This window comes from Medicago truncatula, chromosome 7 (assembly GCF_003473485.1).
Source record: "Medicago truncatula cultivar Jemalong A17 chromosome 7, MtrunA17r5.0-ANR, whole genome shotgun sequence".
NCBI lineage: Eukaryota > Viridiplantae > Streptophyta > Magnoliopsida > Fabales > Fabaceae > Medicago > Medicago truncatula.
Genome location: NC_053048.1, coordinates 33,645,521 through 33,706,468, shown reverse-complemented (window position 1 = coordinate 33,706,468; position 60,948 = coordinate 33,645,521). Strand labels below are relative to the sequence as shown.

At 31.1% G+C, this 60,948-nt stretch overlaps 6 protein-coding genes, 1 non-coding gene and 1 pseudogene across 8 annotated transcripts; 2 read left to right on the top strand and 6 right to left on the bottom strand.

Annotated features, from left to right (window-relative positions):
- Positions 1-2,628: 2,628 nt before the first annotated feature.
- Positions 2,629-3,776, top strand: LOC11436404 (uncharacterized protein DDB_G0271670). The gene has a single exon (XM_024769435.2). It carries the CDS (start codon positions 2,769-2,771, stop codon positions 3,339-3,341), a length of 573 nt encoding a protein of 190 aa, XP_024625203.1. The 5' UTR covers positions 2,629-2,768; the 3' UTR covers positions 3,342-3,776.
- Positions 3,777-10,187: 6,411 nt separating this feature from the next.
- LOC11432986 (uncharacterized) lies at positions 10,188-15,219 on the top strand. Its single transcript, XM_003623520.4, has 4 exons — positions 10,188-10,339; positions 10,471-12,090; positions 12,404-13,440; positions 14,757-15,219. Exons 2-4 carry the CDS (start codon positions 10,639-10,641, stop codon positions 14,875-14,877), a joined length of 2,610 nt encoding a protein of 869 aa, XP_003623568.1. The 5' UTR covers positions 10,188-10,339; positions 10,471-10,638; the 3' UTR covers positions 14,878-15,219.
- A 1,734-nt stretch (positions 15,220-16,953) lies between these two features.
- On the bottom strand, positions 16,954-17,039 carry TRNAY-GUA (transfer RNA tyrosine (anticodon GUA)). The gene is given in 2 exon segments: positions 16,954-16,989; positions 17,003-17,039. It is a non-coding gene; the product is annotated as a tRNA-Tyr (tRNA).
- Positions 17,040-17,653: 614 nt separating this feature from the next.
- On the bottom strand, positions 17,654-20,364 carry LOC11427248 (cationic peroxidase 1). Its single transcript, XM_003623519.4, has 4 exons — positions 20,099-20,364; positions 18,803-18,994; positions 18,437-18,602; positions 17,654-18,206 (listed from the first exon to the last, which is right to left on the bottom strand). The coding sequence occupies exons 1-4, from the start codon at positions 20,291-20,293 to the stop codon at positions 17,821-17,823; spliced, it is 939 nt and encodes a 312-aa protein (XP_003623567.1). The 5' UTR covers positions 20,294-20,364; the 3' UTR covers positions 17,654-17,820.
- Positions 20,365-24,323: 3,959 nt separating this feature from the next.
- On the bottom strand, positions 24,324-27,193 carry LOC120577063 (cationic peroxidase 1-like; annotated as a pseudogene).
- Positions 27,194-27,554: 361 nt separating this feature from the next.
- Positions 27,555-29,930, bottom strand: LOC11442078 (cationic peroxidase 1). The gene is made up of 4 exons (XM_003623516.4): positions 29,621-29,930; positions 28,766-28,957; positions 28,254-28,419; positions 27,555-28,079 (listed from the first exon to the last, which is right to left on the bottom strand). Exons 1-4 carry the CDS (start codon positions 29,825-29,827, stop codon positions 27,694-27,696), a joined length of 951 nt encoding a protein of 316 aa, XP_003623564.1. The 5' UTR covers positions 29,828-29,930; the 3' UTR covers positions 27,555-27,693.
- A 2,516-nt stretch (positions 29,931-32,446) lies between these two features.
- LOC11442077 (uncharacterized) lies at positions 32,447-35,424 on the bottom strand. Of its 2 annotated transcripts, XM_024770740.2 has the most exons (4): positions 35,298-35,424; positions 34,991-35,119; positions 34,507-34,677; positions 32,447-32,933 (listed from the first exon to the last, which is right to left on the bottom strand). In XM_024770740.2, the coding sequence occupies exons 2-4, from the start codon at positions 35,117-35,119 to the stop codon at positions 32,850-32,852; spliced, it is 384 nt and encodes a 127-aa protein (XP_024626508.1). In that variant the 5' UTR covers positions 35,298-35,424; the 3' UTR covers positions 32,447-32,849. The 2 variants fall into 2 exon arrangements, with proteins under 2 accessions (XP_024626508.1, XP_003623563.1); XM_003623515.3 differs by lacking the exon at positions 35,298-35,424 and having other exon boundaries at positions 34,991-35,291.
- A 7,421-nt stretch (positions 35,425-42,845) lies between these two features.
- On the bottom strand, positions 42,846-45,373 carry LOC11432066 (PAN domain-containing protein At5g03700). Its single transcript, XM_003623514.4, has 2 exons — positions 44,669-45,373; positions 42,846-44,067 (listed from the first exon to the last, which is right to left on the bottom strand). Exons 1-2 carry the CDS (start codon positions 45,044-45,046, stop codon positions 43,069-43,071), a joined length of 1,377 nt encoding a protein of 458 aa, XP_003623562.1. The 5' UTR covers positions 45,047-45,373; the 3' UTR covers positions 42,846-43,068.
- Positions 45,374-60,948: the final 15,575 nt, after the last annotated feature.

The window sequence follows — 60,948 nt, the reverse complement described above, 5'->3', positions numbered from 1 at the left end:
AGACTAAATGTCGAAAAAGAATGTTATACAAACTAAAACAAAAAGTTAAAATATTGATAAATATCAAAAAAAAAATTTAACCCTTAGTTTAATAAAATTATTAAAATATTATATTAGTTAGGTCAATTTTATGGTGCACAAGTGAGATAAATCTTGTATCATGCACAAGTTTGTTTTCATCTTTGCATCAATAAGTATTGTAGTAAACCCTTGCCAAACTCTAGGTCAACCCTAACCCATTTTATTGAAATGCCCTTGCTTAGGCGCCAAAATGCAGATTTCTTAAAATGACAATATTAATTCTACCCTTGTTTGTCCTTTAGCAAAATGACTCTGTCATTTGTACCACTTGGCATCTAAAATGCATCCCAAGTGTCAAGACTAATGCATGCAACAAGTTAAGTGTTATCCATGCAGCAAACCAAATATCAGGACTCATAAAGAATACATGCAACAAGTCAAGCGTCAAGAGAAATACTTACAGTAAACCAAGTATTACCCATATAATAAAACCAAATATCACGACTCATGAAAAATACATCATTCGCCGATTAAATAAAACACATATATCATTTTTATCCTACACGGCGGCTTGCAGAGTAATATTATCTGGTACTGATTAACATTTCTCTAACCTGTGCCATTGGATATTAGTGTATTTGAAATAAGATTTTCCATTAAATGATGAGGATATCGTATGTGGATACCCGTCGACATCTCATATATACATAGATATTTACAATAAAGGTTCCATGTCCAAACACTAAGTGCCACGCACTTTACCTTAAGTAACACTCACAGGATACAGACTACAATCCACTCAATTTAAGTTCATATCATAAATGATGGAGATGGTCCACACATACATGTCCACTTGAGTTAGGTGATCTTCTCTTCAATTCATTTAGTTTAGTTCCATTCATAAACCTACTAATTTAATTAACAATGGCCTAGCTATATAATATATGATATATCTAGGTCTTTCCAAATTATTAAATTAATAAACCCATATTGGCCAATTTCAGTTTGTTCAGTCTTCATCAATGGCGTAAATTCCTGGAAGCTGCATGTGAAGGGCCCGTAACACAAGAAAATTCTGAATTTATTCATTTATAATACAATAGGAATTAAAGAGTGTTCCTTAATGTGGCAGGGGTACCCCATGTTAAGGGATTATTTTGTAGTGCTATTTTCAAGTTTGACTCCTATGTAGCCGTAAATTCAGCATGTTCTTTGGGTACATGATCATGCTGCTAGATCAAGCAACTCATGTGGGATGCTGTGAAAGTCTACATATATCACTATTTTAAGAAGGCGTATGAGATTCAATTAAAATTTGAGTTTAAATGTTTTGTTTTTCTTTGCATTTTTGAAGCATTACCCAACACCATGTCTCTATTGAGTGTGTACTTAATTAAATGAGTTTTACAGGCTAATGTTCATTCATATCATACACTTAACTGTCAAGTTTTTGTAACGTTTGGTTAACCGAAGGTTTAAATTGAAAACGTCTACAAACTTAAAGGACTTGTGTGTTACCAAAATATTTTAACAGACCTATTTATTACAAACCTTAAATTTAAAAGACTAGTAATTTAGCTTATAAATAATTAAGCAAAGTGTGAAATAGATTCTCTACAATTATTTTATGGTGAAACATTCTGCAGAGACTTAGATTATCTCTCTTTTAATCTAATGGCTATACATAAGGCTGCACCATAAAGCCGTGTTCAAATAGATGTACAACAATGAGGAAGTTTTGCTTGGTCACACATTTGTGCATATGATTTAGACATACATATAAAAACATCTAATTTAATTTAAATATTTAAAAATGGTCTGTCTAACCAATGTAGTATTGCATAGGTTAAGAGAACTAAAAAGATATATTTTTATTTTATTGAAAATAAGAATTATTTATTATAAAATTATGTATTTAAATATAAAGTGTACAAGTTTGAAGAAAAATTTACTATTTTTGACTTTTTATTCGGTGTAAATTTAAACATAATAGAAAAATTATTTACATGATAGTAGTCATTAGTGTTTAATTATTTTTTCTATCTATCTTTTATCTTGTTTGTGTGTTAAAATCAAGAGTCTAGATGTTTGTGACCAAGCAAGATTTTTTTTGATGGTGTTAGAGAAATGTAATTTATATAAGGATGAAAGACAAACATACAACAAACGGCGACACTAATCTTTTTAAAATGATAAAATCAATCCTCTTAAATAAAACGTTTATAGACCTAGATGACACAATATTACTATACATGACCCTTTAAATTCTTCGTAAAAGATGAACAACATCTAATACCAGCAAGAATTATCATGCAACAAGTTGATGGCGAGCAAGCAAATCCTATTCAAGGGTCAAGAAGCACAAACTTGTAGGCTCAAATTTTCCTCACTACATGCAGCAAAACAAGCAAGTGGGAATGGTCAAATCAAAATATACTATTACTATATTATTTACTTTCATAAAAAACAAGAACCTTTTTAATTCAAACAGTGTGTTATATACTAGTAATAATAGTACCAATAGCTTTCAATAATCGAGTTGCATGTGTTTCAGATTAATTAAAATATATAAATGCAAACATGCTGACTTCATTTCAATGTGACACTTAACAGTTAACACTATTATTTAAATAAACAAATACAAAGTCCAAATCTCTATATCACATCTTTTCTCTCTACACAAACTACTTCAAACTCATTTTACATTATTCATATTGAAACTAAGTTACCAAAATTCTCATTCAAACATGTTTAGTTCCAAATCTGAGCAACCACAAAAAACTATACTCCAAATCAAGCAAGATGACAAGTTCTTCTGCAGACTTCTTACAAAAGAAAGTTCCATATCCAATCCTTCTTTTAGAGTAGCTGTTACTGTCCCTTTTGTTTGGGAATCTCAACCTGGCACACCAAAATATACTTTCTCTGAGAAAAATCTTCCTCCTCTTACTCCTCCACCTTCTTATTATTCATGCAAAAAAACACCAATTAAGAAAAACTCAAGATCCAATATTTTTCTTGCACTTTTCCCAAAACTAAATCTTAAGAAAAATATTATGTCTTCATCATCTTCATCACCCTCTAATTCACCTTCTTCACCTTATTATTCTTCTGCTTCATGTTCTTCCTCAGACTCATCATCATCATCTTCCAAAGTTGTTACAAGAAGGAGGCGTTTTCTAAGTTATGGTTCATCTATTGATTTCACAAGAGAAGAAGATGAAGATGCTACTTCACCTACTTCAACACTATGCTTTGGTCTTTCTCGTTCAACTAGCACTAAGGCTCATAGTGGATTCCTAGGGTTCTCCAAAAGGTAAGCTTAATAGTCGATTCTACCTTGGCCAACTGGCCAAGGGAGTTCTACTAGCTTAGTGCATGTTTCGTATCACGGTGATCAGTAGTTAAACGAAATTAGTAGCATTACGATTTTGTTGAAACTCTAAAATATAGTTTTGTCAAAATCACTGTAGCGTATCGTGACTCTGTCAATGTTATTGTTAATTTAAACATGCACTTAAATAGAGTTTTATGTGTAATTAATCTCTTTGCTCTTCATGCTTAAAGAGCAAACAAATTTTCTAGGAGAGTGAGTTTGTTTCTTCTCAAATAATTGTTATGGTTAATTCTAAGGTGTATTTTAATATCTTAAACATATTATGATGTTTAAACCATCATAAATAGTTTATGGATCTTTGAACTTTGTGCTAAAGTGACTTGAGTACATTGAATACATGGACCTTAATTTCCAGCAAGATCTTGTTGTTATATCTTCTTTTGGTTTTTTTATTTTATGAGTTTTGTTATTTGTGACAATAGTATCATGCTAGAAATAATTGTAAATGAATTTTTCAGCTTTTCTTTTTCTATGGCTTATTGTGCTTTGGTTGATCAATATTTGCAAAACTTGGTTTTGACTTTTGAACAATCAATCACGACAAGCACTAGGGATGACACTAACACGTAAATATTGTGATTGAACATAACTATATGTAATGGTGCCGTGTCAATGTTCAATACCAAGCCCAATTAAACTGCGAACATAACTTCAATTTAAATTTAGTTAAAATTAAGTTTGAAAAATGGTTTACATTTGAAAACTTTAATCGAAGTTTGAAATAAAGTTTCAAATGAGTTTAAAGACTAGAAACCAAAGATGATCTTTGGGAAAAACGATACTAATTATATATGTTTGGATTTGTCATCAGTTTGACAAAATCACAAATATTTGTTGAAGTTGTAACTTGTGAGTGTAGTTTTTGTCAAAATTGTGATGGTTCATCGTAATTCTAACCATCGCTCCACGAACCCAAACATCCACTAAGTGTGTTTGATTTCACTGTTGATCATGAGTTAAAATTGATTATGGATATGTAGAATTGCTTTTGATGCGTTTGAACGTGTTCAAGTATAATTGATTTTAAATTGAAGTTATGATTTGTAGTTTTTATCTCTAAATCTGATTTTTACATTAAAATTTGTCTCACTTTTACATAAACGTATTCAAACATAAATCATTTTACATTCAACTCACTTATAACTAAAATCAGCTTTCGCAGATCACACCCAAACATTTTTTCGAAATCAAGTTTGAGTGTGTGTAACTTATATGTATCAAACTAAGATTTCTAGTATTTTTATTCTCTCTTTCTTCTCACACATTCATAGAATTTGTCACATATTCTAGAACAACTCAACAGTTGAATTTTTTTTATTCTCTTTTATAACAATGAGGGCCTAAGCCCACAAGGGCCACAACAGTTGAAAATTTTTGTTCACTACTAGCCATGTCCCTTTACATAATTGAAGGGGCGGCAGAAGAAACATCTTACTTCATCATATTTGACATATTACTGTATTTTTTCCTAAATAAGGCCAATTTTAGTGTTCTTTTTTTGTCAACTATCTACACCATTATTCATTGCAAAGACTAAAAATTTGTAAGAGTAACTTTCATACTATTAATTCGTAAAAGTCACCATTTTGTTGTTGAGTCGTATAGTGTAGGGTAAAGTGCCCTTACCCACGTTTGAATGTTACCTTTTATTTCTACATTTCTCGTGTGTCACGGATTCATGCAGGAGTACAAAATTTAATATATGCCTAGTCATAATTAAGAGGACTGGGTTTCTACCATAAAGAATATATACTAGGAACAATGTTTTTTTTCAACAACTTCTTAACATCAATCAAATCAAATAGTACTCAACGATGTACCTCCAAATAGTGTTTGGTTGATGTTTCGGTGGAAGAAGATGGAGAATCAGATTTTGGAACGCGATTTTCTTTTTTTTTTTCTTTTTTTTTTTTAATTATTTGTTATTTTTTTCATTTATTTAATACTTTAATTTATAATGTAATTTTTTTTTATTTTTAATTGAAACAATGCACATGTGGCGGCTTTGAAGTGTCACGTCAGCGTTGATCGAGTCAAAATTTGTCTAAGGGGCCAAAACTGCCAAAGATCCAATATGTAGGGGATTGTTTTGTATTTTAATTAGTTAGGGGGCCAAAACTGCCAAAGATCCAATACATAGGGGGCTGTTTTGTATTTTAATTAGTTAAGGAGCCAAAATCGCAACTTCTTGAAATATAGGGGGCCAAAAGTGCAATTAAACCTAAACATATTTTCATATATTGTAGATAGTTTTACTCCTTCCGTCTCTAAATTATAGTCGTTTAAGGTTTGTGCACGATTATTAAGGAAATGATTAATTGTGTTGATTTCAATGGTAAAATTAATATCATCATTTACTAAAATACTCTTATTAATTGTAGTTAGTGGAGTAGTTAAGTTGAATGAAATTTATTAAATAAATGTATAATAGTGGAAGAAAAAAAAAATAAAATACTGCATTGATATTGTAAAGTGACAATTATTTTTAAAAAAATATGCTAAAGAGACAATTATTGTGAGACGGAGGGAGTAATGAACTATTTTGTTTAATAAAAGTTAACATCCTTATAAGTTAAAAAAAATCCATATAAAAGTTAACGTCCCTGTAAGTTTAACTCCAGTTGGTAAGGTTAATGCATAATATATGTAAGGTCCGGCGTTTGAATCCCGGACACCACAAAAAAAAAATCCTTATAAGTTTAAATAAAATAAATTTTGGAAGCCTCAAAATTTTGAGACTCTGCGAGACGGGTCTGGGTCTGAATGCACCAGCTTTAGACTGTCCTGACCTGTGAAGCCCGGATACGAGATACGATACGAATACGATACTGCATTGATACGCCGATACGGAAAAATTTCAAAAATCAAGATACGATACGACTGAATACGTTAATAAAAAAAATTATATAATTAAATGTACAATATAATTATAACCATTTTTTTAATATGCAAACATATTAACAAACAAAAGAAATCAGTCATAGGCTCGTAGCACATCAACATAAATATAAATAATATTGACGATTAAGAGAGTGACAATTACTCAATTACATATCCAATATATAAAAAAAAGCACTTATACCATAAGTGTTGTACTATATCCAAAAGAAACATTGTTAGTGCTATACTATATCGATCCAAAAAAGAAGCACTATACTCAAGAGTTAAATTATTTTATATAACGTTAATTGGAAATTATTGGGGCAGATATAGGTGCATGATAATTATCGGATACTTAATTTCCTGATACGTATCGGGAAGTATCGGATAATTATTTAAAAAAAAAAAAAAATTTAATCTTCGGATACTCTTCTGATACGTATCGAAAAGTATCAGTCATTACACAGGGGATACGATACGTCAACTATTTTAAAGTATCAGGGCTTCACATGTACCATATTATATCTTGTGTCCAGTTAATCTTTTAAGAAAATTTAGTTTATCTTGTGTTTGATTGAGCCGTGGGCTATTGCCACTATAAATTTAGAAGTCTTTGACTATAATTTTAGAAGTTCAAATGTATATAGTTTGTTGTTACTATGGTTTTCTACCGCAGTTTTAATATTTTTGTTTAAATTCAAACTCACAGCAGTGAATCTAAACACACGAAGTTAAGTTAATACCTTGTGTCAAGTTACTAAAAAAGAAGTGTCTAAATGATAAGGTATAACCACCTCATTAGAACCACAAGTGGGGTTAACCACCTTATACATTGTATTATGGATCAAATACTTTGATTATTTTTGGTGTCTCTATGCTTACATTATAATATGATGCAAATCAAATGCAAAAGAAGTATAAGAGATCTCTATTCCGGAAATAACAGATTAATTGAAAGGATACCCAACAACCAAACAATTGTTTGATCTTGGTCGATCTTATATAAATTTGTCGGCAGAAAAAACTTTGAACTTCTCCCAACTTGCCCACGTGCATATGGGCCACTCTATATATGTATGATAATATATATCTATATAAATTCCTTCAAAAAAAATATATATCTATATAAACAAAAAATTACTAATAGTGATTCAACAAGAGTTAACTATTAAATTTAGAGCTCTTATACATGAACCACCTTAGGTGGCATACACCCTTTTACACCCACACACATTTATGACACGTGGCAAAAACATTGAAAGGAGAGATGAAAAAGGGTGATGATATGATGTAAAATTACTCAAATACCCCTAATACATGGGGGTGTACATAAGAAGTGTATGAAAAAGGGTGTCTACCTATCTTTTTCCTTAAATTTAATTAACAATCGTAAAAACAATGGAATAAAGTATAAAAACCTTTGTACCAATATATATATATATATATATATATATATATAGAGAGAGAGAGAGAAATCTGCAGGGACTAAAGAAAAATGTTGAACAAAGAAAGGGATTAACTGAAATGCTGCACATATTGTTGACCTTGTTTTCAGCTGATACATTTATTGATTGTCACTGATATATTTAATCAGATTTCCACTTACTAACTAAAGATTTCGTAAGAGAGTACAGAGTGTAGTGCAGACAATAGACTTAGAAACCAAGGTCAAACTATTGCTGCTTGCTACAAGTTAAAGAAAATAAGCCAAGTTATATGCATATTTTTTTTTGAAAAAAATAATATTTTGGTTGGACGTTTTGTTTATACATTAGGACTTGAAAGTTAGTCGAGGAAACGGTCTTAGATTATAAACTTGATTTGGTCATAGGACTAATCAAATGTTAGACCCATTTTAGTTCAAGTGAGGTAATCCAAAGAAAATTTTAGAGAAAAATAGTAGTAGAGTGGTATAGAGACCCTTTTTTACGTTTTTGAAAAGGCAAGGAAAAAATACTATATATATTAAACATAAAGGCATAACATATGCCTAACAAAAGTCACAGGCTGATACAGCAACGGAAACAACAAAGTTAGAGCAAAGGCCTAGGGCACTTTGAACCCCTAAAACCTGATACATACAAATATGTCATTACTTTTTCCATCTTACGAGGTTCTCGCGCGCTTATTCGAGTTTTAAAATCCGAAATATTTCAATGTATTTTTGGTATTTTTATGCAGTTCGGATTTTAAAATCTGAACTGCATAGGACACGTGAGAAACTCATAGGGTGAGAAAATAAACAGTCATACAAATATTGATACATGATTGAATCAATCCAAATGATTATAGCTAAACTAAAGACTGCATATTCCCGGCGAATAGGGATGGTAATTAGACAAAGTCTAATGGACACCCAAAAAAATTATTCACAATGAACATGTAAATACCCACATTGTTAGGTCTGGGTCTGGACTTATGAAAATACCCGCAAATTTGAGCGGGTATGGGGCGCAATTAGGGTACTCTAGTGCCCAGCCCGCTCTGCACCCTACACATTATATATACTATAATTATATTTTTGTGATACTAAAATTAGTTAATTAATCGTAAGTCTTTGATATTTATCATAATATGTATTTGTTATAGAGCTTTTAAAATAAAAATCACTTATTTTAAAAAAATAATCAATTTTAAGAGTTTTGCATTCGTTTGTTGCAACTTTTTAAAAAAATCAGAATCTAAAAATTATCTAAAAACAGCTTCAAATGAGAAGCTGTTAGGAGCAGATTCTCAAAAAATATATTTTTTTAGAGGAGAGAGAAAATATTGTTTAAAAGATTGAACTAATTTTGTAACAAAAAGTCCCTTTTATATAATTGTATCCATGCAAACTAGATTATTTGTTTAAAAAAAGTGTTTTTTTTATTACGATAAACAAACACAAAATAGATTCTGATTTATCATAAAATCTCTAAAATATAATCTCTAAATTATTTTATGTAATAAATCACTTTTATTTTAATCCGTAACAAAGGGCCATATATTTTAGAGATTTTATGAAAAATCAGAATTGATAAAAATCACTTTTTTTTTTTGAAGGAAAAAATCATTTTTTTTAAACAAATAATTTAGTTTGTTTGGATACAACTATATGAAAATGATTTTTTGTTACAAAATTAGTTCAATGTTTTAAATCATATTTTATCTCTCCTCTAAAAAAATCTATTTTTTGTGAAGATGCTCTTAACAGCTTCAAATATATTAGATTTTTTGCTTTAACAGACTGATGCAACATTCTCAAAATTGATTATTTTCTTAAAAAAAATGATTTTTTTCTTAAAAAAGCTATAACAAACTGACTCTAAATCATGAACTAAATGGAAAAGTAAACCGAAAAGAAAACATGAACCGAGTCGAAAAGTGATCAATCTTACTGTATTTCTTACCCATTTTTTCAGGAAAAAAATGTTTACTTGGTTTGAAATCTAAAATTAGTAATAATCGAATATTCACTAAACTAGTCAAAACAATCAAATATTCATTTAATATACAATCCAATCCAATGTATATAAAATAGGAATATCGACCAAATACATGAACTCAAATTATTAACCAGAATAAATTAAGCTTAATTCGATCATATCTATATAGAGTTCCAAACTTTTTTTAAAGAGTTATATACAAAAATAATAGTAAAATCTTTACCCTTATCTTTTTCTTCATTTACATTTAATTTGGTCAAAATTACTAACAATTAATTTTTTTAATTACTTTGTTTTTTGTCAAATTTTTAATTACGTGCTCAACAAGACAAGCTTGGAACAAATTTCACCTGAGGACTTATTCCTTATTTCTTAACCACGAAGAGAGTAAAGACTAGAATAAGACCCGGTTCGGTTCACCTTGACCGGTCCAACCCAAAACCCCCGGTTCAATTACTGGTTCTTCGGGTTTTTGTCTTTCACTTTTTCTTGTTCTTCTTCTTTCTCTTCTTATCTCATTTTCACATAATCGTTATTTCTTCACACCGCAAAAATCACCAACCCAAATTTGAATGAGTCAAGTTCGCTTCTGAACCCGTTATTTGACGATGAATCTGTAAGTGTTCGATTCCATTTTCAATTCTCTTTCTATTGATGGTTTTATCGCCATAGTTGAAGCTTCATAGCTCCCACAATTAGGGTTTTATTGATTCTGATTTTTTTCATTTTTTTTGTTTGGTATTTTAGGGTTTTGAAGTTTTGAAGTGTATTGTTTGATTTTGAATTTGATTTGGAAGAGAAAGAAGTAGAATTTAGGGTTAGGGTTTTTCTATAAAGTATTGGTCTTTAGCTTGAGAGTATCTGGGAAATTGGATTGTTGCTGGGGTTTGGATTGAGGGTTTGGGTAAGAGGATAATGTGTATACTGTGTGTCATTCAGAAGTGTTCTCGCCGGGTTGCTACAATGCTGCCTTGGTTGGTTATTCCTTTGATTGGTTTATGGGCACTTTCTCAACTTCTGCCACCGGCTTTTAGGTTTGAGATTACTTCACCGAGACTGGCTTGTGTTTTTGTGTTGTTGGTTACTCTGTTTTGGTATGAGATTTTGATGCCTCAGCTGTCGGCTTGGCGGGTGAGGAGGAATGCTAGGCTTAGGGAGAGGAAGAGGTTTGAAGCTATTGAAATGCAGAAACTGAGGAAGACGGCTACGAGGAGGTGTCGTAACTGCTTGAATCCGTATAGAGATCAGAATCCTGGTGGGAGTCGGTTTATGTGTTCGTATTGTGGGCATGTATCGAAGAGACCGGTTTTGGACTTGCCTGGGTCGCAAGAGTTGCAGATTTCGAATTCTGGTATTGTTAAGGATTTGGTTGGAAAAAATGGGTGGATGTGCAGTCAGGACTGGTTAGAGAATGGCAATTGGGCTGGTGGTTCCGTTCGAGGTAATGCTATCAACTGGAGGATGAATGGGAATGGAAGTATTTTTGGAGATGAGCATTGTTTGACAACTAGGTCATATTCTGGTATTTTGGTGTTTGTTTGCAGGCTTTTGGCATCTTTTTTCTTGACCATTAGATGGCTTTGGCGAAAGATTTTTAGAATTAGTTCAAGGGAAGAATATTTGTCTGATGCTGAACGCAGGGCACTCTTGGCAAAAAGGGGTGAGAATGGGGAAAATTTGAATGAAAGTAGAGGAGAAAAAGCACGGAGGAAAGCCGAAGAGAAAAGACAGGCTAGGCTAGAGAGAGAACTTTTGGAGGAGGAAGAGAGAAAACAGAGGGAAGAGGTTGCAAAGTTAGTGGAGGAGCGTAGGAGGCTGAGAGATGAGACAATAGAAGCTGAAAAAGATAACAGCAAATTATCACATACCAGTAAGGAGAAAGACCGAAGGAAGGAAGCTGAAAAGAAGCGTCAGGAAAGAAGAAAAGAGAAAGATAAAGGGTCTAGTAAGAGCAATTCTGATGTAGAAGAATTGGATAAAAGAGCTACCAAAGAAAGTGAACGAAAGCGGGACTTTGACAAAAAGACTGAAACTGATCATAGAGTGCATCAGAAATCTGGATTAGAGAGTGGCAAAGGACAGAGTACAGATACTGCACATAGTAAAAATTTGGTTGCAAATAGTTATAACCAAGGAAGTACTGGGACAAGGTACCTTGATCGCATGCGTGGTACAATTTTGTCTTCTTCAAAAGCACTTGGTTTTGGAAAGGGTGCTAATATTCCTGCCACTGTGGTGAAAGAAAGCAAGTCTAACAAATCTGTAGATCATGCTCATGCTGCTGCCAGCAAGAGAGATATACTTCTTCCTGAACGTCCAGCTGCTAAATCCAATTTGAATGGAGATGATAAGAATATCAGTCATTCTGTAAGTTGTCATGCTTACTGTCTCTCCCTTTCTTTGCTTTTTATAATTCTGTTTTCTGGCTTTTCTGAAGGTTGATTGATATAGTATTATTAACTTTTTGTTCAAAGGAATTTTTTATACTTAGATGGATTTTACAGGCCAGTGTATTATTACTACCCTTTTTTTTTGTGTGTACCATTTTGAACATTCAATCTTTGAAATTTATGAAAACTAAATGGTGCTCTATTTAGTATTAATTTATAGTTACCAACGATCAATTTAGGAAAGTGTCAATTTTTTTATAAATACATGACCTGATGATTGTTCCCTGCAGGTTCTGCCAGAACCAAAGCCATGGACTGCACCTAAAAAGTCATGGCAGCAATTATTTACTCGTTCCTCATCTGTTCCTAAATCCTCAAATTCAAATGTAATATGTAGACCGAATTCTAAAATTCAAGTTGAAGCCAAAAGCCCTCAATTATCTGGCCAGTCACCAGTCACACAATCATTTAACAATCCAATTCAGTTTGGTCTACCATCACCGTTTAATATTTCTACTAATCTTAATGGTTCAACTAGTTGTAGTCTAGGTTTCTCTCCTGCAATTGAACCTGTATTCCCTCCTGTTGTAAATACATCACATGACTTTAGGCATGAAGAGCAAGAGCTTTTTGAAGACCCCTGTTATGTCCCACATCCATCATCCTTGCTTGGTCCTGTTTATGAGTCACTTGATAATTTTCCGTTGGATTTGGGAAGTGGCTTTATAAAAGACGCAGAAGTAATAAAGCCCCGCTCTTTAAGAAACACATCTGGTACTGACGTCAATAAGCCATCTCCAATTGAGTCCCCATTGACCCGAGAAAAGAATAATGGTTCTAATAGATTTACTAGTAACCCCCTAGCCCAAGGTATACATCCATTTCCTTTGGATGATGCAGCTGCAATTGAGAAGGGAACATGGCAGATGTGGAGTAGTTCACCTCTTGGTCCGGAAGGTTTAGGTTTTGTTGGTGGCCCAGGAAGTTGGCTTTCATCCTCACAAAGGAACATGCCAACCAATGATGACTTTATCTTCCCAGCATTTCAGAAGACTACAACTAATGTTTTTAACAAAGATGATAACATAGTTCCCAGTAGCTATTCTGCCCAGAATGTTTTTCATCCTAATGGTAATAGTGATGGGACCTTCAGTCCTGTTGCAGTTTCAAGAGGATATGATCCTTGGTTACAAAACGGTCTCTTTCCACCTTTATCTGGTGGCCTTAAACCTCATGAGATTTCTCAGAATGAAAGGATGTATGGGAATCCAAGCGGATCTGCTAGCAGTAATGTTCTGGAGTCTTCACCAGCTAACGGTTGGCCCAAGTGAGTAAATAACTGTTTGGCCTAATTTTGCCTGTTATTGTATGACTTGTTTAATTAATATGCCTGTTGTTTATGGATCTACCTTGCTGTTCGAATTTTTGAACTTTTTTTGTCTATGCTGTTGTGTAAACTTTAGCGTCATAGTGGTTAGTAGGCTGTTTCTCAAGTTATGGGTTGCTAAGATGTTGAAATTAGTCGATCAAACTAAGTAGGTCAAAATGTACTTTTAGGAGGCTGAATCCCACTATCCAGAGCAGTGCATATTGCTCTAGGGAATTTTTGAACGGACTGATTAAATCATTTGAATATTTCCTTACAGAAAGGAGTCTTATAAAGACAAATTGAGATACAGTGAATCTAGGCAATTAGGAAGTGTGCTAAACAAATTTATGTTCATTTCATGTTTTAAATATGAATGATCTGCCTTTGATGTGCAGTAGTAATCATTTACTCTTTTTCTACTTGCATAGTCTAATAATAATGTGAGGGAGGAGGGCTAATTATCTGAGTAAAACAAGATCTAGCATTGTGTGTTCCATTGAGCACCCGAGATTTATGAGATATGAATTGGGAGTAGCAAACTGAATATGGTTTAGAGTTGAAGTAGGTTTGAACATATGGTTTCTATGTGGGCTTACAGAATTATGGCTTATAGCAAGATTTCTATGTATTTCTGTTGTCCATGAACCCACGTATGTTGATACATATGGAAGGTAATTTAATTAGTTTTAATTGAAATAGAAACCTATTGTTATGTTATGTAGGATATGATGGGATGCATAAAATACAGGCAAATTTTTTTCTAGGATTCAGCTGCTAATGACCTTTACGCTGTTCCATTTAGTAATATTGGATTTAATTGCAAATTAAATGATTGCGTTGTGTGTACACATCTCTACGATCATACACTTATTTAATTATGAAATGAAGTGATTGGGTATATACTGCATCTGGGGTGGGACAATATTTTTGATCTTCTGGTTTGCCATTGATTGATTCATGACGTGGTAGATAAACACCAGTTGCAGTCAGTTTTATTGTCCTTCCTAAATATAGCTTTGTAGATAAACGCCATCAGCAAAATATTCATAAACAGCCAACTGGTTGAACCAGATAAACATGAAAAATTTTAAATGGAAGTCAACACATGTGTTACAACTTGCAAATTTTTGTGTAAAACTACTGTATTCTTTTAACTTAATGCCTGTACGGACATTGTCTCGGGTGTGTTGATATCCATTTTAGTGTTAATAAAAACGGTTTAAACTCATGTTCTCACTCTTTGTTTAACATCTTGTGTATCTGTTCGTTTGCAGAAATGAATGGAATTTACATGGTTCTGTGGAAGGCATAGGGAATTCATCTGCTGCAAGGCCCCATAATGGCAGTCCACAATATCCAACATCAGATGTACATTCATTATGGTCATCTGATTAGAAAGATGGTAGTGACAGGGTAAGAGGGACTTTATAAACTCAACTTTTCTCAAGGCCAATTCCATTTTTTTGGGGGTTGGGGGAGTTTAGAATACCGAATGCATTGCATCTTCCTTTCTTGTTTATGAAGGAAGATTGATGTTCACTTATTGTCTAGCATTGATAGGATTACATGCACCTTGGTGCATGGCTTTCTGAGGCAGGTTAAGGGAGGTGTCCCCCTTTTTGATATGAAATTGTTCTTTAGAGAATGGAAGTTCACATTCCCTCCCTTGTCACTATCTTCAATTATGACATCTTAATGAGAAATAAGCTTATTCTAACATGATCCGCTTTCATTGAAGATATATTCTCATGTTTCTGCATTTCTTATTTATTTATTTATTATCTATATTTACAATGTGCACTAAGTGGGTCTTTGATTTGGCCCAACCCTGCTTAACAACGTTATTGAATTAAGAAAACAATTTTGGTCACCCTCTTGTTGCTAAGAAAACCCCGAAAAGGTGTTGAAATAAGTTAATGATTTTTTATACACATCTAAAACTTGTATTTTAAATGGCACATTGAAAGCTCTCACCTTGAATTGGTCATGTGCATATTGAGATATCAGTGTCAGGCAGGTACTGTCATTTTCACCTTTATTTAGAAGTTATATGCCAATGAATCATTTTCACCTTTGTTTAGAAGTTATATGCCAATTAATCGAAGGATTTCATAATATAAAATAAATTGTTCTATATCTGACTTTTAGAGCTCTATTAGTATTAGGTTTATGACTGTGACAATAATTATTGTATATATACAAATGTATTCAATAGTATAAGGCAAGTGTAATCTTTTGGAATGAGCATAATTTTATTTTTTGGTAAACCAAATGTATCATATGCCCAAAGGTAAAGATTAATCCTTTCGGATAACTAAAATCTACTTAAGGGGTTGACGTCTTTCAACAATTTGTATTTTTCATACATGCTGACCATAGATCGAACTTTAGATAAAATGGTTAATGAACACAAGCATATATGTATACCACTTGTGCAACACAATGTTGATGGATAGCATTTTCACCCTTGTTTTTTTATTCTATTAAACCACATACAGGTGTATTTTTTAATGACATAATTTGTTTGGAAGTTCATTTTTACACAGCTCAAAATTTGTATTTCATTCGTGTATATTTAAAGTCATGTTGGAAGGTAATGAAAGTTTCTCCCTCATTACATTTAAATGAAATAGTTGTTTCAATGAAAATTGATGGGTCTTTTATACTCCATCCGTTTCAAAATGAGTGTTGCTTTAACCATTTACACACAAATTAAGAAATGGAATAAAATAGTCAAATGTCATAACAATTTTACTAAAATAACCTTACTTTATAAGAAAAAGACAAACTTAAAGTTGCATTGAAAATTATGTGAGAGAGAAAAGTTGGAGTATTCATTGAGGGTAAAGTTGGAAGAAAAAAATTAAAGTTGCATTGGAAATGTAAATAGACATTTATTTTGAAACAATTTTTTTTGGCTAAAGCAACACTCATTTTGAAACGGGGGGAGTAATATTTTTGAAAGAGACCTTTTATATTTTTATATTTGTGTGAAGTAAAAAACTAGTTGAAGTGGTTCTAACCTTGCAAATTCCAGCCGGATGATGTAGACTGATTATTTTTGAATTGGTCGAGCTAGTTGAATTTTCTACACTCGCATCACATTACAAAGTATAAAATTATAAGATTTGTTTTCGCAAAATTAAAATACCAGATCCTTAATTGACAATTTTATTTTTGAAGAATCTGCAAAAAAACAAAAATGTTGAAGAAAAGTTTTAGACTGTTCTCAATTAAATTGGTCGACAGACATGTGCTTCTTTGTTTTATTTTGATAAAAGGAACAAATAAATATTTTTGACAAAATATAAATAATACAAAAAATGTTGAAGAAAAAGTATTAGATTGAATTGGTCGAGAGACACGTGGGTTATTTATTTAATATTTTTGACAAAAGAGACCGTGGAATTTTATAATTTTATTAGACATAATAATTAAAATAAAAATGTTTTTGTGGAAAAATAAAAAAAATCCGACCTACCGGATTCGAACCAGTGACCTAAGGATGTCTGTTAACCAACTACAGTCCTCCGCTCTACCAACTGAGCTAAGGTCGGATCGTGTTCAATCTGTTCGGAATATGTTTAATATTCAGTTATGTTTATCAGTGCTATTTAATGCTTTATCTATTAAGCCGTCTTCAAATTCTGATAATGCGTTAACATGGTAGTCATTGGGAACCTAACAAGTTAATCAATAATTACAAATTGTATTTTACATGTTTATTAACTTTTAGTTTTAGAGCTTGACCAAGGCAAGAGAGTAGAATGACATCTCATTCAATATAAGAAGATAAACGTATTTTTAAGAAAATAATTAGAGGAAAATAATTTTATTTCTAAGCCCTAGTGTCAAAGAATGTAAAGCATGACACCAATACTACAAAATAAACCAAAATATTTGATAGACATCCAATTTTTCTTACATCTAGTTAAACACATGCAATCATATGGTTAATTCAATTGAGAATGTGTTTAATTTAGATCACGTTGAAAATTATGAAATTACGATTAATTATTTAGTTGAAGTAATTGAATTAATCATCCACTCAACCGACTAATTAATCACATTTTTTAAAGTGATTAACCATTTTTTTAATTTATAATTACTGAGATGTGAGAACTATATCATATACAAACATATTTGACTCTGCCAGTTGCAAACAAGATCATAATTAAACAGTTGCAAACATTGACATAAATCCATTTAAAATTCAAACACACCTTACATTTATGGAAACTTTGACTTTGCCACAATAATATTACACAATTGCACACCTTAAAAATGAAAAATACCCATAATCAACTTGCATTATATGTTCCCAATAGGCCCCAAAACTCAATTGATTACCCTGCAGTTGGTCCTAATCTGACCATTAGACCCAGTAATTGGATTAAGATTCCCCATTTTGACCATTGCATTAGCAAAATCAGTTGCAAAACTTGAAGAGTCACTACTATATTCATCAACATCAGAGTCTGTGGATCCTCCATTGAAAAGTGCTTGATCAGAAGAAAAGAGACCCTTTTGGCTTTGCAAGTTCTGGAAATAAGAATTGTCAAATGTGTTTGGAGTAGTGGTGTCAAGTGGTGACAAATTGTCATCACCACCTGTGGTAGGACAATTTGCTTGTAATGATGTTGCAAATGATGAATCTATGTTGTCATCGTTGTAAATCCTGGTTCTGAAGAATCTACAACTTGCTTGACCAATTGTGTGAGATCCTAAAATATTGTTTTGCAAGTATGAGTCAAAGCGTATGGTAAAAGTAATAATCGACCCTTAGGACTGACTAATTGGAGAGAATCAATCTCATTGTTCATTGTGGGGGCTCGTTTAAAGTCAAAGCAAAACTCCATACGAATTAGCCCCAGAAATTGACTTTGGGAGGATAAGTTTATAATAAAGTAATAATAGTATATAAAATGATTAGAAATGTACTAACTATAGTTACCTGATAAAGCAACCATTTCTTTGGGTGTGAAACCTTTGTTATCAAAAGAAGTTATAAGACCACTTAGATCAGAACCAGGACCAGGTAAATCTGAGTTTGCTAAACTTAAACTTGCTGTGATTGAATCCCTTCTGCCCAATTGCACTGTCCAACTAGGTCCACCCAGCTGAAATTTTTATTATTATTTTCAACATTAATTAGTATTAATCCAAATTAATTAAATTGCTTTATTAAATGATCTATAGCTTTATGTTGTATATATATATGAAAATACGTAGTGCACGATTTGTATCATAGTAGGTTGTCATAGTCACAGTGAACCACTATGATTCTGACAAACTCATTGTGATAACAAATATTACTTACTGCGACGACAGAGTCCCTTGCAGCTACAGAAAGGATATCAGCGCATGACACAGTATTAGGGCACAAACTCTCCAGTTCAGTTTTTATAGTGTCAATTACATCAAAACCTCTTAAGGAATTAGCATTTGCACCTGCTGTTTTTTCACCAGTGAAACTTGATGTATCGTCTAACAGTACTGATGCATCACATCCCTATATTCAAAACACAAGATTGATGACCAAAATGATTTTGTTGAAAAAAATAATAATAATATCATTAGTTGACATTTTGTTGCTTGTTAATCAAGAAATGTTCTTTTTTTAATTCAAGGAAAGAAATATTCTTCTAAGAAAACATACGTATATATAATTATATTGCCACGCCTTTACAAAATTATAATAATGAATTAGGAAATGTTCTTTCTTTATTTAAGGAAAGAAATGTTGTTATTCCCCCCCACAAAAAAAAAAGGAAAGAAATGTTCTTCTTTAAGAAAATAAATAAAGAAATATACGCATGATTGCCAATTTGCCATGCCCTTACAAGATAAATAAGCAATCTCATTTAATAAATTAACTAGAGTAGCAAGTCATATAATCTATAAAGAAGAGAGTAGTAAGTCATATATAAACAAATTTTAGTTAAACAATGATTCTAAAAAAGGCAGTAAATTAATTAGGAGCATTTTTTTGTTAAAAAATCTAATAATATAAAAAGAAACTAATATTTAGAGATTTTTTCTAACTTATATTCTGAGAGATAAGAAAATATAATTTTACAACTTTAAATGAGCAATGGAAAGTAAAAATTAACAATTAAAAAATCGTGTGTGGGGGTGTAATCTTAATGTTTTTCTCTTGTCACATTGACTCACCTGCAGTTGTTTAATTTTCAATAAACAAATTTCATCAATTAAGTAGTAATGAGAAAAGAAAAATGTTGATAGTTGGGTTTAATCCAACAAGATGTTATTAGTGCAACTATTAGTCTATTAGCACAACTCTTTGAGTGTAATTTGAGTACTCCTTTACAAAGAAGATCAAATTACATCGGTAAAACAATTGAGTAATGTTACACCGCTCAATAACATTTTACTAAATATGTATTTTATAAAATTTATGGATTGAAAGATCATATTATCACATATAGATCATATATAATATTTCTTGCATAAATGTAAAATATGTGATACAAGCATACTTGAGTATGTGTACTTTTATATTTAGTTAATGCAATTGACCATATATAATAGTTGAAATTTTGATGAACAAAAAAATTGAAAAGATAGAAGAATTAAGAAGTGAAAGTAGACTTGCTTGAACAAAACAATCATGGAAATGAAGACGAAGTATTGATGCCCCCATACGAGCCTCATTACCAACAGCAGAATCTATTTCTCTTTTAATGGTTGAAAGCACATCAGAACACGTTGTTGAGTAAAAATCAGTGGACAATTGAGCTGAAACTATCCCAACAAAGCATAAGATTATTGGAATAATAATTTTAGCCATGGTTGTGGTAATGAAAATTTGTATAATTTTAGGAGATGCTTATGATTATGTATTTGTGGTTCTATCTATGAATTTGTTACATATTTATATAGAAGGTCTACATTGTGATCTTTCTTTGGTCAATATATCACATATTGTTATTTGAATTTTATATATTGTCCTATTGGGTACGTGATCTCTTCATATAATTCTATTTAATTTTATTTCACAATTTGACAATAAAAATTTGAATTAGTAAGTTATATGTAACCCAATGTGTTAGCGGGGCCAACTGTTGACTTCAATTAATAATATTTATAATCATATATATAAAAATATAAATATTAAAATCATAATTTTTAAAAAATAAAATTAAAATAGAATATATTAAACCCAAGAAATAATCCTAACCTGCACAAGGTGAGCAAGGGTAGAATTTAAAAATGTCCACAATAAATTACAAAACCACAACAAAACTAAAAGAGACAAAACTCAAACACATAATGGGACTAAGCCATCGATTATAAAGATCAAAAGTTAAGTTTTATTCTTTGATTTCAACCATCAAAGTCTCCTTATGTTAAAAAATATACCAATCTCTTTCTTTACAGATAACCCAAATACAAAGATAATCAAATGATTTGAAGAGAAGATTGAACATTTTTAGAAAACACCTAAATTTCCAAATCGGATGAGATGCTTGGAAAGATGCAATAGATGTGTCAAATGAATGAATAACATAATTTACCAAAAATTGATAAATATATATAAAAAAACACAAAAAAAAATGATTTATTACTAATACATAAACAAAACATATAATAAATATAAAAAATATGGGACAAAAAAATTATCACTTATACATTAAAAAATGGGATAAAGTAGTTGCCACTAAAAAAACATGACAAATATTTAATATTAATACATAAAAGAATGAGCTAAATGTTTGCCATTAATACATAAAGGAATACGAGACAAATATTTATGGTTGAAAAATATATATAAAAAAAAACACACACACACACACTTAATAGAGGGTATATGGGGGAAGAATCTAGGTTACCTTAGATAAAATTAGAAGAACCCCACAGCTTAAGTTTGATCCCTTCAACAATGGTAGAATCCTAAACGAGGAACTTCACATTCATAAATCCCTACCATCTAGAGCTTCTTTTCTTTCCTTATTTTTCTTTTCCTTCTATACTCTCCTTTATTCCTGATATTTGTCACTCCCTCCCTCTTTCTCTCTTTTTATTCCTTCTTATTTCTCACGACATTTTTCCCCCCTCCTCCTCCTCCTCCTCCTTACATTTTCCCTTTCTCTTCGAAGGTGCGTGTGTGTATGTTATATTGCTAAGTCGTATGCGAATAAATGACTAATGAATATGAGCTTAAATAAGGACAATGCATAGTAACATGCAGAGGTCAATTTCGAACCCTCAACACTCCACTTATTCACTTTAAAAATTGAATTATAGTCACTAGACTATCTGACAAAAAAAAGTATAGGTGACATTATATGCATTTTATTAAAGTTTCATGGTAAAGGGAAAATCAGTTTTACGGTAATTGTAAAAAATGAATGTTTGAATAGTTTGGAGCAACATAACTTGTTGCGGTTCTTAGAATGCATGTTAACATTCTATGCTTGAAGGCCGCAAAACCATGCTTAAGTCGACTGGTGGGTTATGGTTAGAAGAATTCCAGATTGTGGCAACTAAATCAGAGCCGACTTCATGATTAATTCAAGTTGTCTCAAAGAGGAAAGGTCTAGGCCCTCTGGCTATGGGGAGATCGACCATTGTAACACCAAAGGCCGACGAGGGCGGGAAGTGGTCGTCGGTGCACAAGGCACGACAATGAGCGGCTCCCGACAACTTCTAGAGGAACCGAATCACATCGGAATGAGAGGGATCTTGAGGCTGTGTAGGTATGGAACTACATGGTTGAAAGAAGGCTTATAAGAATTGTTTGGTACTACCTATATCAACAATGAATGCTTGTTGGTTTGTAGGGCCAGTCGGCAATGCTTAAAGTCGTCTGGGATGTTATAACCACCAAAGCGGAGAAGGATAAGGTTGTGGTGGGAGTGGGAGTCTACACCGAACTTCTACAAAGGCCTTAGAGAAAGCTAGTTGCCATTCAACATTTGCTAGCCCCCTGCAGGGACATCTTCAGTGTGGGGGCAATCGGGTCAGCCGACCCCACTTACTTATTGTATTATTAACTCAAAATTAGATATTTATGTAGTTTGACCTCATTTATATAATATTATTGTCTTTACATAGTCCATTCATAACACTACAAAAATTACAAAATCAAGAAGGATTCTAATGAGTGTTCTAAGAGCACTAGAAAATGTAAGGTGGACTTTGACAGGAAAAAGAAAAGTGAAATTAATAATTTAATAAATGCAATTGTTTATATATATATAGTTATTTATTATTTAAATATTATTTAAAATTTGAAATTTAGGATTTTTAATTAAAAAATCCCGTATAAACAACCTCCTTTTCTTTTTCCCACACAATTTCCGAATTCATGGAGAAAGAATAGAAAGAAAAGAGAGTTTAATATATAGGGAATTTATATTTAAAAAGCTAAACATAAAACAAAATAATAATTTAAATTATAAATAAATAATACCCACAATTCATTTAAGTTTTAAATTCAACATCATTTAAAATCCAGTTTCCTTGGCAAAAAAAAAAAATCAATATTTGAAATTTAGTCATTAGGAAATTTATGATTAAGGTTTTAATAAAGTTATTGTAATTTCTTTTTTCAATGAGGTTTCATTCTACAATTAACTTATGCAAAATCATAAACACATCAAATATGATTTTCATTCATATCTAACATTTTAGTCAGTCAGAAAAATAAGGCATAATTTATATGGGTTTTGTGTAGAGGAATAAATGATCTCAACTGATTGAGTGTCATCGGTTACAATCTCATATATTCCCTAAGTTTGAAGATGAAAAGAGTAATGAAAATTGAAAAGATCGAGTGGATGGATGGTTGAGATTAATTTTAGAGAAAAGATCGAAGCTTGCACCGTTGGATCAAAGAAAGGGGTGGTTGGGTGGTACAGGCCCAAAGAGAAAGGAGACAGCCCATATACAAGAGTGTTAGGAATGAAAACCAATAAAAGACAAAAGAAACTGTAAAAAAAAAAAAACGTAAAAAACCGTATTTGGTTTAGATGTATTCGAATCACTTTTTTACTCAACCGCGTGGTTTGGATCGGTTTGTGTTTTTATTTTACCAACCGAATCAAACCACAATATAAGAAAAAACACTAATTAAATATATGTCAGCTACGCCAATACTCGTAGAAACTTAATGTAAACTTTTATAAATGACATATATTTTTTTTTGTTAAGTTTCTTCTTTACTTTTTATTTGAAAAATGTATTTATATGCTATTTGAACTTATATCAGGGGACAAAACATTTTTTTGGTATACTTTAAGAATCGAGTAGGAGATAAAGTTAAACTTGAGAGCTTAAGTTGGAAGATTACTCGAGTAAAAAAAAATAAAGTATGTGAACTACACCATTTTCTTTTTTTGGGACACAGTGAACTACAAACATAATCATATCATTCTAACATCAATTGATTAATTAGTAATCAAATAATTTATCAAATGGTTAATAAATTTTACTTAAAAAGTAAAAACAAATCGTTCAAGACAATCTAAGATTGAATCCTCACTAAAACAATCATTAGTCATGCATGTTTCACTTGATTTTTAGACGAAATAAGAGAGTTAAAAGAAAAACAAATTGATAATTTTGTTTAGTTTTTTTCCATTGCTAAAAATGTTTCAGCCCATATAACAAAATTAAAATGTTAAACCTTAACAAGTAGGCTTGAATATATGAACATGCATGATTACACCCTTTTTAGTATTACACACTTTTTTTAAAATTATTTTATAGGTACGAAGTATTCAATTAATTTTTTTTCGTATACATGAGTTGGAAATCAAACCCCACCACACTTGGACAAATCCATTTTTTATTTTTAACATTACACGATAGAAAAATTAATAGTTAAACAGGTACCAACGTTATTATTGATACTGATTTACGATATGACATCGAGTTTGATGCGATTTATGCTTACAATCCATATAATGCTCATAACCTTGTATTGCACTTGTAATAGAAGCAAAAAACTTTAGTTAATACTCCTACAATTTTCCCTAATTTGACCTCTAGACCCAGTAATATAAGTAGGCCAATGTTCCCCATTTTGATCATTGAATTGGCAAAATCAGCTCTGAAACTTAAAGAGTTCCTAACATAAGAATTAACTTGTGATTTTGTGGTTTCTTCATCGAAAAGCACTTGATCAGAGTGAAAGAGACCCTTTTGATTTTGCAAGTTCTTGAAATAAGCAATGTCAAATGTCTCTGGAGTGATGGTGTCAAGCGGTGACAAATTTAAATCACCAATTGTAAGATGAATCTATGTTGTTCTCATTGTAAATCCTTGTTCTGAAGAATCTACAACTAGCTTCACCAATTGTGTGTGATCCTATAATACAATAAGGTTAGTTACACAACAATGGTATAAAAACCGGATAGACGAACACGAGAGTGCGCTAGTAATAATAAAAATAATAATCTAAAACATTTGATAAATATGCATCTATAAGTTTAGCTTGCTACCTGAAAGAGCAATCAATTCATTAAATCAGAGGAAGGACCTGGCAAGTCTAAGTTAGCTAAACTAAAACTTGCTGTGGTTGAATCCCTTCTTCCTAATTGAACAGTCCAACTAGGACCACCAAGCTGAAATGTGTTCAATATGTTAGTGTATAGAGAAATACTTGGTTGACTATAACTTCAAGTACAATTTTGTTTTTGTCAAGAACTACAAAAATTTTCTTTTCCTTATAATATGTGATTAATTTTCATACATTGTTGTTGTAAAAAGTTTTATACCGGCAATGTAAAATTACTTGTATGTTCAACTTATATAAAAAAAAATTAAACAACAAAATTTATTAAAACCAGATCACTGTTCAAGAAGAATAGAGATTGGCAAGACAGAAATAAGTAAAGGGCTAAAAGTAAGCTCCTACATAATAAAGACATCATTTAATTGACGTCTATCACCAAACCCAATAAAAACTAACCACCAAGACGAAAACCAACACATAAAAATCAACGCCAAACCTCAGACAACTGAAAAACCTAAGTTGAGGGAAAACCTCATGCTCCTACTCGAATGTCCACCTAAACTCTCCAAACACCCGACCTCCACTGCAGTGGCGGATCTTGACTGATTTTGTTCGGGGTGCCAAATAGTCGTAGAAAATATACACACTCTTTCAAATGTTTGACATTGTTTGTAAGATGGTGTAGTGGTTCACTTTGTTTATGCCCAGTACCTTGTGGACACTGGTTCGAGCTCCAGACAAACACTTTGTTTTAATAAAAATAAAAATACACATAAAAGGGAGCCAATAGAAATTGAACTCGCGACCTATAGTTGCAAAAAGCCTTCACTTTCCGCTGCGACAATGAAATACTTATAATATGTTATGAGTAATATAGTATTTATAGATAAGTTGAGGGGTGTCATGGCACCTGTGGGTCTCTATAGAGATCCGCCACTGGTCCGCTGGAATGTCCACCTAAACTCGTTCCAAACACCTGACGTCTGCTACTCGCACGAAAATCTCCAAAAACTCATCAAACACCTTCTCTATCCGACGTCGAGCCCAAATAAACACCTGATAAACACTTAATCCAGCACCGATACAAATTGCACCACCAATCGATCCCCATTCCGCCGAAGAAGACACCATAATAAGCCCACATAACAAATTTCTAGAAATTGACTCCCAATCTCTAAGTAAAAGCGATCGACACACCATACCTACCCCAGAGACGAATCACTCAGGCACTCCTCAACTCCCGAACCACCAGAGAGTACACCATAACCATCCTACCAAAAATATATTTTTAATTATATCCTTAAAAAGTTTTATACGGCTGACATATCACAACCACTCGCATGTCTGACTTCAAAAATAGTTATGTTTATAGTCAAATAATATATAGACACATACAATATGAGTCATGATCCATTATCATCATATATCAACCGTTGAATTAAAAATTATGACGAAAAACTCTATTTTTTAGCTTGAAGTATCCCTTAAAGAAAAGTTTTGATTTGAAGTATTTATACTTACAGCAATCACGGAATCTCTTGCTGCCACAACAAGAATATCAGCACAAGAGACAGTATTAGGGCATAACTTCTCTATTTCAGACTTTATTTTGTCAATTACATCAAAGCGTCTCAATGAATTAGCATTTGGACCTGCTGTTTTTTCACCTATGAAACTTGATGTATCGTCCAACAGTACTGATGCATCACATCCCTAAAAATAAAAAACAGTATACATGAACAAAATTATTGGAGATAATAATTTCTACGGAATTCATTTTAATTAATTATATTGTCATTTTCATCACTTCTTTTTTAAGATTTTTTTTTTTTCATTTATTTTTTTAGTGCCAAGCTGATTTTTTGTTCAAGACATTTTGGTCAACTACCTCCCCAAATTTTGGATTTTTGTGCTAACTTTGGTTATCATTCCTCACCTTCCAAATTAGCAAGAGTTGCATGCGAAATCAAATTACACTCTTACTCTTCAATCCTTTACACTTCCAAATCAATGATGCAAGAATTTAAAAGAAAAGGAGAAATAAAAACTCCCATGCCTTACACCCTCTTTTGGAAAAGAAATAAACCATGCTTGCCATTAACTAAAAATGAGATCTTAACTAAATATCGAATTATTTTTAAAGAATTATGTTAATATTTTCTTATTTGTCATGTTTAAAAAGCTTAGGTTAACCAAGTGAACATCATCCCTATTAAGAGGCCTTGACATCTTCAAAAGAAGGTATTTCGGATATATTGAAATCATCCTGATTAATCAAGGAAGAAGGGATCACTTTAGCAATCAAGTCATTAGAGATAATCCATTCAAAAAAGTCATTAGGGATAATCAAAAATCTACTTAGGATACAAAGAGTTATCCATTTGATTTGAACAACTCGGTTCGGTTCGATAGTTCAAATTAAATGAACGAAAAGACAAAAAAAAAACCTCAAGGTTGTTAAGCGAGACAAATTTAAAGGAAAAAATCAACTCTTCTCAAGACTACTTGCATATATATATATATATATATATATATATATATATATATATATATATGGTTTTCAAACCTCATAGCACTTGGACCAACAAGATTAAGTAATTAAATAGGTACCAACATTATTATTGATACTGATTGACGATATGACATTGAGTTTGATGCGATTTATGATTACAATATAGAGAGTAGCTTATAACCTTGTATTGCACTTATACAATAGAAGGCCAAGAATTTTAGTTGACACTCCTACAATTTTTTCGAACTTGACCACTAGACCCCGTAAGTGGGCCAAGGTTCGCCATTTTGAACATTGCATTGGCAAAATCAACTTTGAAACTCAAAGGGTTTCTAACATAAGAATTAACTTGTGATTTTGTGGTTACTTCATCGAAAAGCACTTGATCAGAGTGAAAGAGACCTTTTTGGTTTTGCAAGTTCTTGAAATAAGCATTGTCAAATGTATTTGGAGAGGTTGTGTCAAGTGGGGACAAATTTAAATCACCACCTGTTCTGGGACAACTTGATTGCAATGAATTTGCAAAAGATGAATCTATGTTGTTTTCATTGTAAATCCTTGTTCTGAAGAATCTACAACTAGCTTCACCAATTGTGTGTGATCCTATAATACAATAAAGTTAGTTATACAATTGATAATGAGACATGTTTATCATATGGTATGAAAACTGGATAGACGGACACCAGAGTGCCTAAACGCTAGTAATAATAAAATTAGGGTTTTTCTGACATGTGTAATATTGCACATGTTAAAGGAACTAAAAGTAACTATAGTTACCTGATAAAGCAACCATTTCTTTGGGTGTGAAACCTTTATTGTTAAAAGCATTGATAAGGCCACTTAGATCAGAACCAGGACCAGGTAAATCTGAGTTAGCTAAACCAAAACTTGCTGTGGTTGAATCCCTTCTTCCCAATTGAACAGTCCAACTAAGTCCACCAAGCTGAAATGTGTTCAATATACAAATTATTTCGGAACACTATATATTTTGTTTTTTTAATCATTTTTTGTGTACCTAAATCTAAACCTTATGACCATATAAGTCCTTTTCTAGTGTATAAATCTACTAAAAATTTGGATTAATTAACGATATAACATACAAGAAAAGAAAACATGAAATTTGTCTCTAAGTATGACCAACATTAAAGTTTTTTTTTTCTTTTTCGTTTGTATAGATTACGTATTTTACACATTCAATCAATGAATTAAAAATGATTACGAAATACTCTATTTTTAAGCTTGAAGTAAGCCCTTAAAGAAAAGTTTTGACTTAAAGAATGTATACTTACCGCCACCACGGAATCTCTTGCTGCCACAGCAAGAATATCAGCACAAGAGACAGTATTAGGGCATAACTTCTCTACTTCAGACTTTATTTTGTCAATTACATCAAAGCCTCTCAGTGAATTAGCGTTTGGACCTGCTGTTTTTTCACCTCTGAAACTTGATGTATCGTCCAAAAGTACTGATGCATCACATCCCTAAAAATAAAAACAATATGCATGGACAAAATTATTAGAGATAATAATTTTAATTTTAAGGAATTCATTTAACTAATTATTTGTCATTTTCATCAATTCTTTTTTAAGAAAAAAATTTGTTTTCATCACTTGTTACTAAAGAAGTTAACTAAGCATGATTGTTTGTTGAGTTTTGTTCAAAACAAATAATAAATAAATCAACCAGTTGGTCTTATTTAACAGATTGCTGACAATTTTCAAACAATTTTTTTTTTTTTTTTGGAAAAGTCCAATTTTCAAAATATTTTAGTTAAAATATGTCTAGGGGTATGTGTGTTGTCTTGTTTTAAACTAATTAGATAGATTTTTATATCATATTAATTTTTTATTATAGTATACTAATTGAATCATTGTTTAATTCATATATATTGACAGTGTAAAAATTGTTTCCACTGTCTATCAATTATAACTATATATTCCACATTTGAGTTTCATCATACTTCACTACACAAAATGCCTCCAAAATATTTAGAAAGTAATTTTAGTGCTTATAATGAAAATGTATCATACCTAACAATTTAATAAGTGAACGAGTATGCAAATGTGTAAGATCATGTCTTAAAAATAAATTATTTATGTTACATAAATTAGAGAAAGAAGAGAAAAAGTGAAAGGATCACTTGCTTGAACAAAACAATCATGGAAATGAAGACGGAGTAGAGAGGCTCCCATGCGACGTTCATTGATCAAAGCAGAAATTACTTCTTTTTTAATGGTTGAAAGCACAAGAGGACACGTTCTGAAGTAAAAATTAGAGGATAATTGAGCTGAAATTGTGCCAATAAGGCAAAAGAGTACAATAAAATGAACTTTGGTGATTGGAAGGTTCATAATGGCAAATGCAATTTATACTTCAAGAAAGAATTATTTATTAGAAGATGAAGAGAAATGAGAGATTTATAATTAGTGCTTGTGTGTGGTTAAGGCCTTGAAATGTGTCACGTATTTATATATGAGAGTTGCCTTAGACCAATTTGTTTTATTCTCTTGTCGATACTTTGCCCCAAGGATTAAAAAACCTATGTTTGACTAAGGAAAGGAGGAAGTGGCATACTATAGTTATACGTCTGCTTAATCATTGAGTTTAATAGTATAGTCAATATGAAACTAATTAACTTTATTTTTTTCAATTTTTTTAATTGTACAATGTTAGTAATTAGTTGTTAAATTAATTTTCTCATATGTCTTGGTTTGAACTCATAATTTACAGACTTTTTATAACTTAACTCAAATCAATTGAACTATCCAATCTCCTATTTTTTTCTTCAAATATACTTACTTGTTAAAAGTCTTTTGGGACTATTTTCTTTTTAAACCAAGAGGGCATGCAAAGACATTGCTTGATAGAAAAAAGATTGATAAACATCAAAAACCATTTGACATTTTGAGAGATAAAAAGATAATGTAGAGTAATGTAATATGTTGTTGATGTGATAGAAAGAGATATATATAAAGAGAGAATAATATGTTGAATAAGTGTATAAAATTTAGGGGTGTTTAATATTTTTTGTCTTATAAAGATAGTGATGATCTCAATTAGTTGGATCTAAAGATACTATCAATATCATTTATAGCACACACATTAAAAAAAAATAGAAAATAATTGAATAGAAAGTGTATGAGTGTGTGGTCGGGGGGCATAAATCAACCCTACATAGCAAAAGTACACGAAAGCGAAAATTATGAATATTCCACCTATTGGCCAAGAATTCATCCCTAAAAAAAGTAGAATTATTCATCAATCCAGATATATTTGGATCGTGCAACGTGCAACGTGCTGTAAAACCATGCAACCATCTACTACAACAAATCCCTATTCATGCATCACAAAGTGCATAATAGATATATGCAATATAAATATCATTAAATGGGTGTAATTGTCAAGCTATGAATATTTTTCTATTAGTGTAATGGTCAAGCTATGAGTATTTTTATTATTCTAGTCACTAAGAGTAAGTTTTTCATTAATTAAAACATTCCAAATTTTGGTAATGCAATATGTGTAAGTTCTTACCGAAAACAAGTCAAAACTAGCATATATGTTTTGGAACATAATAGGGAGAGAGGTCAAAGAAGCAATGTTCTTTGGCTTGTGGTGTTAATTTAATTAAACAAGTTGCTTACTTGCTTATCTTGTTTTTGTTTGAATTAAAAAAAAATGATAAAAGGTCCATACCAAGAAATAAGATTAGCCATCACGAGAACAAAAATTATATAAGTATTATTTTCTTGAGGCAAAGTCAATTACGTATAGCATTATTTAGTATATCCATATACATGCATGCTGCATAATACATTCAGTAGTAGCCAGCTCACTTCCACATTCATACGTTCCAATTTCTTCGTTGCTGATTTCATCTTTGTCTTGTTATTTATTTTCATAATGTCTTTGTCTTAATACAAGTTTTAGGATTGGAGATTAGCCACTTTTATTTACAACATATAAATGAATACAAGTTGGAGGATAATGACGAATTTTTGTATTTGATTGGATTAGGTGGTACTCGGGCTTAAGCCATTAACCACAGTTTTTAATATTCTATATTTCTATAAAAATAAATTATGTTCAGAAGTTTACTTTAATTATTTTAATCTGAAATGTACTTTTGAATGACACACAAAATGAGTTTTTTTTAATGTTTACATCCAAAGTAATTTGGGAAGTGCAAAAAGTATCCAATCCTTTATTTTCCTCTATTTTTTGTTGTAGGAGATTAGGCAAAGTGAATTGCACTTGTTTCGGATAAATTAGCAACTTTCCTCTTGTAATTGTCAGTGTTAAAGCCTTGTTATCTGAATGAGGCACGAAATCAGAGTGCTTTAACTAAAAATAGATCAAGCCTTAGCATGATTTCTCACCATTTTACACCATAAAATAATACTATCTTGTAATTTGTTCTTATATGAATAATTTTTTCCTTAGTTTATTTTCTTGTCTTTATTTATATTTAGGAGGTGAGTGAGTAATTCTTCACTGTCTTGGGATCATGTCAAGTAATCTTATGATGAATTTTCGATGGTCCTCTTTTTTCTTTTGTTATGAACACAAAACCCTAATCTCGTCTTATTGCTTTTCAAAGGAACTATACATATGATTATTTGAGCTTGGTTAATCAAGAAATTAATATATCATAACAAGTTCAAACAATCATACGGCTATAATCATTCAAATCTTTGGTATCAATGAAGTAACGAAAGTTGATATCTAAAGAGTTGAATGATTATTAAATTCGAAATCTTAGGCAATCACTTTGTTGAAAGACAAATAGGTTGATGGAAATTATAAGACAAATGTCTTGAAGCATGAGAATAGCCTAAACGTTTTTAGGATGTAATAAAAAATAAGGTGCAATGGATCTTACATACATAGAAACCATGGGAATATGTTGATATGGCACACCCTTTGTTCTTGCAAAAGGACAAATGATATTTTTAAGAGTTCTCTCATGCTTAGGAAATGATTTTTCATGTCAATGAAAGTGTACATTGTAATGATGAACTCTATAATTGAGATTCATACGTCCCTATAGATACGATATTCTTTTTATTACGACGATATACCCATACATTAGCGGGCATATCACTTCCCCACCCACTAAAATACAAAATGTTACTACCATAACATGAAACTTGTAAAATGTGTGCCATTCATTTCTTTTCCAAACTATCCATAATAAGATGCTGATGACAAGCCATATCAATATTATGTAAGGGCCATTGAAGTGGTAGGCACCTCAGATTTTGGCAGAATTTGATGGAATCACGGATATTGTTTCACTTGGATATATATGTGTAAATTTGAAGCTTATAAAACAAGACAAAAAAGTGTACTGGATTTATTAGTATGCATCTATCATTTTGATGAGTCCGTGTTCTTGATTGCTTGCAACACTGCTTGTTTCACCACTTGTGCGTTGATACTATCGTCCTTATGACTCTGCATAATAATATTCAACAAGAATCACATGAGAGGGGAATTTGGCCTCATCATATATATTTTATTTACCAATATAGTCAACAACATGATAATTAATTAATTAATGCAAGCTCTTTCTTTTGTTGCCTAGTTTATTAAACAAGGATTCAGATTGAAATGTTCCGAATTAGAAAAGATCAAAATTAGAGAAAAAGAAAACAAAATCTTCTCTCTAGTCACTAAATTAAGGTATTTAAATTAAATTATAAATCTCCGTGAGTTTAACTTAAGGACAATGCATAGTATATGCAAGGTTTGGTGTTCGAATCCTGAACACCAACAAAAAAATATATTATAAATGGTTTCTTCTTTTTATAGAATTTTCTCCCTAATTTTTGTTTGTTAGTAGATCCATCTTACTAAAATTGAATTAATCAAGTAATCACGTGAGTTTTAGGTGTTCAAAATAAATAAAATTAAAAAAGAGGCACACTAGTGCAAAAACATTCTCTTATTAAACTAATTCATGCAAGAGCAATTCTTGTGTGGTCACAACCACAAACAAATACATTTTTACTCTTATCATTTCAAAAATTAGTCTCACATTAAGCGAGAGTGTCATATGCATTCCTCTTGGTAAGTATGCTTTTAACTTTGAATACTAACTTTCAGACGAGTCAATAATGAAATCAAACTTGTAAAATATAATTGTATGCTTTATTATCAAATTCACTTCTTGGAAGTGGTTTGCCAATAAGGGAAAAGGGTACAACATTTATTTTGATTGGTATTACATTAATCTTTTCTTGTATCGTTATATGATGAAAACCCTGAATAGCCATGAGTACCCTTTAGAACTCCAGATGTATATTCTTTTTTATATGATCAGAACGAGCACAGCATATATTATATTACATATATAATTTGTGTTCAAAAGCCGTAAACATTGGAATGCCAGTAATATTCATGAAAATACTTAGTTGGTCACAAATGTTTAAACATTTTATTTGGACACACTAAGTAAAGTTATAAAGAAAAAAAGAGTATACTAATGTGTATTTTTAAAATATTTAAAAAATATATATTTATATGTGTTTGCGACTAAATATTTGTGATAATGCTAGACTTCCTCAATATTGATATACCTGATAGTATATGCTCCTCTAAAAGCATTAAGATGATGCACAACAAGGGTGCGGTTATGGTGCATAAGGAAATCCTTATGCACCCTGCATAAATCCAGAAATAGTTTTGGAGTACAACTCACAGAAACTATTTCCACAGCAAAATGGTTTTGGCATAATTTTATACAAAACATACTATGATATATGCAGGGTGCTGGAAACCATTAAATACATCTAATGGTTTTGGAATACAACTCGCAGAAACAATTTCTGGATATATGCAGGGTGCATAAGAATTTCCTTATGCACCATAACCGCAGCCCACAGCAAGAACCTCTTCTATATATTGGTTTTAAAAATCATGATAATCCAATTAGTCTAGTTAACCAATTTTAAAATTATTTATAAAGCTAAAGAGATTATAGATTAAAGAGAAATGGTAGAGAAATTAATCATATTTATTGTCTTACATCTCCTCCCACAGCTTCTAGTTGGAAAGTGTCTTCACAAGAAACCCTAGCATCAAGCACATCAAGTCCCAGATCTTCAAAAGCTTCCAGTATTGACACCAACATACCAGGGCTATTCTTTTCCAAAAGCACATTAATCAGGAAACCCTTTTCTAGGGTTTTCACACTCACCTACCAAAAACAAAATAGAATTATAATTAGATATGAATACATTTATCTAAATATGCAAAAGATGTGGCAATCATTTCTTTTTGAAGTAACCAATTCTTTTTAATATAAAATAGAGTACTAGAGGTACTCCAAGCTATATATAAAAGAAGAGAAATTTCACTTCAAAAATAAAAATATTCTGATAATGGAAAGGATCTTCATATAACAAACACAATGTTCTCCCTTTATCCCAGCTAGAAATCATTAATTTCCAAGACTGCACTTCAATTTGTATGTATCTAAAACTTTATGGCTCAGAGATAATAAGTAGTACCATAGGTTGCTCATCCATTTGAGAAGTTGAGGACTCAACGTTTCCTAACTCAGAGTTCATTCCCTCCACTTTTTGCTTCAACTCTTTTATGTATTTGGAGGCGTCCACAATAATTGAGGCTTTGTTCATCTGCCAATTACCCATTTGAAATTAATTAAAGGAGGTCCATAGTTCAATATTTTCTACTAAAATATAATTAACATTTGCATGTAAGAAAAACATAAGTAATAGCATTGTATCTTCATTGTAAGAAAAACATATATGCTAATTCTTATAGCTTCTGTTTAGTAGATTTTGGTTTTCTCACCCTTTGGTTCCAATGTGGTGGCTTTGTAGTTTTTTCTTTTCTATATAATAATATAAAGGGCAATGCCAAATATGTGATCTCTTGTTTGTTTGCTTGACGACTTCCTAATTATTCCCCACAATAAATTATTCTTTTTCACTTGTGATTTACAAAAGTGACCCTACAATTTCCATGACTATTAACTTAAAAAATTGTTATCCTTTTGTTTTTGGTATAAAATGCACTGAAATTTGATTAAACCTGGAAATAATCTTATTCCAGTTTGAGAAATAATGAGTCTTCTTTCAATAACTATTAGAGATGGAAAATAATATTAATAAAACTCGTGGAACTCCGTCCTGTGAGTTTAGCTCAGCCGGTAGGAATATTGCATATTATATGCAGGGGCCGGGGTTTGAACCATGCACACTTTAGTTCTCCACATTTAAATTGTGTGAGCTCTAACCATTAGACTACTTAACTAATAAAAGAACTTGTGGAACTCCTTATTTCATTTGTGCTTCTTTGATTTATATTTTATATGAATAAATATTATTGTGACTTTTTGTTTATTAATTGAATTTAATATATTAATTTTAAAAGTAAATTAATTTTTTCTTTATATTATATCTCCTTATAAAATTATTGCTAGCTCCACCACCAATTGCGATGTCCTAAAAAGAGCTTATGCATGCATGGCTTAATAATCTCTTCTATGACAAGAATGACATAACTTCATTAGCTTGTCTATTAGCTCCATTAATTAAACTAACTAGGATTTCCTCAAAATCATTCTATGATTGGATATATTAATGAAAGAAATATAATAAGTCCAAATCGCAAAAATGAGAGCCACGCCTACTACAATTCTCTTGAGGATGGTAAGAGGAAATTTCCTACCTATCTTTATTTAATATATTTTGTAAGAAGAACAATGATCTATATTATTTGGAGCATATATATCAGAAACGTACGCGTATGTTTGTCTTTTTATTTTTCTTTGATCAAAACATAATGACAGAGTTTTGAAGAGTGTTAGGCAAAATAATGATTGATTTAACAATGATCTATACTAAGTCAAGGTCTATTTCTATGGTCATTTAAATTGTTGGTGATCTCGTAAAAAATCATTAGTGTAATTTTGAATTACACATGAATGTGTATTATTGGATATGAATAAAAGTTACAATGGTATTTATACTTGCAGTATATGAGAAGGGTCGAATAACAACAATAATTATTCGTTGTGAATTTATCTCAGTTGATACGCCACTTATTTACCTTAAAAAAAATGAATTTCAAATAACTAGATTACTTGACTAAAAAATGCTAACAGAAAAATAACCAAAAAAGTTGTACTTCATTAATTCTTAACAGCGTCCTTCAAGATGGAGACACTTGGTTCAAGAGGCTTAGTAAAGAAATTTTGAAGATGATACATATATGAGATGAAAAAAAGTACATACAAAAGATGAAACAAGTCAACTTGGATTTCTTCTCTAACAAAATGAAAGTCGGTATCAAGATGCTTTGTATTTTCATAAAAACATGATTTCGTAGTGGGCAAAGACGTTGAGGATCTGGACCTGCTAAATACGGGGGACAGAGAACATGGACTCCTCATGAAGGATCATCACACATTGGCATGAGCTAGGGTTCTAAACTAAGACCAACACGAGTTCACAATGTTTGCTCTAGACATGAGCTAAACACTCACTTTGTCTGGAAATGACTTGGAACTGTTGTTGGACGAACGACAACAAGTCTTGAAGGAGGTTGTTTGTCTCCTCGCTTTCAATGAAATGTGCCATCTATTGAATCCTCAAGCGCAAGGAGGAATATCTTGGCTTCATGGTTGATTTGGGGCAGCTATTAGAGATGACGATGATGACGAAGTCTCTATATCAACTTGATGGAGTTGTGGATTATTGATGATGGTGTTCACCACTTCTCGTTTGTGTTTGGTGTTGGCCACGCGTCTTAGAACAAAATAGTGGTGAAATTATTCTGTTCGATTTCTCGATTGTGAACGACAACTACTCCACAAAGAGGTGGTGTTCCTGCAACCCTATTTTTAGGGTCTAGGGATCAGTGGCGGATCTTTGTGGTGGTAACATCGCTTTCAAATCCCTCCAGGACCATTTTTTTATAAATAAAATAGGAAAAATAAGCTAAGAATTATAAAAAGGAGGGTGCCAGGGTTCAAACGCGCAACCATTAATACATTTAGGGACCGCATGACCACTGCAGCGACAACGTATCAGTTATAATATGAAATTTATATGCAAACTGGGAGGTGCAGTGGCACCTGGGGGTCTCCAAAGAGATCTACCCCTACTAGGGATAATGTCATTGGACATGAGTCATAATTTAACCTTTCATAGGAAAGGTATTAGGGTTTCTAGGACCCAAAACCCTAATTAGACGGTTGTATTGGATGACACATGTAGACATATCATCATATGATCTTCATCACGCAATCCTGATTTGATCACTCGACATGCTTGGGTGTGCAGTTTTTAGGAGCATCCTTGAATGTTGTCCGCTCTAGGCTAGTAACTTTATAGTGAACTGCCCCGTTGTTGGATTCAATATGACCAAATACGAGACTAACAACAATTATTCATTAACGTTACAACAATTAACACATTATCCACACATCTTATTCACAAGTAACATTATTGAGGAATTCTTATATACTTATAGCTCTTTTGTTATTTAACTATTTTTTTTAATGGTAAATATTTTATTAATTGTTATGTTAGTTTTTTCTCTTTCCTAAGATTTGAATCCTAGATCTCTAACTCATTAACCCTTAAATGTTAAAAGTGTTAAAGGCTCTAGGTATAATTTTGATGAAAGGAAAAAAACTAATCTAACATTTTTGGTTTTTTATAAATTACCTTTGAAGAATGGTGGGTAATTTACCCACCAACCAATGAAAATGAGCAATTTATTTGTGGGGTCAAGATAGTTCATGAATATGTGCTTATGTGGCTAATGTGTATTGGTTAGGGTAAATTACTCATCATTCTTTCATGGGTAGCCTAATTGCCACTTAACAAGAACAACTCTTCTGATTTTAATATTAAGAAGAACAGGGGCACTAAATATTATAACACATGCTCCGTCCGTCTCAAACTATATGTTGTTTTAGGAAAAAAAAAAAATTGTCCAAAATTATACGTCGCTTTACACTATCAATAAAACATTAATTTTACTTTTCCTATTATATCTTTAACTATTTATTACTTTATCTTCTTTCAATTATTTAATTTATCTTTTACTTATCATTTATTAAGGACAACTTTGTAAAACAACTTATAATATATATTTTTCATACAAGATTAATTACATTTCTTAATACGTGTGAAATGGTCAAAGCGTTATATAATTTGGGACGGAAGGAGTATAATTTGAATTAAATGCTATATATATTTCATGAATTTCTGCTTGATGTGGGGTTGGCAATTGAGAGGCCAAGACTAGGACGGTTAGAATCCAAAAATTAAGTAAATTCCGCCAGTCCATAATCTGTTGTATCTTATACCTGACGTGAGAGTTGTAAGTGACATTCAGGTTCACGGGAAAGATACTAGTAACACTACAGAACATGTGTTCTTGTACACTTGTTATAGCTGGAAAATTCCACATTATCTAATCCAATCGTGTACAAAACTGGTTTGTCTCTTTTCCTCACATGTTGGACATAGCCAGCAATACTCATAGAAACAACCAAATTGCATCAAATTCATTGATACGATCATTTCTACCAACATACATAAAGTAATTTTATTATTTAGGTAAGATAAGAGCGTTTGTATCACGTATTTTGGATCTCTTTCGATTTAACAAGATTCTTAATTTAAATGTGGCCTTAAGGAGGTAGTAATGTTAAAACTCTTGAAAAGTGAGTTTTGCTGTCTTGTGCAATCCTGTCAAACTTGAGGTATTAGTCTCTACATTTATGTGCAGAGGATATTTACCTAATTTACTAGCATGTGATAATATGACCTTTTTGAAACTCATTTATATTGTTAATAGATATGACCTAGCAGTGCAGCTTGTTCGATGGCCTTCTATTTATGTATAACTAATTCTTGATATATATATATATATATATATATATATTCATGTAAATTATATTTGACATTAGACACCGAGAGAAATGCTAGAATTCCACCGTAAAAGGTGAATTCTATAAAAAAAAAAAAAATAATAGTAAATTTTAGGGTGTTAGTTGTTATGTTACTATTTTCTCATTTACCGTAATTTGAATTTTGGATCTTTATCCATTATCACCTTGAATCACTTAGCTCAATCAAGTGAGTCATACGCTTCCCTTAAATTCTATAATGTCTTTGGAAAATTGTTGGCAAGATACTCAACAATAAGTAAAATTAGTCACGTGTAGTCAATTGTCCTTTTTTTCTTTTTAGAATTCTATGTTTAACATAGTTATTAGAACACACTTGGTTGATTTTAATTGGTTGTGGTTAACTTAGGCACGATGGCAACATAAATCTCACCTATGTAAAAAATAGGAGAAAGCAACCTTTCAAAGCATTGTGCTATATAGTAATATTAATGTGTGAAGTGTTGAGGAACAACAATTGTAGCTGGTTATTGATTGCAGCGATTGGCCACTTTTCCTAAACAATTGGCAATATAATTATTAATTAGTTAATTACTAATTTATTATTTCTTTTTTTGATAGAAAACAAGAGGGATGAGTAAGCACTTTGAAAAAAGTATGCATTTCCCCATGAAAATTGGAGAATAATGAATCTTTAACCAATGTTGATTTTGGATTGACTTGTTGAAATTTGTTGTCCTAATTTAATTAACAATGTAAAACATCTATGAGCTATTTATGTTAGACCAGGTTTGGCAAAAAGAACAGGCTACTACTGCACATGTGACTAGAAATTAGAAAAGGTGAAAATTAATTCATCACGATTTTTGGTTGATTTAATTTTTTGTTGAAATTTGTTGCTCAATGATGTGGATAACAAAATTTCAAATTAACAATGAGTTGTGCTACTGTGCCGTTTACTCCAGAACATGCTTATGGCATTTGGTGTTCTCCCTTGGAATCATGTTTAATTTCAATTTGGATATATTATGCTAGGTGGCATTTAGGGTAAACAAATATTAAACTAGTCATTGATTTATAATTTTAAAACTTCAATGGTGAAGATCTTTAAATGGCAGTAAGTTTGTTTGATCACAAACTCAAACATCAAAACGACAGACCGATTATTTATAAATTTTTAAAGCGTAAAAAAAATCAAACATCATAATAACGAAACTCTTGATCTAGAAATTGAATTTTGAGTTTTTTTTTTTTTTGTTTTTGCAGAGACCTTTACAAAAATAAATAGAAAAGATTTGTAAAGTTTCCAAGCATTATGAAAAAACCTCGATTTATATTAATATTGTTAAAGGGTCTCACATCAATTGATAGATGACATGAATGATTGTTTATAAGTGGAAGCAATCATCACTCCACACGCCAATTCAAGTCACCTACCTATCCACGTACCAAGCCTCACAATATTGTTGGGCGTGAGAGGATTTTTATTTGAAAAAACTCAAATTCCAATTTCACATTATATAGATGAGACTATTGATAAAAGTTAATAAAAAAAAGGACACTCCTTATCTTGGAAGTCAGTTTTTAAGGATTAGTTTGAGCCAAATTTCAATAGATCTTTCAACCAAACGTGCAAAGTCACATTTCGTTCCTTAATTTTGTAGATAAGTTTATAAGAGGATAAGAATCTCTACCATAAAATTTTAGCGTTTTTAAACGAGGGAAAATTAATTATGAATGTTTGTCCCCGTAATTATGAATTTCTTAAAAAATTAAAAAATTGAATCTTTACTAGGCTAGATTTAACAATCAACCTACATATTTTGTTTTTCATGAAAAGTGGTACTCCCTCCGTCCCACAATAGCTGAGTCATTTGCAAATAAAAAGTGTCCCAAAATAACTTAGTCATTTCACTTTATTTATACATTTGTCTTAATATGTGTGAAATGAAAAAATGGTTCAACTAATTCGGGACGGAGGGAGTATTATATATGAGCAAGGTGTGTGTTTGATTTATAATAATAGTAGTGTTTAATAAATTGAGTCTACTTGAGGAAGTGTGATACGTATCATTCAACAAATGAAACAGCCACTAAATCTTAGATGCGAAGGTGGTGGCTAGAGCTCTATATTTAGCCTTAATGATTATCTTTAACCAGTGATTGGATCTTGATTTGAGGTTAACAAATTAAGGAGGATTCAAGAAATGAAGAAAAACAATCAATTAAACTTGTGGGTTCTATACAATAAGATCAATCTAAATTTACAAATGACTATATTATGAGTCACAGCTATAACAAGTCTTCCTTATAAAAGATTGATTAGGATATGGATTGCCTTGATTAGACTTCAATCCAATTGAGGGATTAGATGAATATGGGGTTGCTTAAGAAATAATTGAGTATGGAATAGACTAATTTCAGTACTATAGATATCCTTTGGGAGCCTCAGTCTTCAATATGATTGAATGCTTTTCAATATTATTCTATTCTATATAGATAATTTTAAGAAACAAAGTTTTTTTTTAACCGCCAAAATAATTTTATTAATAAAGCTGTGATAAGTACGCGTGTAATAAGTACAAGTGGTACTAAACTCACAAGAAACTAAGTAGTTGCTACTGGCACATTTAGTTGTGGAGGTGTTCCAAATCCGAGTAATAATGTGTCACATGCTAAGCATTTTTTTAATTCACGTTTAGATTTTGTTTCTTACATTCCAAGGCTGTTTCGCCACGCGTCAGAAGAGATATGTTTGTGGTTCCAAACATATATTGAGCGTATGTTTGGAATGGCATCGTATTTGGACTAAATCGCGGTGAAAAACACGGCAACACAGAAGCTTGACATACTAGCTTCAGAATTTTCACGGTGACCGTGCATTGGGACGCAGTATTGGATTGACTAACGTGTATCCAAAGTCTAAGTTGTTTTGCGACATGCTATTTTTTTTTTTTTTACTTGGACCATATTATTAACCATGTCTTTTCAACATGAGAAATAAAAACAAGTCTACCAAGTATTTTGTTCACTGTTCAGACACCTTGAGTGAAATTGTATTAATTGAAGATATATGCATTTGTGATAGTACCTCTAAAAATTCTTACAGTCAGAATGGTGGTGATTCTACTTCTAAGTTGTAATCGTCAAAAGCTATGAATCCTACCCTATCATATTTGTATTATCTTTAGTAAAGGAAATTAGTTACCACAAGATAATTAACTACATGAAATCTATGAAGTACCGTCGTAGACATGGACATCTGATACGACACAAATACTAACATGTAAATATCAGTAATAATTTGAAGAAAAAGAGTTTGAATGTGTCAATACATGTGTCACTGTACGACACCGGAGGCGGAATGTGTCATACAGTCACCAACACATCTTTAATCGGAAGTGTCTACTGCATAGGTTGAATGGCTCAACCAGAGAATCAACTAGCATAGTTAACTAGAAGAAATCAACTAATTTAAAAAATATCCACAAATCCTTTTTCATCATTGATAAGTTTTGTATAAGCTGAAAATATGCAGCATATTTTGTCACCGTCAAGAATTTTCAATTACTTGGATGATCTATGAATATTGGAACCAACCAAAACTGTGTATACATGTTAAAATAAATGGTTTCTGTATCTTTTTCTTTATTTTTTGACAGATGAATAAAACTGAACTTAACTTTCTTCAACTGCTCATGAATTTCTGCCTCCGGAATCCAATCGACGACTTCTCCGTTTGATTAACCAGTAGCAAAATCCACCAACAAGAGTAAGAATTATAAGACCATCAAAAACTCCTACTCCTACAAATATCCATTTTTTCAAATTATGCCTCTCATGTTTTCTACCAATTCCCTTTGGAACCTTGACCATATAACTAAATCCTGGTCCTTTATCTACCTGTTTGAGACCAAGGACTAATCTATAAAGATAGCATTCCGTTGTTTCCACGTGTGAATTCCGAAAATACAATGCCGCAGCACATTTACAATCCTGTAAGCATAAATTCGAACACGCTTCTCGGCTAATATTAACAATTTCAGGAACACCTTTGAGCACACTACCTACATTATCAATTTTCAACATTTCCGCCTTTTTGCCGTTGCAAAAACCACCGGAAAATCCTTCACTACAATCCGCACTACTCTTTTCATCATTTGTCAAAATCTGAATACACGAACAGGTATTGGAAAATGTACATATACCATAAGGTCTACAAGAATTTGGAAGATCACATGTGTTGTTAAGTGCTTGAAATGAAGCCTCAAATTTTCCTTTCTCTTGTGAATAGTAATAAAGACCAAAATTTCCTGTTTCATTCTTCAGTGCTAAAAATTTTAGAGGTTGAATACTTTGAGATGGAATTTGTGCAATTTTCTTGTATTTTGTATCAAACAATAACAACCCTTTTGAACTCAGCTTAATATATGTAATGCTTCTATTCATTGAAGGCTGAAAGTTCCAATAAGAATACCTTAACTCACCAGAGTTTACATACAAAGCAACCTTGTTATTCTCGATTTCGAATGAGTAGAACATGCTTGAGTTGGTTCGCGACGATGTTAATCGAGTCGCTACATCAAGTTGCTGGCCCCATAGCATTACATCAGTTGGAAAATTGAAACTTTGCCATTTGATATTGTTGAATTCATCCACAAGCACAAGATTTCCTGTGTTCAGTATTTGCAATCTCTGCTTCAAATGAGTCAATGTAACAACTCATGTATTAGTCTCTATGCAATGCACTTAATTGATTATGATAAACCGGTTAATTAAGCGCTTATACCATAAGAGATTATCATATAAGTGCTTTTGTGTAAGCTATTTTTATAACAAATGATAAAATAAGGTTAAATTGTTTTCATATGAGCTATTTTCATAATCTATTCTAAAGAGCTTATGGAAATAAGCTGAAAACAGCTTATGAATATTTCATAAGATCTTTCCAAAGCTCACTCAAACAGCTTATGACTATATCAATATATCTATAATCGATGCATAATACAAGATTGCATATCCATGGTATTTGCAATCTCTGCTTCAAATAAGTCAATGCAGCAATTCATGTGTTAGTCTCTATGCAATGCAGCTCAATTGTCTATGATAAACAACTTAAATAGTCGTTTACGGTTTGAGCACTTATCATATAAGTGCTTATGATATAGTAAAGTCAAAGTGTATTAATATAATCCAAGTAAACTGAAAACAGTGGACATGTTATAAGTTGTTTTCATAAGTTCTCACTAAAATCCGGTAGATAAATTCAAATAAACTAATCCAAACAGAACCTTACCTTAACACCTTGTCCTGAAGTCCCAGTTTTCCATCCAACTATCTCATTAGGACCTTTAAGCCTTAAATCACCATCCAAACTAAACTCCAGCAAACATTTTCCAGTGACATAAAACTTTGAATAATGACCAGAATCCCAAACCTTAACATCACCAAGAAAAACCAACAATGAGCATGAAAATTTCCCATTTACACCTTCAAAGCTCAATGCAACTCTAAAATTTGGTACTGTCTTTGTCTCCAACAGAAAACCTCCACCTATGTAACCAAATTTGTACTCAGCAGGAACTGCCACCATTAGTTTGTATCCAATACCAACACTTGATTCAGAAAATGCATAATTGAACAAAAGAACAAAGAAAAGAAAAATAATATTCATTAGTAAAAAAAATTATTTTTAGCTTTGGAACTAATAGCAGTAGATAATTTTTGGAGATGGGTTTGTAATGTGAAGGAAAAGGTAATCATGATGTTGCAAAATTGGCTTAAACAATTTTGTAAATGAATCAATTCATCATGTGATGGGGTTGTACAAGAAAATTTTATTTGAATTTTTTTTTTCTCTTTGCATTATTAATGTTATTTATATCAACTTTATTATGGAGGTAGAAATTAGAAAATAAAGTAACGTTCCACTGAGATTGTGCCCATGTGAGAGTTTTTTATGTGAGTAAATGACATTGAATAGCATTAATGAAATTGCTAATTTTGTTACATTGATGTTATCTATCTTTTCCTGAAAAGAATTTCGTATTTAAGAGCCCTTCACCAAATTTATATTATTGTTAAAATATTAAATAATTTTAATTAATTTATGCTTGATTATCCCTGTCACTAAATTTCTTCAAACAATCATGTAATCTTTGTTTTTTCATATTCAAAACAACCATATTTTCTTGACAAAAAACACCATACTTTTTAAACTGAATAAGTAATGCACTCTGTTATTAAATGGGTGTGACTAATAATGATTTAACAGTTTATAAGAAAATTTGACCACGGTCATATTGTCTTAAATATATCTTCTAGCATGGTCTTATCCTACATGAGTGGAATTAATATGTAACAAAAAGGTTGTGTACGAAATATTTAATTAAGCTAAACTCACAAATTAGAGTATTCAAATACAGATAGGTTAGCATTTATGTAGGGTTAGAGTTTTGAAAGTGAATTATGTTTATTGTTTAAGGGTTGAATTTGACTTTGAGCGTGGGTGACCAAGATATTAATGTGGGACCCATTCCATCAAATTCTGTTGGTTCAATTGAGTGCCATTCTTAGTGGGCATGCAAATTGCAAAGTGTCTTCTGAAGGTTTTTTGAGTGGTTAGCTTGAGAAAAAGTGGATCTTGTCTTGTATATTTGACACGTGGACATGAAGTTCACATGACACGTGGACCACTGTTGTTGCTGACATTGTTCTTACGGTTGGGTGACATGTTAAGGTTCCAGCTTCTAAACCTCCATGATTATGTCAATATTCAGTAGCAGAGCTTGTGTCATCTTCTTTAGCTTTGAGCTTGTGTCATCTTTTTTGATATATTAAAAAGTAAACAACTTATATATATTGCAAAGAAACTACTACTCATTACAACATTTAATCTTACTGTGAATTGATTCACAACTTGCTTGAATCAATTAACAATTACCATATCTTCCTGAAATCTATTAACAATGAGATTTTTTTTTAGCAATCTACCATACTTTGGTGAATGCATGTCTTGTTAGTTAAAAAAAAATACAATTAATAGATCCTTAATTTAAACCCACATGAGTTGGCTTGGTTGTGTTACTTTAGAACCTTCAAATGTGCTCCTCCTAAAAGTCTCAAATTTAATTCGCCGCGGTGTCACTTTAGATGAACTAGTTTATCTTAAAAAAAAAAAATTCATAAATTTAAAATGAAAAATTAATTTGAAAAATATTAGATAAATCACATGTAATTAAGTTTCTTTCATTCTCATGAAATAAACATTACTTTTGAATTCAATGTATTTCAATCACAAACAACACGGTAATCTAGATGCATGAACCACCGATATAGCTTGTAAATAATATATATATTCCCCATTCTTTATGTATTGCATATAATTTTGCAATCACAGATAACATCGCTAACTACATACACGAACCACCTATATATTTTACAAATAATTTTTTTAATAAGTTTCACAAATAACCACCTACATACACGAACCATCATTTAATAATTTTTCTTTCTCCTTTATTTTTTATGTGTATTAAATATGACTCTTGAAGTCATGCATGTCGACTGAAAATAAATATTATAAACGTTAGAAATATAAATAGATTGAAAATTTTAACCTCTATTAGATTTACGGATTATGTATATTTTATTTATTCGATAGCTGGGTTTTTTCTTATAACTAATCACACATAGTCTTGTAACATTATATTATTTTAGAGACATATTATAAATTATATCATTTATCACTTTAAAATTATACGAGGAACATCAAAAACAATAATTATATTTATTGGGCAGTCATTTGTTTTCATGTATTCTTTTGCATTTTATTCTTCTTCTTTTTTGCATAAATAAATAAAATAATGATTTAAATATGTAATTAGTCCATGTAAATAGGGGTTACTTGAATTTTTGTCTCTGAACTTACTAATCTTTTTCAAAAAACCACTGCAAAATTTAATAATTTGAGTTTTGATCCTAAACATATTTGATTACTGATGTGGCATGTGATTAGTGATGTGGCGATGACATAACACCTACTGACTGGAAAAAGACCTTGATGACTCAGCAAATTCCATCTGAAATAATCATTTTTCCCTTAATGCCCCCCATTCAACTGCGAAATGACTATTTTGTCCTTTCATCTTCCTTATCTCGTCATCAACTTTTTTTCTCCCCTACCACCGTCACCAATAGACAAATAAAACTCATAAACTCATCAAATCTTCAACTCAAAACCCAAAAAATAAAAACAACCCCTTAATTCTGTGTCAACCCCATAAACAATATCACTATCTATGTCGTTGTGTTATAAAAAAAAATCGAGTAAACAGTCAATTTCTCCCCTGAAATTGTAAGTTGCATCAATTACTCTCCTGAAATTAACAAAACTTCAATTACCCTCCTGAAATTTCACAACGTTAGTCAATTTACCCCCTCCGTCAAATTTTTCTGTTAGTGAACATGACGTTTTGCAAATACCCCCCCTGAAGTTTTGCACTTATATATGTGCAAAATGCCCCCAAACTTAAAAATTTATATTATTTTTTTCTTAAAAACAAACAATTAATAGTTAAATATTAAAGCTAATTATTAATTTTGGAGTTTGGAAAAACTACATACATATATACATCAAAATAGGGAAAAATGTGTATTTTTAAAGTGACAATAATGGTTATTTCTAATAGACAAATTATTATTTTTAGAGGTTTATAAACAAATTAGTAATCAGATTTAAATTTATATTTTCTCCTTCACCATCTTAGTCTTTTAACTCCACCAACTCTTTCAACAATTTGCTCAAACAATTTAAACTACACAACTCCCAATATTAATCCACAAATCATCCCATTATTGTCACTTTAAAAAATACATATTTTTCCCCATTTTGGAGCCTATTTTGATGTATATATGCATGTAGTTTTCCCAAATTTCAAAATTAATAGTTAGTTTTAATATTTAACTATTAATTGTTTGTTTTTAAGAAAAAAATAATATAAATTTTTAAGTTCGGGCATTTTGCACATAAGTGCAAAACTTTAGGGGGGTATTTGCAAAACGTCATGTTCACTAATAGAAAAATTTGACGGAGGGGGTAAATTGACTAACGTTGTGAAATTTCAGGGGGGTAATTGAAGTTTTGTTAATTTCAGGAGGGTAATTGATGAAACTTACAATCTCAAAGAGAAAATTGACTATTTACTAAAAAAAATCTGGTTTTTCAGAACTAACTTTAAAGCTAAATTTGACGCAATTGGTGTGAGTTAGTGAAGCTTGGAGGTTGGGAGTGTTATCAACGTACCTAGCTTTGTTATCAACAACAAAACAAAAACAGGATGACGATCTTGTGGTCATTGGTTTCAAGCCTCTCAAGGTAACGGCGAGTACTTCACCCACAAACATAAACTGTAGCTAATGATTTAGGTCATAAGTCAACAAAAAAATTGAACATCAAACCAATAAATCTGCTCCAAAATTAATAGAAGAGAATTTGTTCTTCAAGACTTGCACATGAAATTTTCATTGTCATGAGCTTTCAAAGATGACAAAGCTTCCTTAAATAAAGGGTTAATAGGTCTTTACCTCCCCTCCCTGTAATATATGTCATTTTCGATTTTTTCCTGTAAAATTTTTATTTTGATTCACCCCGCTGTAAAATATATTTGTTTTGATTAACCCCCTAATAGGCCAAACAAAAACGAAAATTTCTTGAAAAAAAAATAAAATTGGTTTTTATTTGGCCTATTAGGGGGTAAATCAAAACAAAAATATTTTACAGGGGTTGAATCAACATAAAAATTTTACAAGGCGAAAATAAAAAATGACCTATATTACAAAGGGATAAAGACCTATTAACCCTTAAATAAATGAAGACTTTCGGTCTTTGAAAACAAAAAAATCAATCGTGAATTCATAAACACTTAGGAATAATAGATACAAATGTAAATTCAATAATAGATATCACAACTAAAATAAAAATAAAATATGATTAACCTTTGATTGATCATGTTGAAAAATTCTGAAAAAATAGTATGAAAGAACTAATTTCAATAAATGATATCTTTAAAGATAGATATCACCTATTTGAAACATTCAGAAAAAATCACATAAGTTATAAAGACCAACAATCTCTCTATAAAAGAAACTTAATTATTCAGATCAAATGGTATGAAAGAGGTTTCCAATAGATATATAATACAACATAATTTTATGCGTCGAAAAATTCTGAACAAATAGATTTAGCTATTTTTTTTAGCAAAAAGATGTTTAGAAAAAAACAAAAATCGTCAACAAAAAAAACAAAGTACCAAATTTGGAAAGTTTTTTTTTTAAACTTAGGATTACTCGTTACACATTCGAAGATAAATTACATGTTAAAAGAAAAGTCCATTGCTAGATGACATCCCAATTGTAAACCTCAGAGATCAGTTAGTTTGAAATTTGGGACATCGTCAAGCCATAATATTGCATTGCACTTCAAATTTTAAGATGATGCTAGAAAAAAATGCATTACACAAATAACATATCGCAAAAATGAGGCTACAAAATAAAAAGATAGTATAATTCCCGAAAACTGAAAATGACTTTTGATTTCATAATTGATGAGACTCTAATATAGAATAACAAAAAACAATGATGACGATCGAAAACACATCCACCACACGACCATTTGCCACTCACTCGCGGCTGCACCGTGTTGGTTCAAGTGTCCATCATCCCACTCAAAAGCTATGTACCATTGTCTAAAACATGTTAAGATGTAAAAAAAAATAAAAAAATTAACAACAACAAAAGAAGAAGAAATTGCCAATAGAAAGAGAAGAAGAAAGATGCTTATGGTGAGGATTGAGAAACAAAAATGAAAGGAAAAGAGGATTATGGAAAAGGAAGCCAAGACATCCTTTCATATATATGACCAGTAATATACACTACATGCATCCAGCGATAAAATAGTAAAGTCTGGTAACTATATAATTTATTTACTTACTCCCACCTATTCTTCTACCTCAGTATGCATACTTTTAATGGGAGGAAAAGTCTGAAGACCAACAATACATCTCTTTCTTGGGTAGTAGTAGTAATTTTTAGTATTCACTAAAAATCTGAAATTAATTAAAATTTCAAAGTTAGTGTTCCGATAATGTACCTGAAAAAGAAAAATATTTTAATTATAAAAATGAAACAATAATTATCTGTTTATGAATGTTTAAATTTTTTTTATTGGTTTATGAAATTAATTAAAAAATAACAAAACATTTTAATTAAATAATTATAGATTAATTTCTATTAATAGAAAGTCTAGAAGACATAAACACTCTCATTGCATGACAAATATCATACTTGCCAAAGAACTATGTTTGCTTTATTAGTATATATGACGTATACTTTATGTTTGTATTAATAAAAATGTTCGATGTCCCTTTATGTATAGGGTCCTTGGCAGTCGTCCATCTCAACCGTATTTAGGGCAACCAGTGATGTGTGTATTTATATCCCGCAATATATATATATATATATATATATAACAATGATATTTCTTTGTCTTTATTTCATATACTCATATTTTTTTAATAATTAATTAAATTGTATTAAAAAAACCAACAAGCTCGACAAATGATTCTTGAATTGTTCATGCTAATTAGATTATTTTGTCACTCATAGGTCTAATGTTTTTTTAGAGGACTCGTTGTGTCTCATGTTTAACTGAATTAAGATTTATCATGATTTTATAAAAATTATAAAATTTGAGTTTGTGCTTATGGCCAAAAGAAAAAAATTAGGGGAAAATAAAAAGGGTTTGAATCTACCAAAAATAAGAAGGTATTGTTTGATATGAATTAATGATGATATATATGTTTTTTAATTAAGTGATAGAGAGTATTTGATGTATGTTAATTAATTTGGTGATAGCAAGTTATTTTATGAGCATTTGCTAAAAGACACCAACTAATATATTTTATAAGAAGTCCTCTCATTTGATACAATCATGTATTATTTATGTGCTTCATTATGTATGACATGTATTAGTTTTCCATCTGACAAGTGTGGTTGTACTTTACTATGCTGATTTTCATATCGTTAGACTCTAATACATGGTTAATGTTTGATCGTTTAAAGGAACATATATGGTTGTATACCGTCAAAACTTAGCTAATATGCTCCACAATTCAGTGATAATGCAATCACTTTTAAGGATAAGAAAAAATATATATAAATTTTCAAGTTCAGGGGGCATTTTGCACATAAGTACAAAACTTCAGGGGGTATTTGCAAAACATCATGTTAACTAACAAAAAAAATTGACGGAGGGGGTAAATTGATCAACGTTGTGCAATTTTAGAGGGATAATTGAAGTTTTGTTAATTTTAGGGAGGTTATTGACGAAACTTACAATTTCAGGGGGGTAATTGACTATTTACTCATATTTTTTTTGAGGGAGACACCAACTAATTTTTATGAAGGTGTCTTTTAGCAAAGTTATAACTAAAAAGTGGAAATCACACCTTGAGGTGTGAGTTGCTAAAAGACACCTTCATGGGTGGCTTCTAGCAAATATATATATATATATATATATATATTCAAATGTGTGTGTTTTTTAAGGGTATCAAATGAGTGTTCAAATTTAGTCATAAAGGGAGTAAAAAATTAGTCCACGATGATGCATTTGTTGTTTGTATCCTTAGTAATCCATGTCATTAGTTCTATTAACATAACATTTCTCGTTAATATTAAAGTGACTAATAGAAAGGACATTTGGCAAAAGAGAGTGATAGAAAGAACATTTGAGGATTTATTTGTGCTTTGCTTTCTTGAGTTAGGAATTAATGTAATTAAATTACATTGCCAGGAGCACAATTGACGAAGGTATCTGCAGCTAGATTTCTACATTTTCCTCACTCTATTAAGCACCAAATTACAACTCTCATGATTAACCATCTAATAATAGGGAAAGAATCAGCAAGATGATGGATCAATTGTGAAGTCTCGTGTTTATTAGTCATTTCAGGAAACCATACAAACAAGAAAATTGACGTTCACACTTGGCTGAAAGCTAAAACATACTTGAAAAAGACTCTTATGCCCTTCGGCTGTTAACTGCCGCCGGTTAGGAATTCCTCAGCAGTTAATTGTCGTCGGAACATCGGTTGTTAACAGCCGATAAGATCAATTATGCACACAGCAGGTTCTGCTACGTGTTTCAAGCTAAATTTCGGTCTATTTATTACATGTAATTCAACAACATCAATTCCAGAGACAATACAAACTCATACACCAATTTCTCCGATGAATGCACTTTGAATAAATTTAGTACATTATGGTATTGAATAAAGTTCTGTATTGAATAAATTCGAATAAAGTTGCACAAGTACACGAAATCAATTCAAAAAATACACAGTTTTATTTAGTTTTAATTTCACCTACGTTACATTACATTCTCCCTAAATAAGTTGTATCATTGTGATGTTGGATTTAAATTAAATTGTTGAAAGTTTGCGGAAAAAGTTGACATCGAAGTGTCTTATACTTAGTGTAGAGATTTGCAGCATCCTTTGAAAAGTCAAAAGAACGAAGAGAACACAACATTTATTCTACATAATCAACTACATAGGTTTTCACATCGAATTCTTTCGTATATGATGAGTGTCACATATGGGAATGCACTTCTAAGATGTTGTTTTGAGCTTGCTCATGCTCCTCTGTCAATTGAAACTTGTCAGTTGGCATGACAGTAGGATTAAGTTTAAAATAATATATTGGGATGCATTCCAATAATGATGCAACCTAAATATAATCTTGTGGCAGAATCAAACTCTTGAGAATATCTTCAGGCGATCTCATCAATGCAGCTTCCATCTCAATCCTCAAGAACATGCAGTGCTAACGATATATGGAGAACATGCTCCTCACATTATCATCGTTTGTCAGCATTATCTTTTCGGACTACAAATAATCGGGACGTGCATCCTGAAGGTCCTCCACCCTCCTTGTGTCTCCGGGTTTCAGTCCTTGATTGATTTCATTCAGTTGATCCTTCAGATCCTTTAGCATGACATCAACCCGAACCTTGAACAAATGAAGGTTTCCACCGTTGAAGCGTACTCGAGCGCTGAACAAATTGTGCATTGTTTCAGATCTACACCATAAGAAATTAAACAATCAATGAAAAACTCATTCAAATATTTCATCAAACACTTGGAGTGCAAATTATACATAAATCCTAAAACTAAAAACTTCAACATAAACATGAAAACATCTAAACACTTGATCAACTTAAATCTACTCTAAAAAGGAATCATAATATCTTACTTGTAAACATTGATTAATTTTTTTTACAAAAAAAAAATATTTAAATTTAAATCAACCTAAAACAAAAATTATAAAAAATAAAAACACTTATACCAACTAAAATGTATGTTAATAGCACTATGATTACTTGTAACTTTGTTGAATAAATTTGGATGATTTTTCAAAAAATGAAATTCGGTGATTTTGGTAGAGATTTTGAAAAAGATTGATAGTTGAGAGTGATAATTGATGAGAAAGTAATGTTGGTGTTGCCTGGAAATTGTATCAGAATCACCGCAATAGTTAAATGTCGATGGAAGACACGACAGTTAACTCCCACCGATTATTGGGCTTTACTAACATTTTCAAATACACCAACATTCAATCATTGTTATTGGGCTTTACTAACATTTTCAAATTTGTTTACAATTTTGATGGTTGAGTAGGTTCATATCAAAAATCGAACTTATAAACACTGATACTTCTATATGAAAAAATAAAATAAAAAACACTGATACTTAATTAGCTCCTATTTTTCTAATATATAAATTTGGGAGTTTCAATTGATTTCAAATTCGTTTTTTTGTTGAATTCCTTGATATTCATATGGTTTCATTCTAAAACAAAATTTTTGTGTTATGACATTTTAATTGTAAATCGGAAAGTAAAAAAGAAAATGAATACTTGAAATTTACTGTTGAAGTATAAAAAACGTCTTCAAAAATCAATTTCCAACAACCAAGCCTTATGCAACTGACTAAGGTTAGTTACATAGATCAAATTCCATTATAATCATAAACCATATTTGGATTCAACTCATTAATCTTTCCTAATAGTTTCTAGTATAGTTTTTCCAAATATTTCTCTACCTCTTTTAATTCGACTATCCTCTATCTAATCTACTCTTCTTACTACATCATCTACGAGTCTTCTCTCTGCATGAACAAACTACCTAAACTTCTTTTTTACTATAGGTGCTATCTCAACTCCCTCTTTAATGATGTCACTCTTAATTTTACCATGTCTCATCTTATTTGACATCTAACACAACATCATCATTTCCACTAGCTTACTTTATCTTCACCTCCACAAATCAATTTCCAAAAGTTGAAAAACTATTGCGGGGTGTGAGATGTTTTTTTAGGCTTTGTTTGCAAGTTGGATTTTGGAGGGGAGGGGAAGGGAATGAAAGGCTTATGAAGTGGTAAACCCTTGTTTGCCAGTTTTAAAAAAACAAGGGAAAGGTTTTGGGGGGTTTTGAAGGGCTTCATTTGTCAAATTTTAAAGTTCCCCCAAATTGGGAGGGTTTTGGGGGGTTAAACATACAAATTGACAATTTTGCCCTCTTAATAATTCAAAATTCCAATTTTAGACATTACTAAAATTATTACAATCTTTTTTAAAAACAACTTATTTATACAAAACAGCTTATTATGACCTCATTTTCAAAAATCGCTTATTCAAAACAACTTATTTATACAAAACAACTTATTACGACCTCATTTTCAAAAACTGCTTATTCAAAACAACTTATTTATATAAAATAGTTTATTACGACCTCATTTTCAAAAACCGTTTATTCCCGCTTATTCAAAATAACTTATTTATACAAAACAGCTTATTACGACCTCATTTTCAAAAACAGCTTATTCAAAACAGCTTATTTATACAAAACAGCTAATTTATACAAAATAACTTAATACGACCTCATTTTCAAAAACCACTTATTCAAAACAACTTATTTATACAAAACAGCTTAATACGATCTCTTTTTCAAAAACAACTTATTCAAAACAACTTATTTATATAAAACTGCTTATTAAGACCTCATTTTCAAAAACCGCTTATTCAAAACAACTTATTTATACAAAACAGCTTATTACGACCTCTTTTTCAAAAACAGCTTATTCAAAACAACTTATTTATGCAAAACAGCTTAATACGATCTCTTTTTCAAAAATAGCTTATTCAAAACAGCTTATTTATACAAAACAGCTTCATACGATTTCATTTTCAAAAACTGCTTATTCAAAACAGCTTATTTATACAAAATAGCTTCATACGATTTCATTTTCAAAAACTGCTTATTCAAAACAGCTTATTTATACAATACAACTTATTACGACCTCATTTTCAAAAATCGCTTATTCACAACAACTTATTTATACAAAATTGCTTATTACAACCTCATTTTCAAAAACAACTTATTCAAAACAGCTTATTTATGCAAAACGGCTTAATACGATCTCTTTTCGAAAAATAACTTATTCAAAATAACTTATTTAAAAAGTGATTGTAATAAGCTTTTTTTTTATAAATAAGTTGTTTTGAATAAGTTGTTTTTAAAAAAAAGATCGTAATAATTTGTTTTTCATAAGATAAGTTGTTTTTTAAAAAGAGACTGTAATAAGTGGTTTTGTATAAATAAGTTGTTTTTAAAAAGTGATTGTAATAAGTTTTTTTTTTTTTTATAAATAAGTTGTTTTGAATAAGTTGTTTTTTAAAAATAGATCGTAATAATTTGTTTTTCATGAGATAAGTTGTTTTGAATAAATTAGAAGTTAAATTATGAAGTATAACAATGTATTGATTTTAAGAGGAAAAAGGGTAAAATAGTAAAATTATAACATAAGTCTTCCATCTTCTTACCTTATTGGCTTTTTAACTCCCAAACAAGGGGAAGGTTTTCCCCTTTCTCCCTTCCCTCCATTTCCTTCCCTTCCCCTCCTTAGCCTTTCCTTTCCTTCCCCTCAAAACTCGCAAACAAAACCTTAGAGAATATTATTTTAGAAGATATATGGTGTGATTTTCAAAATGTAGGGTTTGGGTAGAAGAGCCCTAAAGATTTTTTTTCTTTGGGCTGGAGAGCCGGCCTAAAGTTAATCCTAGAAATAAAATATTTTACCACATTGACCAATTACCTATTTCAAAATTCCAACTATTTTACCTTTTACAGTTTTGATAATTATACACACACATACACCCACCAGTATGTCGTTTTTTAGAATGAAAATATGATTTTTGTTTTCTTTTTTTTGCAACTTCAATCTTTTATTATAATTAAATTTTGGAACATTTGAGTTTTATGGAATTTAAAATAATACAATTTTTAATTTTCTAAGGTTTAAAATCATTTTTGAAAATTTGAAGTTTTTTTAGAGGAAAAATCTTGAATTTTTTTGAAGTAAGTCTTGGTTCTTTAAAATATCATATGTTTGGAAAATTCAAAATTTGAGTTTTTTGACACGGGTTAACATTTCCCTAGACCTTTTAACATATTATTTAACAAAATTAAGATTCTTCCAATTTATGTTTTCTAAAAACATATTCAACTTTTATATGACAATGTCACAGACAAAAACCAAATAAAAAAGCTAACTAGGGAGCTTGAAATTTTATAAATACAATTACTCCATATTTTCTATATTTCTGAAAATACAATTGTGTTTTGTATGTGAACGTGGTAAATTATACTTCATTTGATCCTTATTATAACTAGAAAAATCAACAAACATCAAAACTATTTATCGTTACCTATTGTAACTTTTTTATATATCTCTTCTCCTCGTTCGTTGAGTATTCAAGATATGAGGAGTATCAATGGAGAAAAACTACAAGTCAATGAGTGTTCGGCATTGTTTCTATACCTTTATCTTTTAGCTAGGATTATTACTAAAAGACTTCTTGTCATGAATAAAAGACTTTTTGTCATGAATCCAAATATTTCTAAAATCTTTGATAAATTAACATGTTGTAGATTGTAGTTCATATACATGCTCACATGTTTATTTGACTTCCACACTAAAATATAATTATATTTATAGTTTTTTATATTGAACATGTCTTGAATTGATTAAATATTATAAAAGTAATGATAACATGACACAAATTAGACACTGTGTTTTATACTATATTTTTTCCCGCTTCTACTCCCCTTTTGTCTGCTCTCTCTCTCTCTCTCTCTCTCTCTCTCTCTCTCTCTCTCTCTCTCTCTCTCTCTCTCTCTCTCTCTCTCTCTCTCTCTCTCTCTCACACACACACACACACACACACACGCTGTTCTTTGGCCACTGACATGGTCTCTCGCAATTGTCGATGACCATCCACCTCCGCCACCCTACAACTGTTTATGTGCTCAAACTGTTGAGATCTGAAGGGATTTGATTGGAAATAGCAACGTCGGTGCGCATGTGAAGCTCAACGACGACATGGTCGTGGGTGGTGGTTGTTCTTGCAGGGAAGAAAGAAGGGTGAGTGAAAACCAAGGAAGAGAAAGAGGACGAAGGGATGGTTGTGAGGAGGATGGTGGTTCGGATCTGATGACCATGATTGGGTGACTCGTGGAGAGATGGTGGTCGAAATCTTTACTAAGATGAGTTGTCGGAATTTTACTAAAGTGCCCCTAATTTATGGTTGAAATATCCAAACTACCCATGATATTGTATTTGTGTCAAATATTTTCTGTCGAATTATCATTTCTCTTATTATAAAATATGTATATATAACATGAGTATGGGTGATGTGGTCACCCATAAAGATACGAGTACAATAACCAATTAATATTTTTTAATCAGGAGGCATGAGGATCAATACTTTTTTAAATGGTAAATAAATATATATAAATAAATAAAAAGGAGAAATCTTCTACAATTGTACAAACATTTACATATCATGTGCACAAGAAGTACTCAAACCAATTAATAACAAAGTCAAATGAGCACTCCTACGATAAAACAAGAGCGAAAATTAAAACACAACCAGAGAATCATTTCGCCTCCTATCAAGATCAATCAACCTCAGTCGAACAGGACGAAGACTAGGAACAAGCTACAGAGTCGACCAACCCCTAGACAAATCCGCAGCATGACATTGCAAATTTAATACCCTACCTGACCAAATACTACCATTTCCATCCGTAATGTTGTTTGGTGTGAACTCTGAACTACTAATCTCCTGATTCTCAAGAATCGTATACGTATAGCTGCTGTATCATAATGAAACGCCTTGGATATTGCATATTCATTTACAAGTTTTAATATACTATATTACATGAATCTTAGATAAGCTAAGAAATTCATTCATGCATGCCTCGTCAGCTAACAAAGAATCTGATTGAGGTTGGTAAGATAAGATCATTTCCTCTTGCAATGAATTTAATATTACTAGCTTGCTCATCATCTACGGGTCTTCATCTATTAAACAGACACATATCTTATCTTTTGATATATAGACACACTACCAACTGATATTGTTATCTACAAGAATTACATTCAGCATAAAAAATCATTCAGCATATAAATAAGTAATCTACCCTACAGCTAGTAGAACCTATGGTAAAATAAATAGTTTTAATAATAATTCATTTTTATTTCCAGATTTTGCGTGTAAGGCTTCATTTCTTGTTGTCAAATAAGAGTGTTTCATGTCCCTGTAAGCTTAGCTCAGTTGGTAAAGACAATACATAATGTATGTAAATTTTGGGGTTCAAACCCCGACCACCACCAAAAAATAAAATAAAAGTGTTTCATACTTTCATTTCATATCTTGAGTTCCAATTAATTTATCAAAAGCTAAGAAAAAGTCACGAAAGTATTAGTATGCTTAAGCATTAATATACATACATTTTTTTATGATAGACAGATATGGAGAACAAAAAAAAAATTATTAATAAAAGTGACACGGATGACTATTTATTTCTTCTTCTATAGACAGCTGTTGATATCACATTAAACTCACACACAAATGGGAACTCCCAAGCTCAAACCAAGACACCACAAATATCCAACTTCAATTACGACATTTGTCAATTGAATTATGACTTATTTTACAACTGTCTCAAGTGAAATTTAATTAGACTTCTTTTCATTAGTGTGTATACATTTATTTATCATTAATTTTTTTTAGCTAAATTGCATTTTTAATCCCTTATCTATTTCGGTTGTATCGCTTTGGTCCCTTAATTAAAATTCGATTTATTTTGGTCCCTTAACTTCTCTTTGTTACACATTTTGGTCATTTCCATTAGTTTTAATTCAAAAACGTTAAGTTTTCTTCATCTTCTTCTCCTCTTTTTTATTTTCATATCATCTCCATCACCCTTCAACAACAAGAATTCAAGAAAAATTTCTGAAGAAAATAGTTAAGGGATTAAAGATGCAATTTAGCCTCTTTTTTTTTTTTTTTTGAAGAAGCTATTTATCATAAAATTGGAAACCCATTTAACATTTTTTATTCTAAAAGGTCTAGTGGTGAAACTCATATACAGATGTTGATAAATAAATGGAGAATTGTGAGTTCATCCTCACGTCCCAACATATCAAATATCTTTACAATTTTTTTATCATTTGAGTTATACTTATAAAATTAATATAACTTATGTTTTACCCATTTTTCTCCAAAAAGAAAATCAACGATAACATTTAACATTCAATGGAGTACAATTTTGTATCAATGGGCAATTTTATTAACTAAATTCATTAAGATATAGCTAGTTAACACTTTTTTCTTACGGAAAATATATACTTAATAATATTAGGAGTTGCATAAAAACATTAGGATTTTTTTAAATAAAGATGATCGTAGCATTTCATTAGATATTAAATTGTTAGTTCATTACGGTATATCATTAAAAGTATGCGAGTTAGTTGAAGATATGACTACTCTTGTTAAAACCTCAACAACTTTATTTGTTTGCCTATGATTAAACTTGACATAAAAAATTTCCAAAAATAAACTACAATAATGCTTACAATCAGCCATAACTATCCCAAATTATGTAACATCATTGCTTCCTCCATAGAAATAATCCACAATATTTCTTCGAATCGAGCTTAAATGGCAAGTTGTATGTTATATTGAAATGATGGCATGAAACAAACCTTTCCCGTTAACCTATTTAGATTGATCTGATAGTGCTGACTTGAGACATTTAAATATGTTTCTTTGAAGGTTTCGTGTTCAATTTTCGTTGGAACCCATTTCAATGGATTCGTTTGGCTTCTTAAAAAAAAAAAAAAACCTTCCCCAGTAGGAGTTACTTGCTGAGAAATCTATAAATTGCTGTTTTTTTTTAACTCAAGTAGGAATTGCTGTTAGATTCGAATCAATAACAACATAAAACTCAAACTTAACTTGACGGAAAAAAACTTCTATTTACATAGCATATATTTTATTAAAAGAATTGTTTTCATGTAAGAACTCTTTGTCCTCCTTCCTTCAAAAAAATGTAAGAACTCTTTGAATTTTTAGTAAAATTTTAAGATCTTAATTTATAATATATATATATAT

Bases quoted from the DNA above. Each gene is read 5' to 3' on its own strand.
- LOC11436404 (XM_024769435.2), top strand. From the start codon at position 2,769: ATGTTTAGTTCCAAATCTGAGCAACCACAAAAAACTATACTCCAAATC.
- LOC11432986 (XM_003623520.4), top strand. From the start codon at position 10,639: ATGTGTATACTGTGTGTCATTCAGAAGTGTTCTCGCCGGGTTGCTACA. The intron at 12,091-12,403 runs GTAAGTTGTCAT...TGTTCCCTGCAG, and splicing joins ATAAGAATATCAGTCATTCT to GTTCTGCCAGAACCAAAGCC. The intron at 13,441-14,756 runs GTGAGTAAATAA...GTTCGTTTGCAG, and splicing joins CCAGCTAACGGTTGGCCCAA to AAATGAATGGAATTTACATG.
- LOC11427248 (XM_003623519.4), bottom strand. From the start codon at position 20,293: ATGGCTAAAATTATTATTCCAATAATCTTATGCTTTGTTGGGATAGTT. The intron at 18,995-20,098 runs GCAAGTCTACTT...TTTTGAATATAG, and splicing joins TCCATGATTGTTTTGTTCAA to GGATGTGATGCATCAGTACT. The intron at 18,207-18,436 runs GTAACTATAGTT...ACAATATTTTAG, and splicing joins AGAAATGGTTGCTTTATCAG to GATCTCACACAATTGGTCAA.
- LOC11442078 (XM_003623516.4), bottom strand. From the start codon at position 29,827: ATGAACCTTCCAATCACCAAAGTTCATTTTATTGTACTCTTTTGCCTT. The intron at 28,958-29,620 runs GCAAGTGATCCT...TTTTATTTTTAG, and splicing joins TCCATGATTGTTTTGTTCAA to GGATGTGATGCATCAGTACT. The intron at 28,080-28,253 runs GTAACTATAGTT...ATTGTATTATAG, and splicing joins AGAAATGGTTGCTTTATCAG to GATCACACACAATTGGTGAA.
- LOC11442077 (XM_003623515.3), bottom strand. From the start codon at position 35,134: ATGGGTAATTGGCAGATGAACAAAGCCTCAATTATTGTGGACGCCTCC. The intron at 34,678-34,990 runs GTACTACTTATT...TGTTTTTGGTAG, and splicing joins AAATGGATGAGCAACCTATG to GTGAGTGTGAAAACCCTAGA. The intron at 32,934-34,506 runs GTAAGACAATAA...ATTATTATGCAG, and splicing joins TAGAAGCTGTGGGAGGAGAT to AGTCATAAGGACGATAGTAT.
- LOC11432066 (XM_003623514.4), bottom strand. From the start codon at position 45,046: ATGAATATTATTTTTCTTTTCTTTGTTCTTTTGTTCAATTATGCATTT. The intron at 44,068-44,668 runs GTAAGGTTCTGT...CATTTGAAGCAG, and splicing joins CTTCAGGACAAGGTGTTAAG to AGATTGCAAATACTGAACAC.